Raw genomic sequence first — 72,089 nt, forward strand, 5'->3', positions numbered from 1 at the left:
AGATTAGCTATAGGTAGGTTTTTTTATAAGTTACGAGCACGGTGAAATACGCTGAAGCATGCTGCCACACATCAACATACGGCAAGTACGTCAAGAAAGTTTAATTTCCCAACGTATGCCAGCGTATGCTCATACATGATCCATAAGTGACAGGTAAGTTATCTGATCGTTGACATACGTTAAATGTAAGTTACACATAAGTCGTGGTTTCTAGCTTATCCAAAACCTATGAGCAACGTGTGCAAAACTTATGTGTAACTTATGAAGAACTTATCGCCAATGCATATCAACATATTTTATGACCACTCAACTTGTTTTTTTAACTTACTAGCTACTGTATGATGGCGTATTGGCAGCGTTTTGGTATAATAGGGTGTTCACAGGAGGAAAACGTCAGTACTCCTGCAACTTATCTGCATCATAGGGTGAGTGAGAAGGTAAGTGTAATGCATCCACCAAGGCTACAAGGCTGAAGAAAAAAGGGCTTTTGGGATCCAACTCTCCAGTACCAGCATCATTTATACTCATCGAGACAAGGGTTGGGTCCAGTCAGCTTGTAAACGGAATTTTCTTTTACATATTTTCTTTCTTTTATTGAGTAAAATACCTATCAACAGACTATAAAGGGAACATTTTAAACAACAAGAGGAAGGAAGGGTTCTATGCTGAACTTCAATGTGTTGTCAAATTGAGTGTGTGCATTTGTCTGGCAGTTATTCAAGGGCAAGGCAAGGCAATAGCCCCATGGCGTCCCCACCTCTAAGATGAATCTAAAATATTCAATCATCTCTGCTCAGACAGCCTCCTACTTTGGCAGCATGAGTAGCTGTTGTTCCTACAGCATCGTCTTTCACATCAGAGGATTGAAAACAGCTTTCTTATTTAGAAAAACAGTTTCATTTTTGGATAATTTACAATATTTTTCTGATCCATGTGCAGGAGAGGCCAAGATACTTTACACTGAATCATAAGTTTCTTTGAGTATACAAGTATTTTATTCTGCCAGTAAGATCAGGATATCTGTGCATAATTCCTCCCCAGTGTAAACTCAGCTGCAGGGAAAGAGAAGGAACGTTTCTGTCTGCAGAGTTTTGTAGCCGTCTGAAATCATGGGAATTGTAGCCGTAGCAGTTTCTTACTAGGACTTGATCCTGTGAAATTTAAGTTTCATTGTATTTATTTTTCTTACTCCTTGTCTACTCCCAAGGCTTGACCAATGCCAGAGGTGTCAAGTAACGAAGTACAAATACTTTGTTACTGTAATTAAGTACACTTTTTAGGTATCTATACTTTACTCCATTACTTATTTTTCTTCCGACTTCTGACTTCCACTAATTACATTTTTTACACAAGTATCTGTACTTTTTATTTCTTACATTTTTAAAACAAACGTTACTCGTTACTCTGGGCTTCGGCCTTCCAACGCAGATCATTGGCGGCATCCACATCTAGTGAAAACTAGTGTAATTGGATGAGTCATATAACGCATATAACACTCATTGGTTAGCTAAAGGAAATAATCAGAAGCAAGCAGGTGGTCTCAAACTGTAAACGTGAATTGTCTATGCCATGCTACAATGTCGGATTCAGAAAAAGATGTTGAAATGTCTGAAAGGTCGGACACAGGCCAGAGCATATCAGCATATGGAGATGGAGACCAACAAGACCTCCATCATGCTTGGCTCTATCTCAAAGAACTTTTCAAAACAGTCGTAAAATTGAGCTTTCAATTCATATAGTGGCATCTGGCTGTTTTTTTTTTTTTAAAGGTTACTTTATACTTTTATACTTTAAATAGTTTTTGGAGCACATACTTTTTCACTTTTACTTGAGTAAAGAGGTCAAGTTGATACTTCAACTTTTACCAGAGTGTTTTTAAACTGCAGTATCTATACTCCTACTTAAGTAACAAATGTGTGTACTTTTGACACCACTGGTCAATACAGATTAAGGGGCTGGTGACAAAACAAAGATGTTAATTTCAATTTTGTCTGAATTTAAAAACTTACCATGTTTTTATCTCTGTAAGAAATGCCTGTGGTTTACCTTAACAACTTACGGTATATAGTTATGATTGATGTATTAATGTTGCAGTGTCATCGGTGTAAATGGTAAATAGGACCTAAAAAACTTCACAGTACAATGAGTCATTTTTACAAACTACATTGCAGACGCTGCACCCTACAATCGGCCCCACAAGTCCCTATGACCAGCAGCCAAGGCAAATGAAGGACACCACAACAGAGCAGGAAAAACTGGGTGTTCAAATGGGCAATGGTCTGGTAGCAGGATTAACTCCTCCTGAGCCACTGTCACCTAATGAAGTGGATATTTATTCAATGTTGCTTTATACTTTTATTAAAATTGAAGCATTTATACAGTAAAAAGTCTTGAACTAAGCGCTGAACCTTGTGGATCTCCACAAGTAAACCTAAAGCATAAAGGCTTATTTACATGAGTAGCAATTTGACCGAAAGACAAGGTTTGAAGATGCTGTTCCCTTGATGTGGCAAATTTAAATATTTCTATAATGCTGTGATCATTTCTATCCAATCTAGTCAGTGTTTGTGAGAGAACTTGATGTTCTTGGAAGATAGAGCATCTTTTGTAGTATAATTACGGGACTATGGATGGAAACCAGCCTTGAGCTAAAACCAAGGATATTTACAGCTCCTGCTGTTCATTAATACAAGTCATTTCAAATAAATAACTGCATTAAATAACTATTTTGGTGGGACAAAAAATGTAAGATCCCCATTTTGTTTTCTTGGGGCAGATGATAGTTTAATCTTAGACCCTATTATAAAACAGAAAGAAAAAAAATAAAGGTTTATTTTTAGAATAACTTTAGCCATATGTCGAAAGAATAACCAAAATTCCTTCTTTTCAGTATCCCTGCTATTGTAAAATATTTGCACATCTAAAAAAAGAAATAAGATAAATGCACCAGATGTATTTTTTTTAAATTTGGCAGATTTTCCATCAGCAGCCAGCTGTCTCCTCTACTTGAGTCTGACAGACAGACTGACAGCATGCATGCAGCAGAGCTGTTTAATGCAGAGGTACCATCAGAATCTCAATTTTTTTTTTAAGAAACAGAAATTTGCCAAGATAGGAAACTTGAATTTCTCTCAATGAACAATGCACTGAGATGTGGAAATGTGCAACAGCACCTATTACCTACAGTTGCCTGACCCAAAGTCATAATTAGGTAACAGGTTATACTTTTACTTTGTTAACCCAGTTACCTGACAGTAGTCACTCCCTGTGTCTCATAACCAAGTTTGTTATTCAGACAATATGCCAAGACATCTGCCAAGTAGGGTATGCTGCCTGGAATGTTAGACTCAGATTTTTCCAGGAGTTGGGAAGCTTAGGGGCAGATGTTAGTCAAGCAGAACCAATGATTTGTCCACTTTTTACAAGCAGTCTTCACTCTTCTAGGTCAGACATCTCTAATCAAGGTTTCTGTGAATGGTTCATCCCATAAGCACTGAAAGTTTTCTTTGTATGTTCAGTCTGACAGAAACCACATGACACGGATAATTGCAAAAAGCCAATAAAATTGCCCACATGGTAACATTGGCCTGACATTAGCACAACACAATGTGACCACATGCTGTAAATGAACTGCAACAATACAAGTGGCTTTGCCGTTAATCTGTAGTCCTTCAAAAGTGAGACTTTATTCGATAATGTCACACAGATTTCAAGCACCACGTTATGTTCGTGCCAAACAGGCCCGTTTTGGCCATCAGTTACTGGAATCTCACTACTTCTGAAGTCCTTTGTACAAAGAGTTCAATGTGAGGAAAGCTCCTTAAACAAACTCGAACCTTGAACAAAAGAGGGACGAAGAAATGTGTGCTAAAGGAATGTGGGTCCTCTTTCAGCTGCTGGTATGCTTACGACACCTCCTGTCAAGGAGAAGAGAAATCCCAGGAAGAAACAAACTGATGAAATGCAAAACAATTCCAACCTCCTGCCGCCTGCTGATTGATTGATTACAACTTGGCACATTTCTCTCTCATTCTGCTTGCTCAAGACAAGGGTGAGTTCAGACATCTTGTTTAACTCACACCACAAGAGTGTCAACCTATAATTCTTATGACTTTGATTAAATTCTTTCTTTCTTCCTTTTGAATGCTGTTAACATTCATAGGATTTAAATCAGAATCAATTTACTTTATATTTACCAATATGTACGTATTGTAAAATGGTTTTCTACTGGTAGTTGTAATCCACATAGCCACAAGCATAAGGGGCTAAAGGGAACTGCTTAAAATGTCATTGCACTGATATCAGCATCAGTGTTTAGTGTTCATCTGCCTGCAGGCACATCAGAGCTGTGTGAAGTTAATGCTAATGCAAACCAAACATCTATGCTACCTCAGCACTGGAAGGATTTAAGCAGTGTAGCTCCAATAGTTCCTGAAACATTCACAGGGGATGTGTCCCCATTATTAACTTACGATGGTAGGAATGAAACTTGGCAAGGATCCTTTTTCACATTACTTGTTAATAGATTTGTTGCAATAAATTAAGATTTTTGATTGGCTATTCCTTACAAAAAAAAAAAAAAAAAGCAATATCAGGATCTATAGATCTAGGTAACTTTACTGTTGATTTGCTACACATTAAATGGCAATCAGCAAAACAGTATTTTTTTACAGAAGCTAAACTATTGTGTTTAAATTTTCATACCTTTAAAAAGCCTTTTATAGATTTATTATAGTCTTATGTAACAGACCAACAAAAACTGGCATTTATCAGTTAGGAAGGAAAAGTAAACTTAGAGAAAAACATTTGCAACAAACAAAATCCTAAATTTTGTGATTTGCATTTATATTCATCCCTCTCTACACTGAAACCTGCGTATTTGATCAAGTCCTAGCCTTTGACAGCTGGATAGAAGACACCTTGAAGACAGTCCAATAGTGTTTAATATTATAAGGGATATTTTACAAAAAACCTTTCTGTTTGCACTTTAAACATTTAATAGAGTATATTAGAGAACAAACATCCTCATGTGCACTAGGAAACCCCTTGGATATTTCAAAGATGACAGAGACAAGAGCTGGAACTGGAGCTATGTTAAAAACAATGGTTGATCTGTCCCTACTAGGGTATCATTACTCACCTAAAAAGACACATAGGGGAAAGAAATCCACAGATAGGAAAGGGGTAACACTTGAGGAACTGCAGGAACCTACAGCTTGGGCAGTTGAGTAACTACACCTCACCTTTAACCCATAAGCTCTTTGCAAGGTAGGAATGATGAGACAGCAAAGCTGCAGCTGATAGGAAATTGATGAAGTTGAAAAAAAGACAATCCTAAAAAGAGAATTACAAGCTGCATAAATGTAACTGGAACAGAGGTTTGTTTTTCAGTGGAAGATTTCTCTACTTAGCATGGAGATAAAGCTCAAATGGAATGTTGTAGCAAAACTTGAGATATATTGAATGTGTTTTAGGTCAATATCCAGAACCTAGCACTAACGTGAGCTCTGTGTTGGCTGCCCATCTTAAAAACTTGCCTATGTAACCTGACAGGGTTGGTTATATCACAGATTGAGTCATGTGACCCAGAACGCCACTTCATGGCAGTCTGAGCTCTCCTTAAACATCAAAGCTAAACCTAAAACTTTATAAGGCAAAAAAAAAAAAGAAGAAGCAGATAAAACATTTATTTGATGAGACATATTTTCGGTTCTCAAATGTCGGTTTAATCTAGAAGCATGAATCTGGCCTTGATGACTTCTCTGCAATCAGCAAGCTTTCAATCACGTGATTTTCATATATATATATATATATATATATATATATATATATATATATATATTTAGTTTTTTGTTGCACATCTTTTTTGACATTTCTGAATCAAATTCTAGTATAAAAAGAAGCTCAGAGAATAACCAAGCATTAATATACTTTTGTAACTCTACAACCTTGTAAAAGCATCATATCCTAATCATATAGCAAATAGTTTCTTAAAGCAATGTGTTTGCCTGTTTGACTTCCTGCTCTATTTTTCATCTCCTTTATGAGATGCTAGTGTTAAGTGAAAAGTTTGCTTTGACATTTGAAGATTAAACGTAGATGATAGTTTCTAAGGGGGTCACCATTAGTGGGATTATTCTATATCTGTACACAAACGCAGCCAATTAGGTAGGTTGATGCCTTTATCCTAATTTGTATTTATATATTTGTGGAATTACACATTTAAGTCTAAATGCTGAAGGAACCTTGTTCTTTTTATTCTTCACCATGCCATTAAATGGAAACCACTATCATGTACCCTACATCCTGTTTTCTGATGAATGATCAGGGAAGACTAGTCAAGCCTTATTGGATTCTGCCGCTGATACTCCAAGCTAAGAAAAAGTGGTTGGAGTGATTAAGCAGCAATCACATTTGTAATTATGATAATGTTAATTGAGCTTGTCAAGGATGAAAAATTTCAGGGGAGACAGTAAAATATACCTAACAAGGCTTTGCTCAGTGGTAAACACTGGGCTTTTAAAGCTGTAATTAGCCTTTTAATTTGTAACACATGGCTTTCAAACCATCCTTGGGCCTGAACTTCCCTGCTCTTAACCACTTTTCCTCTGCTCTCTGTAGGACACACTTTTCGCATAGCTGGAAATCTAACCACACAAATAGGAAGCTCTAACTGTGGGTTGGGGTTAAAACACGGGCCAACGCATGGCAGCAATTGCAGGACAAATTGTTATTTTCTTGTAAAGTCCACTATTTCTTTACCATTAGCCACTTGCAATTCACATTATGAACTTTATTTTCAAAGATGGTTTATCCAGTTTTTGATAAAAGATCTGGAATCAGGAAAGATTTAAATATAGAAGAAAGAGAGTTTCTAAAACTCACAAAGCATTGCCTCATACTCAAGCAACATGCGCAGATCTCAACCTTATATTCTATCTCACAACTGCTCCTCATGAGTACAAAACCCACCCAAAGTGGTGAAGAAATCCCCGCTTAAAAAAAAGAGACAGATAATTGGTCACAGATTTTTTTTTTTTTGTGTGTTGGGAGATCACAAAGAAACCTTCTATTCACCCCTACACAGCTGTCTACTTCTTCCATCTCTGCCCCCACTTCTTGCAGCCCTTTCAACGCTTCCTCACAATGATCTGCACCATAAGGGAAATGCTGAGGAGCTGCTAATCGGCATAAACACAGCCTTTCTGGGGAATGATAAAGCAATGCCAACATATGCTTCTTATGACCCTGACCTAAAGCCTCTAAACTCCTTACGCCTTCAGGCCTAAGTGACAGCGATTGGACATCTGGATCTGCACCTGATGGATGGATCAAAGTGTTTTCACAATCAGGATCTTGTCTTCATTACAGTATCTAGATATAAACTATGCTGTATCTGTTTGCAACAAGAACAATCAGGGCAGACAAAGCCAACTTTGAAGTGGAAGCAAACAAAAAAGTTTGAACCAAAAATACCAGGAAAAATGTTCCAAAAATTTTTAAAAAACAATCCACTGGACTATGTTTTCCAAGTTTGAAGATGTTTCGCTTCCCATCCAGAAAACTTTTTCAATTCAAAATGTTAGAATTAGTGTTGAGTTCCAATCTTTATAGAGTAGCCCAAAAAATGCGCTGTTTGGGGGTTATTTTTAGCTTCTTTTTTTTAGCATTTTTAGCCTAAAAATTCTGCTCTTAACTCGTCGTTAGGTGTTGTATCCAGCTGCTTTATGGTTTTAATATGTGTTAAGAAATTCTATTACAAATTTGATAAACTTTTATTAAAATTTCATCTCAATATTGCATTTTCCTTCCCTCTGACCTTTGATGTCATCAAAGCCCCTAACAACTGCTGCTCACTGAATCTCTCATCTTGTAAAATAATTGTACATTAAGACATTAGAAGTAAACTGCAAAAATGATCCAGAAATAAATATACATTTCCTAAATTAAGTGTATTTACCCTTAATCTGAGCAGGTAAATAAGATGATTTGCCAATGGAATGAGCATTTTTACTCCTAAAATAAGATAATTAGAATATGTGCTGAAAATAAGACAATGTTATCTTTTTATTCTTATTTTAAACTTACTTACCTCACTTAGCTCCCCAATTCAAGAAAAAAAATGACTTTATGTCTCTTTAAAATTAAGAAAAAAGAAATTTATCTGACTTTTTATTACATTAATTAGATTTTTCACGTCCTAAATTTCTTCCATGTTAAACAAAGCTATCTTTCTTTGGTCAAGATGCTTTAATGCATTTAAATTCTGCAGTGTAATTGGCTGATTTACTATTTCCCCCAAACACCAGACATAATTTAGATGTTGGTTTTTAGGCTAAATCTGGTCTGTTCGTCATGGTCTAAATATAGGCAAGGAAATAGGTTTTGAAAACTGGTCTATGTTTGGTCAGTATGATTTTGCCCCAATTTAGTTCTATAATAGACATTGAAAGTACATTGCAAACCCAGTGTTCAATGTCTTTTCAACAGTCTGAAAATCACGGCTTTTCACCTTTCACTTCTCACCAAATGTAGATGTCGTTTAGTCGTAAATCATGTCGTCTTTTTAACCAATTGGTCCTTAGTGGGAGTTGTGTTTGTAAACTGATTGAACAGGTGCATCTGAGAACCAGTGATTGAAAACAAAATTAAAGGTAAAAAGTAGTTCTTTTTACTTCCTGTTTTTTTTTTTTTTATGTTTTAAGGGATAATTGCATTAGGGTTTATAGATTTGAAACAAAGCACAGTACAACAAAAATATTCCTTAGAAAGGTTTTATTTATTTTATCATTCAATAATTATTACAGAAAATAAACAAGGTTTGATGTTCAAAGCTATTTCTTAAATATTTTTATTGGATAATATAGTGGGACATATGGTGATTTAGGGACTTTTGGAAAGTATGGAGAGAAGAAATGTGTTAATACAGGAAATGAGGGAGAGCAGAGCAACACGTTTCACCCTCAGTTTCCTGTACTTTCTCCTTTTTTCCTTCAAGCATAATGGATTGCATGTGCAGACTCCGTCTTGTGTTTAACCCTGAAAACACAAAAACAGACACTGAATAGAAGATAAAAAAGGTCCTAATAAGATACTTTATGGTTGTGAAAGCAAAAAAAAAGGAACGTTTAAAAAAAAAAAAGAAGAAGCTTTCAGGAATATAACATGATTACAATTCCAGTCACAATCTAGCACAGCAGCCTGTACACTGATCCTAGATTTCTGGAGAGACCTCGCAAAGCTGTTCCCAAGGGGCTCATGGGAAGGCATAGGTCAACCGCCCCTTTCCTGACTCACCACATGTTAAAGGAATTCAGTGGTGCATTGTGGGATGTGACACCAATAACCCCCGCCACTGACTTCCAAATTACAAACACATACACCCCAAAAACCTGTCTGCCATTTCAGCACAGCAGAAAAAACAATGATGAGCTAAAATGTAATATCCTGCAAAGCATGTCTGGAATAGGTAAAAATGTGCTTCAGTAAAAGTTAAATTTATCTGCAAAAGAAAAGATAAATATTGTAATGAATTTAACCACACACCTTACATCTATTGTCAAGTTTTTGGCATAAAAATATCAAAAAGGAGGGTAGGATATGCAAGTATTTTTTTTTATCATTTTTTATTCTTAACAGCAATAAAGCAAAAGGCATACAACAATTTTTGCATGGCTATTTGCTACACTTATTTCATTTTCTAATCTAATTTTGATATATATATAGTAATGCGTAATCCAATTTTGAGGTTATTAAGTGTGACTATTGTTTAGCTGTTTGCAAATTGATTCAGAAGATCAAAAGAGGCAAAAAAAAATAACAACTCTGTGAATTTAATACAATGGCAAACAAATTACTGAGACACTAAAACTTTCTTGCTGCTAATACAAGAATTATAATCTCAGATTGCATTTTTTGAACCTCATAATTTTGCTAACCAACTTTTGGCTTTTAAATCTGAAGATCTGCAGAATAACACGGTGCTGCTTGTTTATCTGTGGATTTTTTTCTCCAAATATACCTTCTTCTGTCACCGCCTATATCACGGAGAAGCTGATAGACATCTGTCGATTTAGGGAGAAACAATCCAATATGCAAAAGGACCGTAAGTAAAATGATGGAAGAGACTCTGGAACATTGCTTAACCACTTTAAGATAGTTTCCCCAGTGCTAACAAAAATCTAAAGGTGCATCATATGGATGTGTCTATTCTAGGAATGCTCCTGCATGTGCTCCACCATTTTGGAATCCCTGGGAGCCCAGAGGGACTATTTGTTGCCACAGCAAGCCCCCAGGATGGAGCAGCCACAGGTGGTGTCCAGCAGCTGCAGCAGTTCTCCACACACACAAAACCTCACATACACATAGGAGTAAGGCACATAACCATAACATATTCTCTCACACACATGCCATCAGGCTGCGTACATACTGTAAATGCATGATGTGCATGCCGACATAATTCAAAAACATTAATATTTAAGAACATGGAGGTTCATCACACCAGCAAGAACAAAAATATTTTAAAATACACAATAAAGAAATGGTTAGTAAGTATTTGTTTCTGCGATGCCAAATGATGCATACTAATCACACACACACTGACATCAGAATCTAGATAACCTACTCACATCTGGTCTGCACAGATGCAAGCCAAACCACAGCCTGTGGCTCAAAACAAAGCAGAAAAAATAATGAAGTCATGACTCAATGAAATAAACATTCAAACATATGAACAATGCCACACATAAGTTGGATTCACTGTTATCTTAAACAGCCACACTCTAACACATACAGATTAATAGAAGAAAAAAAATTGTAAGCAGTGCTCATGTGCAGCCAGTTTTCCACCCACACAGATTCCAGAAATGAGGAAACTCCACTTCTGTAGTTCATCTTTCAGCTGCAAAGGCAGTCACATGTAACACAGAAAACACACTAAACATGTTTTGCACAGTTAACATAGACAACTTTACTGTCTGCCTTATGCTATGTGATCTTTCTTGGATCATTTGTAACTGATGAAACTAAAGGTGTTGAATCAAGTGAGTGAAATGGCAGGTGTAGCTACCAAATATGGAAGCTTCCTTTTGCAACCTAACATATCAAAATATTCCAATAAACCCTATAAAATGTCTTCTTGCTTTTCAGAAAAGACTGTCTAGATTTTATAAAAGACTCGCAGCTGTTTTTTTTTTTTTTTTTCTGGATTCCAGAGCAATGAGGCAACAAATTAAAACAGACGTTAGTGATAAATTTGAGCTCCCGTAGGCAATAACGAGACACATGACTGGCAGAATCGTTGTGCAAACCTTCCCACAATTGTCTCTTTCATTGGTCCCATGGCACAGACTTGTTGCCTTCCAAAACTGTGACTCAAGGAATGGGGGAGAGCCATGGCTAGGTGGGTGGGATTCATAAAAAAAAGAAAGAAAGAAAAATCCCTCACAGAGACTTTTGATTCAAACCAATGGGAATCCACAGGTGTTTCAGCTGCTAACTCACACCATATGATCGCATATTAACCTCCAACTGGGATTGCTGTATTGCACTAAACGTAATCAGTGCTTTTTCTCGTGCTCATTGTTTGTTTGTTCGCCTGCTTCAGTGTCTTCAAAACCAAGATCCTGTGCCAATAAATGCAGCTGTAAGCGTACATCACACCATACTTTATTGTCTGTGTCAGCAGACTGACCTGCTCACATGCAGTGACATGTGAGGGGCAACTGCGGATGTTGAAAGGGGTAAAAAAAAAAAAAAAAAAAAGACAGAGCAGGACCCCAGGGGCATTTGGGTGTCTACTGTGGGAACTGTGTTTGTACAGGTTATGGAGACTGGGGGGGGAGAAAGCAAAAAGTGATTGAGAACCAACGTTGCACTTTCTGTTGTTGTAAAAATAGACATAGTGCTCTGTAAAAGTAAGAAAGATCCTTACATTGCAGGTCCAAAGATGAAATAATCAATACATGCACATATCACATAGAAAACACTTTTTTTTGTAATCCAAAAGACCAAACCAATGAATCTTCAATTTTGCAGTGGAGGGAGAGTAAATTCTGAGTTTTTTCTTTTTTGCTAAATAAAAAAATATAAACCGACATTCCTTAAAAAAAAAAATGACCACTACAAGACCCTCCATCGAAATTGAGTGGGCCAATCACAGCCGCAGGGAGGCTCACTGTAACTTGAAGATGAAGAGATCCATCCATCCATCCATCCATTTTCAGACATGCTTAATCTCAAGCGGGGTCGCAAGGGGTGCAGGTGCCTATCTCCAGCTGTCTATGGGCGAGAGGCGGGGTACAACCTGGACAGTCCATCGCAAGGCTGAAGAGATCCAGCCCAACCCAATTTTATTTGCTAAGCACTTAAAAACAACCACAGCTTACCAAAGTGCTGTACAGATATTAGATAAATAAATAAAACGTAAAACAGTACAGATAAAAAACATAACAGCTAAAACATTGGTAAAATATAAGAGATACCCCAGCTCAGGTAAAAATCTCTCTTTAGGATAACTATAAGCAATGTGGATTACATACCAGCCAATTTCCTTTAACTGTGGAAGAAAAACATCACTTGTTCTCTTGGTCAGTGGATACAAAACTGGAAAATATACTGACAAGTAAGAAAAAATGATAAAGGAAATCTCTTTGAAGAGGGAATCACCATGGTAACACATACAGTAGAATGATCAGTAAAAGGATTTATATTTCAATTCAATTCAGTTTATTTATATAGCACCAATTCACAACATATGTCATCTCAAAGCACTTTACAGTTCAACCAGATCATACAGTCAAATTGATTGAAAGTTTTCTATCTAAGGAAAACCAGTTGATTGCATTGAATCATTGACTCATTGACCGAGGAGACCGGTCCTTTAAAGCGGTGGCACCCCGTCTTTGGAATGAACTCCCCCTGTCCCTGCGCTCTCTGGACTCGGTGGATATCTTTAAAAAGCAGCTAAAAACAGACCTGTTTTCACTAGCCTTTCAAAGCACATAGCGTGTTGTTTTATTCCCTTATTTATTATAGCTTTTATTGCATTTTATCTGTTTTTACTTGTGTTGTTTTTATGTTATCATGTGAAGCACTTTGTGACTTTGTCTGTGAAAAGTGCTATACAAATAAAGTTTACTTTACTTACTTTACTCAAATGCAATCCCACTAAGCATGCTTGTAGCGACAGTGGAGAGGAAAAACTCCCTTTTAACAGGAAGAAACCTCCAGCAGAACCAGACTCAGTGTGAGCGGCCATCTGCCGAGGCCGACTGGGGTTCAAGGAGACAGAAGCAGAGATACAAAAGGCAACTGTAAAAGTTGGCCCCGTCCAGGAAACACACAGCCAGGCAGACGAGCTCCGAGCCAACTCCCTATTTCAGCAGTCTTCTTAAAAACTTGCCATAGCTGAAGGACCCTAAACTACACAAATGGTTTAGATTCTGTTCTTGTTAGAATGGTTCAGTCAAACTCCAAATCAAGTAAAGATTGGGGCAAGATTTATGAAAATGTATATAAACTGATTTTCACTTCAGTTTATGTCATGAGTTAAAGTGATCAATCACTAGATTTACAGATTTAGTGGAAACAAACTTCAAAAGACATATCTAGCCTTAATGTGAACAGTCTTAAGCTCCTTCATCCTTTAAACAGCTTTCTTCTTCTTCACATCAATGAACTACTTTGTGTTTCATATAAAATTTTATTTAGAAAAAAAAAGGGAATGTGAAATAGGTCCAAACATCTTACAAAAACCTGAAGTGGAACCTGTGAGTAACAACCCGTCTGCAGAGAGAGATTAACTACCTTTTCTCTACTCATCTCCCACTTTGTTTTGGTTATCCTGTGCGAGTTAGGATGATGGATTCAGGGTGTGTGAATGTTGTCAGGGATTTGGCCTCTACGATGAAAGAGTGAATGAATCTGCAGTAAAAATTTGATCAGGAGATTCAGTAAAGCTGATGCATGAAAGTTAGGTGGGTGGTTATTTGTCAGTGCTGCAAGCCCATTCTTGCCCCCTTTTTTTTCCTCTTCAGACTGCACTGTATATCTCTCATCACAACTGCGCTGGAGGCACAATATGCAGCAGCCTTGGTGGGAGCCTGTCTGAAATGATTGCGCTGCTCCTCTAACGTTTGTATTTGTCTTTCAGGAGACAAGGAGAAGAACAGCGGTGGGGGTATATGGGTGGGTGGGGCGAGGCGAGGGGCTTCTCTAAAGTCTGACAAATTGCTGAAAATTGCCTTCACACAGTCATTCCTGTTTGGACACACTCACCACATCTGGATGTGATCTGGCAACAAAAGTGCCGTGGCGGAGGGCTTAGCTCCCAGAGTGGTGCTGCATATTACCCAAACCCCTCACCACCTCCACCTTTCTTCCTCCTCCGGTTGGATCTGCAAACACCCTGCCGATCTCCACCCCCCAAAACTCATCTCTCTGTGGGGCACCAGGAGCTGATGGTGCTGTGTGCTGATGCTAAGCGGTCGCCCCATAGACCGGAGCATTCCTGAGCACCTCTCTGACTTTAAGGGTATCAGTGGGTTGTAATTGAGCCGTCTGTTAAAATAATTGCAGCACTGTGATGCTGCGCGCTGCACAGCCTTTCAAAGGAGAAAGCTGTTCACAATCTGGCAGTAAAAGAACGCTGAAGATAAATCATCTTTCTTTAACACTACAGAACACAGCCCACCAAAGACAAAGCATTTAATGAATCCTGAACATTTTGTTTTACCATATAAACTTTTAAGTCTGCTTCCATGAATGGGGGCCTGAATTCATATCTGTCACAGTTTAGTCTTTTTTTATTGCAATTATGCATTTTGCAGATTTCCACATTCATTGTCCTTTAATACATGCTTCTAATTAACATGCCACAGACCAAGAAGTAGAGGAGAGGTCATGGGTAAATACTTGCAGCATTTTCAGCCATGCAGCTGTGTAGCTGGACAGGAAAAAACGAGTGTACAGCTGCAGACGGAGGCCTCGTCTTCTCAAATTGCTTCTGCCTCAGTTTCCTGCTCTTTCCTACAAACCAGGCCAAAGAGGGGCTTTATTAGACCCACCCCCGCTGTAATACCCTGTGATGTCATTGGGGTTTTTTTCTCTTTTTTTGGTTGCTCCCTTTTTTATTTTATTTTTTTATTCCTCTTGCTGGTGCCACCGCTGTTGTTGGGCAAATATTAACAGGTGTTGGAGTTGGGAAGGAGAATGAAGTGAAGCTTTTTTCTTCTAATGTCCTTCACCTGCCCATCTGTCAACAACTATGACCACATCTGCTTCAGTTTTGACTTCCCCTGGTTTTGTTTGTCCATCTGTGTTTGTACCCCCTCCTGCCTTCCCTGCTCCTTCTTATTCTTCCCATCAGCAGAGGGAGGTTGAGGAATAATCAGGTCAGCTTTGAAGCTCCATGGGCCCTGTTCAGAATTTTCACGGTACGTGAGCACGAGCAGTTGCAAAAGCAGTTAGAGCTCCTTAAGTATTCATCCATCTTGAGGACAAAATGAAAACAAATGAGAAGAAGGGGAAACAATGAGTATGATAAGGTTGGAGCAAAGGAGAAGGTAAAGAAGACAGCCCGAGGACTGAAGCGAAGCACAAAAAAGGTGAATTCCTGTGTTCCAGCTATAGAACTGTTACTGATTGCTTTACAGTATCCTCTACTGTGTACCTTTGGATGTTGCTTTTGCACATCTGACAGCCAGTGTGTTGCTGAACATGTGGAGATTCAGAGAAGGTGGTGGCCCCTTTAGTCCCAACAATAATTAGACATGACTTTAAAGGAAGTCTAAAATCTCCACATCATATGGACAGCACTTCCTGTCTTCTAACAATGTAGGATTTAGGTTATTTGAAACTATTTGCTCCACAGCTGCTTTACCCTCCCATTTCCTGTCCATAACGCTCTGTCTATGCCTCTCCCTGCACCGCCCAACGCAAATATATGAGGTGGATTATGTGTTTGCTGGGGGTCTGTTAAGATTTGGATTGAACTTTTTCTCTAAGTTCACCACTTACAGATCCTGCTGTTGGGTATTTTCTTATGTTTTACAAAAAGTTGGAGAACAGATCCTAATGTGTCTTATTTAGGCTCATTTTGGGGTACCGTCACAATGAAGTGTCTCTATCATACACATAACTGGCTACACACCAGCATGTAGTGTTGAAGGGATATTGTGCAACAATTGCAAAAATCAATGACCGCATTTACACTTGTTATTATTGGTGTATTATTACATTCACTAATCATCAGATTCATTTTCATAAGCAAAGAATTCTAGTTAACACATAAGGCTTGTTACCCATGACAGTCTACCATCTTGAAAGTACCGTGGGCGGTGAGGGATAAATTAGTACTAATGCACGGAATAATAATGCTTTTCCTATTCTTGCAGTTCAGTGTGATTGAGAGGCTGCGGCGAAGATCATTCGGAGACGCTAACTAAACAATGGAAAGTCTGCGCTAATGCAGCACAATGCAGGACCATGCATTAAGCAGCAGCAACACAAGAAATGGTTTCACCACCAAGAAAGCGAAAAAGAGAACTTAAAAGAAAACAAAACTAGAGACATCAATAAAAGAAGACAAACATCGGGCAAAGAAAGGAGAAAGATTTGAAATAGGAAGCTGAAGTTATTGCTGCTCGTTACAATAGAAAGCATAACAGTAAATCCTGCAAACATATACCAATCTTGTTGTTACAGGACGGTATCTTTACTTTGGTTTAGTAGCTTTTAAAGCCCTGGTGAATTCTAACTTTTTGTCACAGTATTAGCCAGCTTGTAGAGTCTCCTTTAGATCACTTACATTTGTGTTGTTGAGGCTTTTTGACATAGACCGGCTACTGTTGCTGCAAGTCTTGTTTCACGGCTAGATGAAAGCAATTCATACATAATATTAGTTTAAATATGTAAAAGAAAAAAAAAGAAAAAAACGTTACAGGTTTATGAGATTCTGTGCCGATACCTGATTTGAGTTTTTGTAGATGCAGCCTATCACTAAATCCTTCTAATCAGAACAGATTAAATGATAATGTATGTTATTATTCTAAGTAGGTAAGAGTATTGATATGGTGTCATTAAGGGGATATAAATCAGACAGTCAGGCTCTTGATACGATCTGCTTTGAAAGCCAAAACCAAAGCCAGAATCATCAAGGAAATCCCATAAAGACTTTTGACAAAACCATTGCCCAAAAATGCTTGTATTTTTTTTTTATTGAGAATAAAAATACCAATAAAAGTATAACTGACAATCTAAGATGGGATGAATTGAAAAGTGTATTTTCTAAAATTAATAATTAGTAATTAATACAATAATGTCCATCCTTTGATCATTGTGTACAATATGTGATCATAGTTACATTATCATGCTATAATTACTTTGTAATATTACTTTGTTCACAAATGATTTTTGTTTAACTGCTTTAAACTTCATTATGTAGTGGTTATGTTCATAACAGGAAAACATTTGGCCAGTCATACCATAGGTATTTCACCTCCTTGCTGATTCTTATGGTCTTGACTTTCTTGTTACAGTAACAAATACTTTAGAAATTAGACAAAGATAAGGACTAGAAACACAAAATACAAATTTCATATGTTTTCAGCTTAATAGTTCCCTTCTAGTTCAGCTACCCTGAGTTCCCACTCTTGTAACAGACATTAATACTTATACCTACTTATTGCGCATTTTTAAGTTAGAGGACTCAAAACACTTTACGCTACCTTGAATCATTCAACACACATCCATGGTAGCAAGCTATAATATAATGTAGCCACAGCTTCCATGCAACAGACTGACAGAAGCAGGGATGCCATATAGCCAGTGCCACCAAACCACCAACAGCATACAAGGTGGCTAAAGGGTCTTACCCATGGAGTGGCAACTGGCAACCCACCGGTACTGGATAAAACCTTGTCCGATATCATAGATCTTAAAGGAACTAGAGGCATGAATTGTGAAAAAATACACCTGCATGCCCATTTTTTTTAATGATAATGGGTGAATAAGCATTAAACCATAGAGCCCACCCATGTTTCTTTCTATTGCCTTGAATTGGCTGCCTGCTGCATAATACGCTCCAACAGGCCTAATTTCCCCAGCAGTCATAGGGATGTGACGTCAATAGACATTGCATGCACAGGTAGCAGTTGTTTCAGTTTTAGTAGAAGAAGAAGGCAAAAGCACCTATTTCTTTACTTGACACATTGCTTGTGCTGTTATAGAATATACGCTGTGATCTTGTGGTAAAACATCAGATATTAGACAGTGTTACAGCATCACCGGTGTATTGCTGTAAATATGGCCTGTCTGTGAAGTGTTTCTGCATGCTCCCATGCTGACTTGGCTGGTAGTTGATATTACCCACAGTGCCACTCTTGTCACTCGTGAGTCCCATCTCCTCATCCTGCCTCTAGTTCCCTTAACTCCAACTTATTACGTACTAAATGGACATTATCTTGCACACCTCTCCGGACATTTAAATGCATATCCTGGCAGGCGCTTAAGGGTCTTGTGATGCTAGTTGTGCCAGATTAGAAAATGAAGGCTAAAGGCAGCTAAGCTTAGTCAGCAGTAACACTAGGAATCTGAAACTCTCTCCCATCAATAAAAAAAGCTGTTATAAACAAGTAATTGTGGAACCGCTTTTGCAAAACCAGACATAAAAATTGTTAATGGTTTTGGTATTTTTTTTTCTTGTGTAAAACACTCTGTGGTGTCTCAAAAGGTCCTATATAAGTAGAATTTAAATTACAGCCTTGTACTTATATAGTGCTTTGGTCAAGTCCCATTGCATCTGTGATAAAACTAACAACATGAAGAAAATAACATCATATTTATAGTCAAACACAGTGTTTGCATTAGCATGGTTTGGGGTTTTTGGACCTAGAATAATTCCCTTATTAGATAGAATTACTTCTATTTTCTACCACCAAATCCTAAAGGAGAATCTGTTTAAAAATGATCTTTGTCTGATGGCAAAGCAATTGATTATATGAACATTTAAGTCGCACTCAATCTGTACGGCAGTCCAACCAACCAAAGAGATAATCTAATTTTATTTTAAAAGAAAAGTTGAAATAGTTTACATGAAAAATTAGAGCCAACAGAATCTGAATCTGTAACACCTGCCAAATCTAATTTAATCATAGTCCCTAAATAACAGCCGTTTGAGCTACCGTGGATCAAAAGCTGAAGGCTGAAGCCAAAAGATTAATCCCATAAAATTTTCCAAAGCAATTCCAAAAGTACACCCATGTTATAAACAATAGAAAAGCTCTTCTAAGGACTGCACATCACCCAGCCTCACCATCCAGCTCCACCTCACACCTGCTGTGTGCTGTGAGAGGAGAGAACAACTGGAGGCCCGAACACTGGGTGCTTGTATGCACGTTTGGGAGACAGAAGCACAAGTGGGCATGCGAGCTGTTGAATGAACGCCTGTTTTTACGTGCGCATGGATGTATAAGAATGCATCAGGGCTCGTGGCACAAAGCGTGGCCTCGGCTCGATTTAACCTTCTGCTGAATGCCACAGCGACGCCAGTCAGACTTTGTGTGGCCACATACCTCCAGTGAAAAAGATATGGAAAAAATCTGTGGACCAGTAAATCTTTGAGATTACATGGCTCCTCTTGGCTCTGGCCTCAATAATGCCTCAAATCCATCCTTGCGATATCACTGTTATTTGGGGATTTTATCAACAAAAAATAAAACAAAAAAGCCTTCTTCTTATTGTGACTGTTTACTAACACTTATGAATGCCTTAGAACAAGTTAGCATGTGTGTACAGAGAAGATTATCGATACATGACAGGGAAGATTATGTGCAGGAATAGCAGTGGATAAACTAAAACACAAGATTGCCTTTATTGTTCTTAATTGCCTCTGGGCTTCGATGAATGGCCAGCGCAGCTGTCTGTGTGAACAGCTGCCAGCCCAAAAAGGTTGGACCAAGCAGCCTCTGGTGTGAAGGGAAGAACAGCACAGCAAGAATCCTGTGCAGACAATGAAGGATTTTACAAGTTCACAACTCTGAGAATAAAAAATGCATGCTGGATTAAGAATCCCTTATTGGAAAATCACATTTGTTTCCGAAGCATTTTTTCCCAGGGAAAACTTACAAAGATGCATTATCTGGGCTGTCCGAGCAAAGCAGAAACAGCATGGGGAGTTATTGCATGAAGTTAACTAAGACAGATACTGTTTTCTTCTTCTTTCTGCTTTGTTAATGTGAAATTTGTGCATTTATAACAAACAACATCCAGCTGTGGAAAAGCAAAAACTAATTTAATCTGAATGACTTGATAAAGAAGCCCATATGGAATCTCTGCACAAAAGTTTGTCAGACTTGAATTAAGTACTGTTGTTTTGCTCGCTCCCTCCGTCTGCCTCAGCCTCAGGCCTTGTGGCTGACTGCTTCACATCTATAAATCACTGAAAACGCATGCTTATATCCTGAAGCAAGCACATTAAGACAGCCTGGCAAGTAACATTCACTTTCTAGCCTGGCCTGTTTGCAGAAGCCATCCGATAACCGAGTACATATTATAGGGCATGATTCCTCTTGTTTGCAAATTCTGTACATATTATGTTTTAACGATGATGCCACATAAAAGGGTTGGATGCAGATGAAGCTGTGGCTGCATTCTGTTTTGGAGATTGTTACCAAGCACTCACTGCAGTGTCTCAGGTGTTCAAATACTGAAAATAGAGCTCAAAGAGAAAGAATTTGAGTTGGAGTGGGTGTGGGATGTGGAATCTGGTTTAAAAAAAATGAAACCAAGACATGCTCAGCAGCTAAGGTTTCTCATGTCATTCTATAAAATTTCATTGTATTTGTGCACCACCTGTGAACATAGCAATCCTATAGTAACTTTAGAAATAAGTGATCGTTTGATATTTTGTCCTTTTACAGACAAATGTAAACATTTTGTAGTAGAAATGAATGAGGTAGAGCAACAGAAAGTGAATCATAGTAAAATGTAAAAAGTAAAAGTAAAAAGACATATACATCAATATATGTTGTTTAAAAAATCTTAAAATACAAGATCTTAAAATACAATGGGTGAAATTTACACTCTATTTGTGTAAGAAGACTATTTCTACAGATATTTAAAAAAAGGTTCCTGATCAAGTAAAGGAAAGCTGGCCATTTTTAATGAAACAGTGTATGGAGCACATTACAAGACAATATTGGAAGTAAAATCTGTCAGACTATTCCAAGGATTTTTAAACTGCTAATAGATTAACTTTTCAGTATTACAACCTGTAAACATCGTAATTTCCAGTAAAGGAATTTTTTTCTATTCGATTCTAATCTCAAATTTCCAGTCAAAGCTACAAAAGAACTTTATAGATTGAACCATATTAGGCTACTTTGTAAAATTGGTCCAGTCAAAGTCCAGATAAAAACTGAGAATCTGTAACAATAGATTCTCTTGAAAATCAATCCAGTTTGACGGAATTTTTGTTGTTCTGCAGAAAAATAAGCATAAATCGTAGTTTTTAGATGCGGAAAACTTATGGACAGAAAAACTCCAAAACACATCTGTCTATCTACTATTGCTTGTCTTTCAGAGTCATGGGGGGCTGGTGCCTATCTCCAGCACTCTGAGCAAAGGTAGGGTACGCCCTGAACAGGTCACCATTCCACTGCTGGGCAACACTAGACATACAACCATACACACACACTCTCCCACCTAAGGGCATCTTTGGACTGAGGGAGGAAGATAGAGTGTCCGGAAAGAACCAATGCATGCATATGGAGAACATGCAAACCCCATGCAAAAACTCAGTAGGCCAGGATAAAAAATCAGGAGCTTCTTGCTGCAAGGTAACGATGTTCCACACTGCACCACTGTTTATGCACACTGCACATCTGTTTATGCCCACTCCAAGCCATCTGTGTTTAAATTCAGCCAAAGCTTACACAATCTACTCCTTTTAAGATGCATAGAAATGAATTTCACATCTTAGATTTTGTTTTTTTACTGAACATTATTTGTCCTTTTATTCATAGCTTGCAGTTTTTGATTTGTTTGAGCTTATCAAAAAAAATATATATAATGCTAAATAAAACATTTTAAAGTTTGCAGCTGTAACATGACAAAATGTAAGAGTTGTATGCAATGTATCTTAAGGACAGGTTTGTGGTTTTGCCAGCATGTGATCGTGCATTAGTGCTTTTTCCATCTGATGCTTTCATTTTACTTTCTCTTCTTAGAAGCGCCCTGCCCAGATATGTAGGAATTAGGCCACATCACTCACTACCAACTTACTCAAATCAAAGTGCCGAATCGTGAAACGAGCAGCTGGTGTCATGTGCCTTCATTCCAAATGGCTATCTGCCCCCGTTACTAGCCTGGGTTCTTAGTTGGCCAGCTGAAGTCGTAGGGGGAGAGAGGGTTAAGGGTGGCTGACATTACAAGCTCTTGTCAGAAAAGTCCCCCCAGCTTGCAAATTTATCCAAGGTAAGCTTCTTTTTTGTGCATGACTCATAATGTTCCCAGATCGTTTCTCACCTAAGGCTGCTTATTAAGATTAAGTGATAACTTTGTGCCATAATGCAATAACTTATTAATTTAAAAGGCAGTTTACTGTCATTGCCAGAGCTGTGGTGAGCTGAATATCTTTTGTGACATGACAAAGCGCTGACAAGTTTTGTCTTGGTTGCCTTCCCACTATGCATGATTCCATTACTTTAATAAGGAGTGGCTCATGTGCTAAGAAGTGGTAAACATCTGATGCAATGCAAAAATGAAGTATAACAGACATTATGAATTTTCCTTCACATTACCGAATTTTGCTACGAACACAATACACTAGACTAATTCTTTATCTACCACATTTTCCTCTAATCATACATTGTTTTTATATACATCAAAAAATCAAACTTGATTGAAAATATGATTGAAAAAATACTGCCATACTTACACTTGTTTCTCTGACTGGCATCCCATCTATTCCTGGTTCAGGACAGTTGTCCAGGGGGGAAGGGTAAAAACAATGGGCAGCTGACTAAGAGAGGGCTTTGACACAACTCTAGAATAACCTCTGAGTATGGAAGTCAACAACCAGTAAAGTCAGATGGGTGTTGAAAAAAAACAGAACCAGTGGGGGGAGAATTAACAGAGATGTTTATGCACTTTTATTTCATTGAGGAACTTGCAAAACATTAAAGATAGGTCCCTACAGAGTACAACTATAGGGAAAGTGGGAAAGTCAAGTTTTCATTAAACCAAAACCAGACGTAGAGTTGTAGCTGTTGATAAAGGCCAGCTAACAAGCTATAACTCTAAAGAGAGCACCCTTTATTATTATTTGCACCTGTGGTGAAGTTTTGTGCAAAAGCCTTCCAGAGAATAGTTGTCATGGAGACATGGTTACCCCAAAAGGCTAGTCTTTATGCAGGTATCTAATTATATTATCACACCTGGATAGTCCTGGTTACTGTTTATTTGGGTGAGAAATGCTGATAAACTTAACTTCTTTGTGTGATGGGGTTCAGTGTAAAACTGCACTTTTAGAGTGCCTTCTCAACAAACCGTTTGGGCCAATTTTAACCATGCCAGAATCCAGTTTTACAGAAGTCAGATTGATCCCAATCCTTTCAAAAGACAGCACCGGTACAGCTATGCATTTATGACTGATGCATCTGGATCCTGGAAGGGTTTATTTGCAGTGAGACGGTCTGCCCTTTACTGCATGCAATAGGAGACGATGTGATGGGCTGTAAGAACACTGTATTCAAGTGGAAGATGGTAATTGGTAAATGGCCTTTCCTTATATCAGGGGTGGGCAATTCCAGTTCCTGAGGGCCGGTATCCTGCAACTTTTAGATGTGCCTTTGGTTGGACACACCTGAATCAAGTAATTAGATGATTGAGAGGACTCTGGAATAACTTAGTGCATGCTGAGGAGGTAACACAGCCATTTGATTCAGGTGTGTTGGACCAGTGATGGATTTAAACGTTGCAGGATACCGGCCCTCAGGAACTGGAATTGCCCACCCCTGCCTTATATAGTGCTTTTGGCAAGTCAGGAGACCTGACCAAAGCGCTTTAAAATCACACACTGATGGGGGCAAGCTACATTGGAGCCACAGCTGCCCTGGGGCTCACTGACTAAAGTAAGCCTGCCGTACACTGGCTCCACCAGTCCTTCCGACCACCATCAGCAGGCAATGCAGGCGAAGTGTCTTGCCCAAGGGCACAACCACACTGAAACCCTCTGGCTGCAGGAAAAACTCCTTCATCCAACGTCACTGTCAGATGAAAAGGAAGATGAAAAGAAAGGAAAATTAACTAAAATTCAAAGACAAAATAGCTTAAACTGTCTTGTGGGGTTACATAGTTTAGTAGAGACATGAAGATGAATACGGTAACTACATTTTAACACCAAAGTCTTAACATTAACCCCATAAGATGAGTTTTCTTCATGACTTTTTTTCTTCATGATCAGTAAAATCACCGATTGAAGCCGTTTGGCGTGGTCTAAATATCGGTGTAAATTGTGTGACTTTAAAAATTCATCTGTCTAATCCCTGGACTGCCCAGACTTGATCAGCAGTGTAGAGAAGTTGCCCAGTATGACTAACAGGCAGTGATCAATCCAGGGGTTGCTCTTTTGAGCTTATACCATCACTTTCAGGTGGACCAGATGTTACCAGTTTGGATGAGCCTTTGGACATGCTCAAATGAAGCAGACAATATGAAGCATAAACTGTGGTCCATTTAAAGTAACAAATGTAAAAGCTTTGGAATTGTTTTTGTTGTAATTACTGCACCCTGTGTAGTGTGAATATAAACGTGAGTCTGCATCAAGTCTTGAATGTTATAGTCCTTACTACATGAAGGTTTTTCTTGTCTTAGGGATGCCAGTGCCAGTTTTTTAGACACACAGAGTGTATACAAAACGAAATTTTGCTCAGTACAACACTCACAACATTTCCATTTCTAAAGTGCAGCACTGATAAAATGTAAACATGGCAATCAAATGTAAACATAAGACTGGTATATGATTTACAGTCTTTCCAACATTCAGCATTTTTTTAACCCTGTTTTATACAACATTAAGCTTTCTAATGGAGGTGGGGAAGATGCCTCTTCCCAGAGGCCAGCAGGGCAAACAATCCATAGTGGGGGTGTGAGGTCAGTTTAGTACTACGGGCTCAGGATATGCAGCGCTGGGATGAAATGTCTTTTATTGATGGAAGAGCAGCCTTGATGATCTTCTTTGCAGTTCTCATTAGTCTCCTTACCTTCTTTCAGTCTGAGGCACTGCAGCCTCCACCCCACGCAGTGAAACAGCTGTTCAGAACACTCTCTATTGTCCTTCTGCAGAAGGCTGTGAGGATGGGTGAGGGCAGGTGGGCTCTCATCCTCCAAAGGAAGTACATATGTCTTTGTGCCCTTTTGACCAGTGAGGTGGTGTTTACAGTCCAGGTGAGGGTGTCTGTGATGTGCACCCCCAGGGATTTGGTGCTGCTGACCACCTCTACAGCTGTTGATGAGCATTAGAGTGTGGTTAGGCCGGTTCTTTCTGAAGTCAACTATGATCTCCTTAGTTTTCTCTACGTTCAGGATCAGGTTGTTGTCTCTGCACCAGTCTACCAGCTGCTCCACCTCCTCTCTGTAGTCCTGGTCATTGTCCCTGATGAGACCCACCACCGTGGTGTCGTTTGCGAACTTGAGTCATGTGTCATCATCAGGGTGAACAGCAGGAGGCTCAAGACACAGCCCTAAGGGGATCATGTCCTGAGGGTGATGACATCACAGGTGTTCTGTCCGACCCAGACTTACTGAGGTCTGTCTTTTTAAGACAAACAGATGTAATCCATAACTCAAATATATAAATGAATCAGTACAATAAAATACAGTTTTGTGCATCAGCCTTATAATAATGAATAACATTATTTGAGTCCCAACTTTGAAGAAATCTAATCACAATCAAATATAATGGCAATCAATAAAAGGATATTGATCTAAGGAATACTGGGAGAAGTATGAGGTCACAGAATTTGCAGTGAGTAACTGAAGCAGTGCGCATTCAAAAATGATTGTTTAGGTTGGGGTCTCAGCCACCAATGCAAGTAAAGTTTCCCAAAACCAGACGATTTATGCAGGCACTTGGTTTAAAACAGGTTAAAAACAACATATTAAAGTGTTATTCTTAAGCTGTCTTATTGGGGACCAGATTATCATGATTTAAATAATAACGTGAATTTTACTTCTGGTAGAATCAGTTCAATATGATGTGTTGCAGTAAATTATAGTGGTACCTAAAAGTTACAGATTAATATTCAAAAGCTCATAGCCTCTCAGATGTGCTTAAAAGTTAAGGGTGATATTATATTGCACTAAAATTGTAATTATTTTAAAACATTCTTTAACCTTCTTTACCAAAGACCCAGAAAATGTGAAGGAGGCCGTTTACATCATAGATCTCTGGTTTCAAGCATAAAAAAGAGTTTAGGTATTTTTTTTTTAACTATGAAAATAAATTGAAAATAAAAAGGTTATTTCTCAAAATCAATTTTTTTGTAAAGCCAAAGATACAGCTTCAGTATGCTGCTCCGAAAAATGTAATACCCGGTGCTCGAAAAGGTTAAGTACTCATTTAATTGCAATTTGATTGCAACTAAACCGGAGCAAGTATTTTGCTATAAGAGGGAAAACAGTGTTAATATAGCTTTTGTCTATTTGTCTCTGAAATGTGCTGGCATGTTACTTGGATCAACTCAAGATTTGGTAAGAAATTAATAATTTTAATAATTCTCATAGACAATCTCTTTGACTGCAGCAAAGCCCTCATTCATATAGATTATGTCATGCATACATTTTTTCTCCATTGCAAAGGGAAGAATGCAGCAGTTAATACTGACTCTATTGCGTGTTGGACACCCTTCCTCTGTTGTCCTTCAGATATAAGGATCTAGTTTACTTCTTAGAGAAAAACACGTCAATTTCTAATGTCCCCGTTACACCTTGACGAATTAGCCAGCGAACCAAAAACCTTGCAAAAACGCTGACATACGCTGGATAAGCTATGGATACGTTTTGTATAAGTTATGAGCACACGAAAGTACACTGATGCACATGGAAACGTTGACATACGGCGAGTATGTCGAGAGCATATGCTCATACATGGGCCATAAGTTACAGGTAAGTTATCTGATCGTTGATATATGTTAAGTCTAAGTTACTCAGAAGTTGTGGTGTCTAGCTTATCCAAAACCTATGAGTAACTTGTGTATACCTTATGCGTAACCTATCAAGAACTTATCACCAACGCATATCAATTTATCGGACATGTTCCAGACGACCACTGAACGTGTTTCTAACCTACAGCTACTGCATATTGGCACCTTTTTGATATAAAAGGGGGTTCACAGGAGGAAACCGTTAATACTCATCCAGACTTCATCCCCATCATCGGGTGAGCAAGAAGGTGAGTCTGATGGATCCTCCCTGTGTTCATGGTCATGGCCACGACAAACAAACTTCCTTGCAAACATGACGTTGAATCTCCTTTTGGTGGGCAGTTAACAGCAGCTAGGTCAATACAGTGATCAAAGATATTTTTTTCTGCAGGCCCGGGTGCCTCCGGGCGCGTTGCTGCCCCCCTCAGGGCACTGGTTTGTGCATCATTTCATGGGCCTTACACTACCATGCGTTATGTATAAGTCAGGCTGTCGTTGGAAATAAGTTCTGGACTTGTTATTAATACTCTATGTTTATGCCCAAGATTTAAAAAATACATAGAAAGTTCAGCGTATGCCAGCATTTTACTATATATGCCTGTAAAATGTTCTGACTCTTGAAGGAGGCGGTCGCACTATCCTGCTGCTCTGAAACTCCCTGCTATGTTTCTGCTTTGCTGTGTCTTGTCTTTTCTGACCTCTCTCTTCATATCACCTGACTTCAAACAATGGATCTGGTCAGATGGTCTCTCAATCAATCACATTTTTCTCAACTAGAGGACATGGAAAAGGGACGCTTCCTGTCCTGCTTGGACATACTTCGTGGGATACACCATAGACTCCTGGAAAGGTTGGAGAATGGTGCGTTTTATGATGTTTTCAGTGGCGGATGTCCAAGATGCTTGAATTTTTAGATTAATGATACTTGCATTTCTCGTGTTTGGATTTTGAGGATATCTGATCTATCTGCAATTACAGAGGATATTGGCGGCAATTTGGGCTTTGATCAGGCTGCTGGCGGCAGCTGACACGCTCACAAAGGCTTTGCACGAGCCGGACCGTGGGCTGAGCCATAAGCTGGTTGCGATTGAACGCAGGCTGGTTGTGGGTGTTGAACTCAAAGGTGAGATGGGATAATATCTTGGATGTGCACGTTTGCTTCAAGGTGGAAAAACCCAACAAATTTGCAACACTGGATTCGGCATGTGGAGCCAGCAAGAAAAGACTCAAAAGCTGATGGAAAATTTCTGAGCAGCCTTCTCTAGAAAGAACTGTTATTTTGGATTCGGCTTCCCCAATATCAAAATCTCCCTTAGAAGTTATGGTGGAAGGGAACACCTGTGGATGCATCCAGAACTGTAGCACCATTGATAAACTTCCATCCTATGAAGGACAATTGCCTGTGGAAAGCATTCATGGAAAACTTTAATGCACTCACAAGATTGACTTTCATGTGGCTCCAGCCTCAAATGTTTCCCTTCTGCTGAAATGTTTGTCTCGTGTTACATATGTTTTTTTTTTTCTGCTTAGGTGTTTTTTAATATCTCAAACTGCATCCTGTCAAGAATAAAGTGTGAAATAAGGTTTTTTTTTGTTACCCCTCTCCCTCCCCAATTTGGCTCCTATCTTTCCACAGAGGTAAAGGCAGCGCTATAAGGTAACCGCCTCACGGTGCGGCCCTTGGCAGCAGTAAGAACGTGCACACGGCAGCGTTCTGTGGCACGCATGGCCTCAGTAAATCGTTCCCCCTGTCAGCCCCCCTTCCCAACCCAATGTATGTGATGTATGTGATGAATAAATCACATACAATACAGTTTGTAGTGAAACTGAAATCTCAATAACAATGCAAGTTGTAGTTGACAATAAATAAATTGATTGATTGGTTGGATTTAGGAGATTCTGGGATGTCAGGCATAAGCGGTCTAAATCTGCAAGGTGTCACAGGGCCCTAAAAACCAGAAGAACCAGACAGAATGTCATGAATACTAAGACATAAGCAGATCTGGTACATATCAAAACAAAAGCGTTTTAATTCATCCAGGTGATACAAAATGTTGGAGCGCCCAAAAAAAATGTTGCCAGTGTGAAGCCTGCCTCAATGTACTTTGAATGCTGTTGCCATGGTTATTTTGACATTTGACATGCTCTCTGACTATGTATAGTACACTCTAGCTATTACCTTGCATCTTTAGGAGTGGGGACTGAGCCTTCCAGCTAGTTTTTTGCACATCCCTATATTTTCCCAAATTTTGGGATTTATAAAGGAAAGATTTAACACAACATGTTTGCAGTTTTATGGTTCCACATTTTTTTGTGTAATTTCAAAATTTCTCACTACTACCACAATTTAGTACTGAACCAACATACTTTTTTACACGAGGCCACAGATGAGACATCACTATAAAATATGGTTGAGAAATAATAATTAAACGGTTGTTTTCAATATCTAGGCATAGTTTGCTGCAAGAAAATGTGGTTACAGTACTCAGTATTTTTCTTGTTTTTTGGCATTTTTTCCCCAGTTGATTTAAAGAAAAGGTAGAACATAATACAACATTTTCAAATAACTTACAATTGTATAAACTTGGCATTTATTTCAAAATAAACGTATCATTAAACTTGTGATTAAGTAAAAGGGTAAAAAAACAAATCATTTTGAAGACAAAGTTGAACTGAAAAAGAAGGAACAGTTTAACAGAACTCCAGCTTGCAAACTGGCAATTCTATAAAAAAAAAAGGTCAAATACAAAGCAACCAAAACTATGAAGCTACAAAATGGAATTGGCAAACTGATCGGCACTCAGCATTTTATAACCTGAGCAAAACATCTTTGACTTATTTAGAATATACTGAGCTATCTAGATCCATTTTATTAATGATTACCAGCTGCTTTAAAGCTGCTTTAAACCAAGGAATATATTTTTGTATTATATCAACCTGAATAGTCAGAAAATGAGTGTAAAGCTGACATGTCTAGAGGCATGCAAGCATCTTGAATTCTGACAGTGAGGAGAGCTGACAGGAGAGAGACAAGACATGTTCAAACAGCTCTGTGTTTTGGAATAAGCCTGATGGGCTGCTCAGTGAAGCCACCTTGAATTGTTTTTGCTGCTTGCTGAAGAAACTGGAAAGGAAAACACAGTAGAAGTATAATAAAGAACAGTTAAGATTGGGGGAGAATAGACACTCATATATCCACGTATACACGTACACAGCCATGTAAGCAGGGCGTGGGTCAGAGGTCAAATGGCCCTGAACTCTCTTCCTTCAGGTTGAGCACATCAGAAGTTCCTCTGTGTGCTGCTCTCCATTTATTTTACTCATCATCCCTCATCAGGCAGGGATGCCCTCTGACCTCAGTGCTAGGGTTACCTGTCAGTGGACTGTCTATTCGTGAGCACGGGGCATGAAGCTTTGGTAACATTTGTCTTTAGTGAGAAAAAAGAAACAAAGAATAGAGGGAGTGATTATTTGCAGTCATCTTGAATTTAGTTACAAAAACCTTCGTTTTAATATTTTTGCTTCACATTTAGATTTCAACAAGCTCTCTTCGTGGATGACAAGCATGTGTTTACTAAAGGACAAAAGATCGGAAAGAGCAAAGTTAACAGATGCCAGTGTACTAATTCTTACTTTATTTACCTACAAAAAAACACCCTAAAAGCATCCTAGTATGTGCTGTCAGCTATCAATCAGAGAGCCGTAAGTGGGATCCTTGAGTGAAGATGCTATCAGCCCTGCCTCATATACACTCACACCACAGTTTCCTTATCTCTGTACAGATAACAGATCCCCTTTCACAGCGAGCGACCAGCCACACTCCTCTTTTAAGATCTCTTTCTCCTTCTGTGTCTCAGCTGTGCTATAAGCCGCTTCAATTCAAACAGGGGCCTTAAAATAACAAACAAAAAAAAACAGAAAAAAAACAGCCAATTTGTTCTTGTTCCTGTGTAAAATTCAATAACTGTGCCTCTTGCATTTTAGCAGTGTGGTGCTTGCAGAGGCCACAGAGGGAGCACACTACTGATTCTAATCTCTGATGCTATCAGCCGCTGGCAGAAACATGATACATGTCTCAGTTTACAAATCTAGATGGGCGTGAAATTAAACGAAAATCAGATGAATGGAACATTATTAGTTTCCTGCGCCTGTACCTTATTGTTATTAATGTCAAACAATGTATTTCTGAAAATAAATTAATCAGATTTTTGTGTCTGCTGGTAAGAAAACACATTGTTTAATCCTATGGAGTAAATTTGAGATCTTGTGAGACCTTGAGACAATTTATAAATTTTGCTTTAATTTTTGTTGACAGTGGGCCATTAGGACAGTTCTGCTCTTTCCTTGTTTTTGGGGACTTCCACAAGACCACAGCAAGTTGAGCCTAATAACAAAAACAAGCATCCTGGTGTGGAACTGGTCCCACAGTGTGAGGACCTTAATGAGGAACATGTGGAGCTACCCAGACACACTGTCAGAGGAAACCTAATCCCTCACTCCCTTCTTTTTTTCACCCTCTTTTCCACCTCCCTTCCCCCCATCCCTACCATTCTTTCTTCCTTACTCTCCTTCGGCTGTGCTCAGTGTTCTCTGTGTCCTGTCTTTTCACTTTGTACTGTTACTTTTAGCTCCTCTCTACTTCAAACAAACTAGTTTGCCTATGCCTTCATTTTTCTATCAGATGGAGGTGTCATTTTAGTATCTGCACCTTTTCCAATAATGTAGGTTAGGTTTTTACTCATTTTATCTAATGTTTACCCACCAGTGCTTGATCTTTTTCCCATTTCTTTTAGCCTCAATAATGCATATATGCTGGCATGCAACACAATCTGCTTACAAGGAAAGAGAGGAAAAGAAAGAGCTCTTTCTCCACACATCAAGCTTGACAGGTGGTCTCTAGGTTCCTTTTATGTGCTGAATTCATCCTTACCATCCACCTGGATCAATTCACTGTTTGCTTCAGTGGCCATTGGTGCTTCAGTGTGGAACGTCAAATCATTCAGTAGAAAGAAGCTTACTGAGAAAAATCTAAGGCTAAATTTTTAGCCTTCCACTTTCTAAATGGACTTTGTTGACTAAAGCGTATTTATTTCCACTAATAAAGGTAAATACTGTGCTTTCTTTCTCAGGAAATGCCTCATTGTGCCTTTGAAGAAACACACGATAGCAGGTGAGGACATACTTCTTACGTTTGTGTTCACAAGCAGTCATAGAGAAAATTATAACCAATACCTTTATTTTTGGTGGTGGTGATAATGGGGGGTGGGGGGGTTCAAATAATACCACAAAACACACCTCATAGGAGTTTAAAATAGGCGAGCCTCCAAAGTTAGCTGAATAAACAGGGTAAGGGAGATCCCTCAAGGGGTTAAGAATGGCACACCATATCCAATGTGATGAAAGCCCTTAAACAAATAGTTTTTTAAGTCAGGATGTGTTAGCAGGTTATAAGCAGCTACTATTTTGCCTGCAGTAAAAAAAAAATATGGTGGGGGAATATTCTTCCGCAATTCAAACAATGCTCCAATCTCAAAAACTATACAAATTGTTAACATGTTCTTTGTAGAAAACCCATTGACTACACTGGTGATGTACCACCAATGACTTTCCTGTGTGAAACACTCTCATTTAACATTTAACACAAGTTAACCAGACGTTAAAATTGTATGAAATGCCATTAATTCATAGCTGCTAAGTTTCATTTTATCTCAATCTGACATACTTCTTATATGTAGAAGCTACTCTGCTCTGATTGTGTCATATGTTTGGTTCTGTCTAAGGGTTCCCACAAAATGAAAATGTTGGAAACTCTCCCCTCATCCAACAAATCTCATAAAAAGCTATCAAAACACTATGAAGCCACATACAAGTCTTTTAAAGTAAGCCTCAATGTATTGACTCTGGACATTCTTTAGCTTTTTGAAAACTAGATCATTATTTGGTACTAAACTAGAAAGTAATAATAATGCGTATACTGTTGAAACATGTGACCTGTACACCAAGTGTATACATATCGGACCTTCCCCAAAATAACCCTGTAAAACTCTTTCATGGGATTGGGGCGACCACCTGAATCCCACAATTGTATGACTAAAACAGCCTACTGCATGTGTACAGAGAACCCAGTGATCCAACGACTGTCTGGGTTCACTTCTCTCTCATAAAATCCCAGGGAGGGCACAGAAGGAGACCCAAAACTACAATCCTAATGGTCCAGCAGCACCCAAACAAATCATGGGCCCTGGATTTAACCACAGAAATTGCACAAACCTTAAGTCAAGTGAGCATGTTTATGTAGTAATTCGCATGCAGGTTAAAAATTCTTTGCTCAAATGCCACAAAAAGACCCACAATGTATCTGAGGCGAAAAAGACGGAAATCTGGTGGGTCTGTGTGCCTCGCAGATGGTTCAGCCTCTCAGCAGCTGTGCAAATGAAAGACAGAGTGTCGCTGAAGGAGTGAGGAAGATGGAAAGTTGGCCACGCAGGGATAGAGTAACATACAAGAGGCTAAATGGAAAAAGTAATGGAAAATTTCATAGTGTGCTGATATTTACGGAAAGAAAATCCTTCGGTGAACACTGTATTCTGAATTTTAAATGGTTCCCGTTCTAAACTAGGACAGCTATGTTTGGTATTTATCTCTCACAACTGTCAGTCCAAGCCCAATATTTAGGCTCTGAGTGTGGTGTTAGAAAACAACAGGTGACAAAATCCTGCTGATGCTGAAAACTCACACATTTGTTCTTGGTGGGAGGTGGGAGGGAGAGTAGAAAAAACAAAAAACAAGAAAAAAAAAAAACAGGATCTTTGTGCCTCAACTAAAAAGTTACCTGTGAACAGAATCAGCTTTAGCTTTGCTCTTGATCCTGATCTTGCTTTGATTAGCCATAAAGCACTAGCTTTTAGGTAAATTAAAACAGCTATGCAGACAAAAAAGAGGAAAGTTTGATACAAAATATGTCTTATTTACATTAAAATAGAACCGCATTTGAAAACAATTCAAACTACATTAAAAAAATCATATAAAAACCTTAAAACAAGCTGCAGTAGAATCACATAATTAGAAAAACAATGCAGAGTGAACATCATAATGGAAATTACGGTAGTGATTATTAGTTGAGTCAACCATGCAAAAGGATTTTTCCCCCCAAACTTTTATTGTTATTACACTGTCACAATTACAGAGCAATGAAATGAACTCTCTGTATTTAAGCCATCCCCTTGGGTAGCAGGGGGACACCATTGTGCAGAGCCCGGGGAGCATTGTGGGGTTAAAGGTCTTTTGTTCAGGAACTCAGAGTGGCCGGCTGTGGGAGTGGGGCTTGAACTCAGAACCTCAGGATTCCAAGTTCTATGTCCTAACCACTAGGCACTATTCCCCCAAATGTCCCCTAAAATCTAGGGCCCAGGGCCCGGTGGAACTTTAACTTTGCTACTCAAAATGTTCTTTATTGCTTATGCTCTTAATAAACTGACTATGTGTGCAAGGGTGTAACTTTGTGAGGAAAGTTGGTGGGGACACTTTAAGAGTGGTGGCTGATGGACCTACAGTACAGTTACTTGACACAGATGCTTTCAATAGGGTTTGTATTTTCCAAAATTGAGCTCAAACATAGATCTATTGAATGGTTTCCTATTGTTGAGAACACAAGAGAACCAAAATAAACTGATAATTATATTTATGTGTAGTTAGACATTAAAGTATATTAAAAAAAAAGGATGAATAACAGCCGATTATGATGCTAACAGCAATATATCATGCCTCCCTAGTATGCACACAATTTCAGTTTCATTCATCCATCCATCCATCCATCCATCAGTCCATCCAGAAAAATGTGGATTGATTGATTGGATGTTTTCCCTTTCCACTACATCAGTGATTATCCTCCTTCAAAAGCAGCAAAATCAAATTTAGAAATGTGTCCCACATATTGCTGAGTACGGAAGAGAATTAGGGCCACTGAAGAAAAAAAAAAAGTTAACTGACTTTTTAACTGAATTCTGGGGTTAAAATCAGAATTCTGACATTAAAGACAGAGTTCTGAGAAAAAAAGTCAGAATTCTGAGATTAAAGTCACAATTCTGAGATTTAAAAAAAAGTCGATATTCTTAGAATAAAGTTAGAATTCTGAGATTAAAGTCAGAATTCTGACTTTTTTCTCATATTATACTGAAATAAAATCGAAAAATCAGTTAACTTTTTTTTTTTTTTTTTTCCAGTGGCCCCAATCATCTTCCGTAGCTGAGAGCAAAAGTCTATTGAAATTATTGGTGTCCCCACCAGTCCTTCAGAAAGTTACGTCTGTGTTCGTGTGGCAGTGTAGAAAAAACATGGACTGTGTTGTTTATAACTTTCAGAATCCATGAAGTTTTATTCAGGATAATCTTAATTTCACACCGTTCTTCTCACTGTTGTTTAAAGCCTTTTTTCCCCACTGTCTCCCCACCCCCTCAGTAATTACTGCATGTTAATATCAAGTGGTTAGCGAATAATTGGTCTTTCATTAGCCAGCAATCAGCCCTGGGCCCCGTCTACGCTTTCAGGGCCCTCCCCCTGAAGACAGGGCCCCCTTTTTGACTGACAGCGCTTTGGGAAGGCTCACTGATTCTGTGTGATTTCCCGCAGCCGCAGCGTCGATGAGAAGCAGTCGAAGAACTCCATTCTAACTGAATGGATTGGCATGGGGAGAAGCGGACCTCAAATCACGGCTAAGCGGCAGCTTTGGGACTGTTTAAGCTTCACGATGGTTTTACTTGCTCTGCTGTTTCGATCAGGTAAGAAGAACAGCTTTTTTTTCCTCCCTTTCTTCTCTCCCCCAGCCCTTCTCCCCCACTCCCATGCATGAGTCCCTGAAACGGATGTGTAGCAGGGAAAGTTAACTTTTTACTAAAAAGTTGTTGAATATGAACTCCTTGCTCCTTTTTTAAAACGCTTTGCATATTTGTTCCAAAGTTGTACAGCTTTAACTCAAACGCTACGAGTGTTTTTGGAAAGTTTTTCGGTCCGCAGCTGAAACAAAGTAATGTTGTTTCCCAGCCTCCTGTCCGCTCTACTAGCTGACCAGCACGAGTCCTCCATCACCAACCTTAGAGCTATTTATTACTGTTTTAACAACTCATAACCACTCTAAACAACGTGTTTCTAAAAGTTAAACGGTCACCCTCTTTAACTATTCACGCTGTTTGAGTGTATTTCTTTATTTTAACTCGGTTTTGTACCAAGTTGCGGCTTTGCTTCCAGCTAGCATAGCTCGCTAGCAGCAGCAGTGCTATTTATTTAACAGCCGTTTTTAGCCGTTTAAGTCATTAAAGCTTTACTACGCTGCGCTTTTTATCATATCTATTGTGAAAGATAATCTGTTATTTTTTATTTTACATATTTATTTTCTTATTAACTGTATTAGCCAGCATGTATAGGAACTTTTTGGCCTCTGAACGTGTTGGACGCCCCCCCCAAGTTTGGAGTTAAAAATCACAGATTCTCTCTCTGCTAGTTTGTTACCAGTTATTTATTATTTTATTATTTTCAGAAAATTTAATTAAAATTCCAGTCTGAAAAACTGCAGTATTTTAAAAGCTATTGCTACAGTGTTATGTATGAAAATATAAGAACTAAAAAAAAGTTTTTTAGTTCAAAATACCTTTGATTACATCTCAGATAACAACAGAGATGGAAATGGATAAAACTTTATGATTAAATCTTATTTAAATGCATCTCTTATGGAAAAGGAAAATGTGACAGAACCATATTTTTTTATGCATGTAAATGTTTATTTTGGTGCTGGTTGGTTACTTTGATTTTTAACTAATTGTTCTGTGTAAATAAGTTCATATTGTTCCAGTCTAGGCATGGGTGACATTACTGTATTATAACCTTGTTTGCTTTTATTTGCTACAGTTTTACAATATCACCATATATTCACACAGAAGTTTGAAACTAAAATGCACATTTAATTAAATGTTGTATCAAAAGAAAACTAATATTCCTACTTAAATAATATTCAGTTATTTATTATAACGATTAAAGTAAGGTTATCTGAAAAGATTATTGTAATATCTTTTTGGACTTTAATTAAACTGTTTTAAAAAATCAGGTTTTTCCTTTTTTTTATCAGATGAATAAAGGAGTGGCTGGTTAGTCAGGCTATCTGCTCATATAGCGTATGCAGCTGCTTGTTAAACAGTCTAATTTAGTTTTATGTAACCAGATTGCAAGAAAAAAGGGTTCTTTGCCTTCTTTAAGCCAGCTGACTGGCAGTTTGTAGCTATACCAGAGGCATGAGTAGTTTTAAGTTAGTCAGAAGAAAGTCCAACATTTTCTCTGGTATCCCATTTAAAAGTGTGAGACTTTTTTCTTTTTTTGCTGTTGTGAAACTATAACTTGATTTAATGAGACACATAACCACACAGATGTATTTCAGATTGATTTTTGTAATTTGTATATATTCATCGTAACCTGCTTGTTTCAGTGGAAAATGAGTGTTTGGTATCTTAACATCGCTTGAGATTATGTTTAGGATAGTGTACACTGTGCCTCTCATTTAAAGATCATTAAAACAAAATTGTCTCTGTTTGGCTTTCAGACTATTGTTTAGTTTTCCAGCAACATACTATAAGGCACCATTTATAAATTACTCTTCTCTTTGTTTATTTTTTTTATATGGATGGATAAAATGAGTGATGATAGACAGATTAAGGAGAGCATTTAGAGATAAGGAAGTTCATTAATGCCATTGTTAGATATTTGTTATACAGCTGAATGTTGATAAAGCATTTTCTTTTCAAGTAGCCAACATTTCAAATATGTATTTTTGATACTTTTACATCCGTCCTATTTTAAAAAAAAATGTATTTTTAAAAAGTTATTTAAGGGAAAGGTATTAGATAACTTAAACAACATTGAAAAGTTTGTTTTAACTCAACGGTTGTTCTTTTTATCATACTCCCTTACATGATCTCAGGAAAACAGTTGATTTCTCTGATCTTGAATCATCTGCCTCAGCCATCAGTATAATCATGGATTAAATAAACTCTTTTCTCTTCATATAATCCACATTTACTCAATAGTAGGGGACTGTTTGGGAATTTACTTTCCTTTTTTTCGTCCCCCCCCTTTTGTTTACCACAAGGCCTTCACACTTCCTGGTAGGTATTTAAGTGCCAGAGCATAAAGACCCTTCAGGGAGATGCAGGGTTGTTGATGGCTGGGCAGGCTCTGATTGTCAAAAACTGTCTGTCACAGCAGACTCCAGTGACCTCGCGGCAAGGCTGGAATTCAGAAGAGGGATGCATTTAACGTGACCTCTCACTCTGCATCATAGATTTATTCAAGCTTAGTTTTAAGTGCGTGACTGTGAAATGCATTAATAAGTTCTGGTGCTGTTCGTCTTTGTTTGGCCCGTTGGAATGTTAGATGGAGCTTGGGAGTGAACAGAGTATTCTGTTGCAGCGCTTGGAGTGCACCCTGTCAGAACTGCCTCCAGCCTCGTCGTAAAAAGTGATGCATGTGTTTGAGATTCTGGCTGATTCTGTTCCAGAATGGAAATATTTCCAGCTCACAGCTATCCCAGTCAGCACAGACATCTTCTCCAAAAACAACCATAAAACTCAAATAACCCTGATAAATCCTCATACTCCTGTCACCCTTCCAAGTGCTAGGTGTATTTCTTTATGTCTCGGTAACAAATAACCTGTTTGTGGACCCATTACTAAAACTCAAGCACAGAGTTTAGGTTGCTCAAGCTAAATATCACTTGACGGGCTTCCAGGTGGGACTGGAAGTCGCTGAACTTTGTGGTATTCTGCTTTTAGTCTAACGTTGCTGTGTAGCAAGTTTGATATGTGTGTGTATATATATATATATATATATATATATATATATATATATATATATATATATATATATACACACACACACATATCAGTCAGGTAACATTCAAATGAACCACATTTGAACACCCTGAGGCAAACTAGCCTTGGTAAGATTATTTTTGTAGTAAAGTTGTTTCTGTTGAAGAAAGAAATGTTCTTGGTGCACAGTGGGAGTTCAGGCACTTGTGGGCTCACACATTTGGGGTTTTCAGAGGATGAACATGCTAGCTGAGAAGTTTGTTGCCTTAGGGCTGAGGTAACTTATCAGTAAATGTCGGATAGATACTTGCTGAATACATTAAGAGATTTTAAAGCGTGTTTGAAGGCAGGATTTCTTAAAAAGGAGCAGCAGAGGATTAATCTACAGCATAATTGGCAAATTTTTTGTCTTTAAAGGTGCAATGATCCAAGTTTTGTGGCAGTTTTTTTCCCTACTTCTACTGGTTTTAGCAAACACAGAAGTGATTTCTTCTCCCGATGCACCATTCAGCGTTTCTCTCAAGTTATTCTGCCATTTGCAGTAATCCAGAATGTATGTTAAAAGCAACAGTGATGTCACAATGGGTGTGTAAAAGAGCAGCCAATGCAAACATTGTTTATTTTTTGTTTCAAATGAAGACATGATAGGTGCAAGGATTGGGGAATTAATTGCATTTGCAATATGATCAAAATCCTACAAAATGCAATTTTCAAATTGCAGAAGTACTTAACTTTGCCCTGGTTACATATAAAAACACTAAAAGACTTTTTATTTTTTACTCCAGCCCATTAGATGGTGGTAATATCTTTTAGGTGGGTTTTGCTACCTTAAAAAAAAAAAAAAGTGAGAAAGTTATCACCAGCTATGCACACAAGTAGAAGTGAGCACTTCTCCAAACAAAGATTACAGTAACGTCCTGCAAACAAAGGATTTTGGACAAGGAATCTTTCAATGTCATGAAAAACCTCAAACCCTGTAATAAATCTTTGACATGCTTGTTACTACAAAGGAAAATTACAATAACAGTATTGGTTGAAAATAATTGCAATTTAGATTATTTTTTTGGGGGAAAATCGTCAGCCTTCGATTTTACATTTTGTACTTTTGAATAATCTAATTAGCATTACTAAAGCAAGAGTATCTGTGTATAAAAGTATATTTTTGTTGTAAAAATATACCTATATATACTTACTGAAAAATATATTTTTTTGGAACCAGTCATTATTCCAGGTTGAAAGCAACACATTTTTGATCAGCAGCACATTAGTGGTTTATCTGTAAATGTTTTGTTTTGTTTTGTCTTCCAGCTCATTGCCAGCAGTGTCGAATCCAGCGGTGCAACGCAGAGTACGTAGGCTCTACCTCACCCGCCAATGGTCTTCAGGAAGAAGTGGCTTTAGATGTGGATTATTGCATCGCCCTACGGGCCTACGCACAATGCACCCGCCGCCAGGCACGCAGCTGCCGTGGTGACCTGGTCTACCACTCTGCCGTTTTCCGCATTAAGGAGCTTTTTGCCCAGCACAACTGCTCCAGCGACGGCCCCACCTCCTCTGCCAAGGTGCCCAGCACATCTAGGCCCGGCGTGTCAGAGCTCTGCGACTACGAGAATCGGAGCCTTTTGTCGGCCTCATCGGGTCAGCAGAAGAAATACGCCCACTGTGGATTATTTGGAGACCCGCACCTAAGGACTTTCCGGAACGAGTTTCAGACGTGCAAAGTGGAGGGGGCGTGGCCTCTGATTGATAACCGCTTCCTGTCGGTACAGGTGACCAATGTACCCGTCGTCCTTGGTTCCAGCGCTACAGCAACTAGCAAGGTGAGCAGGAGGCTGGAACAGTCTAAAACTTTTTGTTTCCTTTCACCCTACGACAAACCTAATTTTTTGATTCAAGTAGAGCAAAAGAAACCTTTTAAAATCCCTTGAATACATATTTAGAGATCCACAAATATTCCTCTATGAATGCCAGTAAATTACAAACAGCACATATAACAGTAAGTTGAAATTAGCATGCTAGCTCACAATGCTGCCGTTAGTGGCCTCAAACATACGAAGTGAATGGCTGGTGCCTCTCTAGTCTGACACATTCCTTGCAACTTGGAGCTTCTTTAGGTTCCTGAGGGGAGTGGGGGTGAAAGGAGGAGTCCTTCGCTGGTGTTGAATCACAGACATGCATCAGTGCTCTACCTTTAACACATGGGTGGTCATATGGTAGTGATTAACGCTCACTCCAACATTTTCCTCCACCGCCACGATCTGGAATGTTTTTTCACCCCTCTGGTCAAATAATTAACTTTGTGCTTTTTGTGTAAATATTGCAGGGTTTGGAAAAATAAAGGAATTATTGGCCAACAGGGAGCAGTTTTGATTTTGTTTTCTAAAAGAGACTTCAGGCAAAATTTTCTTTACATGTTTTTTTTTTTTTTTTGTATCTTTAAAGCTTTAATGAGGTTATCTCTCTTATAGTTATGTTTCACATCTCTCTTTTCTTGGGAATTTCTTAAAATATGTTAAAGAGCAAACGAAGCAAAAGAAAAAAAACACACATACAGAGAAAATCCTGCCATATGAGATTTTAGACCCATGTTATGTCTGTGCTGTCTAAATTCTTACTGTGTCAGTATAGAAGGTCAACATTTTGGTTTATTAACCATTTTTCATCTGGCAGAAAGCAATCTAAAAAAATCTAGTATTTCACTTAAGTGTAAATATGACCAAATACTTTCCTTTTTCTGTTACTAAAAAAATAACAAATTTAACAAAGTTTTAAAATATAAATTATTATATATCGGTGTTAAATGTCCCTACACTAAAAGCTTGAAGAGAAAATGTTTGATGCAATACTGTTGCAGGCTCGCCCAGGCGATAATTGGATTTCTGCTGCCACCTTGTGGCAAATAAGTGCATTTTTTTTTTTTTTTTGCTAAGTCCTGGCATACTGTTTTCTTTTCAAAGTATTTGAGAATGTTAAAGTGTGAATGTTTTATGTTTATAATTAATTTTATTTTCTTTTTTGAACTCATTTTCAGATCACTGTGATTTTTAAGACGTATCAAGGTTGCACAGAGCAGAAGGTGTACCAAGCCACAACTGAGGACTTGCCCCTGGCCTTTCAGGATGGGACTCGAAGTGGCGGTGAGAGCGGCAGTCTGACCATCATGGAGAGAGGAGGAGGCGGCGGCGTTGGCTCTGGAGTTGTTCGACAAGTAAAGATACAGGCCCGCTACATTGGTACCTCCATCATCATCAGGCGTGTAGGCATCTACTTGACCTTTGCCATCCGCATGCCGGAGGACACCCTGGACTTCTCTGAGGATAGCGGCGGCCTGCAGCTGTGCCTGCACGGCTGCCCGCGAAATGAGCTCATCAAGGAGCACACACTGGGCCGCCAGCAGCCGCGCCTGCAGGCCACAAACACAGAGCTTGGGCCGCTGCGGCCCCCTCACCAGATCTACACGGTGGAGCGTGCCACAGCCAAGTGTAGAGAGACTCTGCAGGTGGAGGATCTGTACTTTCAGTCCTGCGTGTTTGACTTGCTGACAACAGGAGACCCAGAGTTCTCTATGGCAGCCTATGGCGCTCTGGAGGATTTAAAGGCGTTGCCGCCCAGTAAACTGAAGCAGAATTCTCCAAGGACTCCTCCGGTTTTTAACAACGGAGCAACACAGACGCTGTCTGCACCAGCATTCAACAGCTCCTTGCTGCCACTCCTGTTTCTCATTCTACTGCTTTTGTAAGAAAAAAAAAGACTCAGAAATATAAAGTAGAGAATGGACATAAAGAAGACATGGTGGCATTACCAGCTTGAGGAAAGAGTGACTAGAACAACAATTTATCTTCATGGGGGATGAGGACGGTACGATCAGGGTCTTCCATTTTTCTTAATTGAAGGATCTCCGTTTAAAAAGTTGACATTTGTGTGGATTTATAGCAATATTAAATCATTTTAAGAAGAAGTGCAACTAACCAAGTGTTAGTTTCACTTGGAAACAAATTAATCATCAAAGCTTCTATTAAAGTTTAACCCCAGACTTGTCAAACTGACCTTGAAAGTAACAGACAAGGTTTATTGTAAATATTTCATGTTTCTGATCATGTCTGCTCTTCAACACTCTATTGAAAAGTCACTTCATTTGTCAGTTTTTGTTTTATTTTTATGGAAGAGCGATGTTGCCTCCAAATCCCATTTAATCCAGTTATCAGAGTAGCACTTACTGTTTTAGCGGCAATTGTTGAGAATTAAATGGGTTTTTATGTCTTTAATCTGTTGATCCACAAATTGGCAAACAAATACACAGGATCCAACAACTGTACATGGAAAAAACTACCTATCCTTTAATAATAATAATGTTTGATATTTAAACATTTCTCATCTTTTGTTTAACACTCCCTCTTCAAGCTGTTCAGCTTCCAGTTTTAAACATAAAAAAAAACAAATCTTTATATAATAATATATTTAAAGAGTGTATATATGTCTTTTATATTATGTAAATACCTTGTATAGATGTTTTAACTGTAAAATGTTTTACATTTGATGTGTTTAACTAGGTTACTATGAGTTATTGTAAGAAATGTTGACTAATATGTGTCGTGCTGTATCATTAATTATCTGTATTAAAGTGGAGGACACTCCATAGTGGGACATTGTCTCTTCTTTTTTCTTCTTGGCTTTATTGTTTCGTTCAAAGACGTTTGTTTTCAGACATAAACAGATCTGGTAAAAATCAGGTGAACACTATATTTTCAGTAGTTCGATTTAATAGTTAATTGGATATTACACAAATATTTCACATTTTGATTTATAGTTTTTCTGTGTGTCTAATTTGTGAAAATATGGCTACTCTATAGTTTTGAAAATTTAGATTTTTACACATACTGGTATCATGCAGATTTCTTCCTTCCACTTAACTTTAAAATGACATCCTCGGATACAGGTGCCGTCTTTAGAAAATTAGCTTTTTTTTTTACTTTTTCTCCACTGTCTTCTGGACAGCTGTCGAGAAACTAGTCCTCATTTTCTAAGATATAAGAATTTTACACTAAAACTATTTTGAATTTACTTATTTATTTTTAATTTGAATGACTGAAAAAGATTTCAACACTAATCTCATTTTTCATGACGCCCCTGCTTGATGTCGCAGGAAAAGTAGGGGCTTTTTGCAGTTCTGGTACCGTTTTTCTCTCTTTGCTTTTGGCAGATAAGGTCAGTATTCCTGATTAGTCCTGCAAAACTAATCAAGAAACATCAGTTCTGCAGTTAATGGTGTAATTACAATACCACCTGTTGAAGTCTATAAGAGCTGCCAGCTTTCAGGATGAGCTCCAGTTTTTACCAGATGACCAAGCATTTACCATACCTGCAGGTTGTTTTAATGCTAGATTGGGGGTTGATTTACATCAATCACTGTGTGAGGCCAACAGTCACCCGTTAATGCACAAATTCACTTCTTAAGAGAATTTACTGTGCATGGATATTTTCCATGCACAGCAGTGCTGTGCAAACGCTTTGCAGAAAGACTCAAGGGCGTTCAACTCAGGATCTTGTTGCAAGGAAACTATTCTAGTATCTGCTACAGTCTTAATTCTTGCCACCATTTTTTTCTTCCAGTAAACTTTCCATTAGCATGCTTGTGTTTCGCTCTCTAAATTGTATTGCATCAAATAAGGTTTTGCGGTTTAGCTTTCATGTCAAGTCATACATCTATCGCCTTGATTCTAACCACCACGTTACATTTTCAGATAATTTAAATTTTTTTGAGACACTTTCATTTTAAGTTGTAATCAGTAAGGGATAGCAGGCCTACATGCTTAGGATATATTTTGAATGTGAAATTGACTTAAATCAGTTTTATATTTTGAGCTGATTAAAATAAAATGACTTTGAAATGATTATCAGTTTCATTAAAATGTACGTGCAGTTATGAAACATTAACTAAATAATGACAATCAGGTGAGAAGCTTAAATGAAGAGAAATTTCTCTTGCTGTTATAGTTCACTTGTAATTTTTTTTTCTACAGAACCATTAAAGATACATTTGCTATTGGGTCAAACTAAATCCTCTTTAACCAACAAAGTTCTTGCAATGCTGTCTGTGACCTGGTGGTGTCCTTAGTCTACAAGGTCTACACAATTGCAGTACAAACCCAGTTTTGACACGCTGGCTGTGTCGCTGTAGGGTTCCAAAGTATGTCCCAGTCCCCTGTGAAAATGTTACTTTTGAGTGCTGAGTTGGCTGCTGGCTTTGCTTTTGTCTGCAGGAGCAATGCATGGCCGGCTCCTCCTAGGATTCAGACCACGGTTAATGTGTCAGAGTCCACAGCATCTGTACACGACGACCATATTTGCACTATGTATAAAAACTGAGTGCTATGATTAGAGAGAGGGCTGTGATCAGTTTTAATTTCCATTAAAAATGCAATTAAGGAAGCTTGAGCAGACTCCTCATGAAGACATTAAGAATTAATGCTCCATAACCAACGGACGTGAATGTAATTTATATTGGATTGAGTTAAAGGTAACCTGATTCTGGTAATGCTCTTGATTGACATCAAATGTCATCACATGTGCCATCATTCTTTATCCCTCTGTGTCCTATTTAAATAAAGGCAACATGACGGAGAGGTCTGCCGGATGTGGGAGATGGCAGATGAAAGGTTTCATTTTTTACTCTTTCACACGTGAAGCACAGTCCAGATGGCCTAAATAAGGTCTCTCTTGGGTGACTTCATCACCTCAGTCTTAATATCAAGAGGAAGTTGGAGGAAGATTGAAAAGGAGCAAGGCCATTTTGGAAAGGAAGCAGACTTTGTCCCGTTTTTTTCCTGATGCAGTTTGGTGATGAAAGCTGGTCAATTCACTAAAATATAGAGTCTCGCTGCTTAATATTACCTAACTCTTTTGATTCCATGCATATTTACTCATCTGCCTTTTAATTCAGAGCATTTACTCATCTTCACCTAGGGCAACATTTTTTTTTTTAAACTAAGTAGCAGTGGCTCCCGCTGGTTTCTCAGCAGGAACCAATGAGGCTCAAGCTTACCTAAACAGTAGAAACTGCTGGAACAGCAGTGACTGTTCAGAGGGGAAGGAGTTCAACATTAACACAGAACGAAAGTCATCTTCAAGTTCAAGAGAAACATCAAAAGGATATTCAGGGCAGATCAAGGAGTGATGTGAAAAGCAATCACTTTACCAATAGCTTCACTTTATAGGACTCTGTTGCTGCTAGTGTAATGATCTTGGCACTGATAACTGATTTAATTACTAATTTCATACACCTGTCTAACATTGCCAGTTTCTCATTAGTGATCTTCTGATACACCTGCTCATGCCTCTATTTAAACTGCCTGCTACTAGTCATCAGGGCCAGATTATTTTTTTTTTTTTGAGCCAGTGGGGAGAGTGTGTCCGGTGTTACCTTAGTGTTTCTAATTTCCTTGTCTGCCTCTCAACCACTGAGACTTCCTGTTCCTGTTCTGATCTGTTTGCCTGAACTGGCTTTGGATTCCTGGACCTCTGAGAACTTGTTCGTTTTGTGTTCTGATTGCCTGACCTGGCTTCAGACTCCTGCTTGTTCTCTGGGGCTGCAGCATCTGGGACACTGGGCGGCGCGCGCGCGTCTTAATGGCAGCCCACCGGCTCGATATTACCTTTCTCTGGGTATGGACTGAACTGTTAAACTAGGTTAGTGACTCACGCGTTAATAATCATCCTCCTTCTTATTATCGTGGTCACTAACCTGTGTTTCTCTCCTGCAGAGTTTCCTGCCTCAGATGCCCTAGCAGGTGCTACTGTAGATCTGCAGTTTATTTCAATAAAAGCTTTTTGAAGTTATCCAACTGTCTGTCTTGCCTTGAATAGTAGTTCCTCTGTTTTGAGCCACGACAGCAAGTGTTAGTGGTGAATTTAACCAATAAAGAAGTAGAAGTATCATCAAAAATCCTTCACTCTTAATTCAAATAAACATCTGCATGACTAACGCCTGGCCATAGCTTGAAGTATTCTGCTTAAACGGCCAATAACTCCAAGAACAACAGTCTATTTCCTAAAAATGTATCGATAATGCCTGAAAGTCTTGAATTGTTGCATATTTGTGAATTCACAAACTCCTGAAAAAAGTTTTTGCCTGAAGCCGATAGATTCATTAGTCTCAAATAAAAAAATGTTTTGGACCAGTGAAATGAAGGGACATGTTTGACATCAACCAGAAGACTTAAGCAGCACAAAGATGGCTGCGCCGGTGGACGTACCTGTAGACTCCGCTATTCAGTCTGTTTTAGCCGGAATACCCTCCGTTTCTAATTTGATGAATGGGCAAAAAGACAAAATGTGTGCCTTTGTGGAAGATAAAGAAATGTTGGCGAACATCCGACCTGGATTTGATTTATCAGTTATCTCCACTAATTGTGAAACAAATCAAGAATGGGATACATCACAGCCGCTACTGATTGGCTTTACCCAATCAGCTCAAAGACAGGTACAGGGAGTGTCCCTCCCTTTTTGTGAACACATTCCAAAGGAACATTTCCAGATGAATACTGTGGAGAATTCATAATAAACTTCACATATAAATCTGGCTTATGTCATGTTACCAGAATTCCCATCTGTACCAGAAAAACAGCTGATTTACACAATGATGGGAAGAGTGGGAAGAAATACAGCCACAGAAGCCATTAATTGGGCTGTTAGTCCATCTGAATAGTCCAACATGTATGTATAATTTTGATGAGAAGGTTAACGTTAACTCAATGAAAGAAAAGCTTAACATTCCAATTCAACTCATAAAACTGGTACAATGTCTTTAAAACAATAATATACTGTTTAGATGGTGAAACGTTCATCAGAACAGTCAAATAACAGATCTTAGAGTTTGAATTTGTTTCAGAGATTTAGCTACGATTCTGATGTCCTCATTTGGACACACTAATCTAACTTCACCAGTCTTTTCTGTTTCTTTATGTTTTCCATCCTAACTTTAATGATAACATTTTCTAACCCCCCCTTATTGGCTGAGGAAAAGACAAGAACAAAACTTAAAAAGCTGCAAGTCCCTGTTCATGACTCATATCATCTGTTGAGACGCAGCCATCTGACAGGACTGTCAGGCAGCAGAGCTTTGTACAATAAACCCATGTGAGAGCTCCCTCAGTCTGATGAAAGGCGGCGGAGCTGTCTGACAACTTGGAAACATTTCAAACTGGGGATCTCAGATTTTTTTATTTTTTTTTCATCCATTTTTGAAAATTGGAACTGAAGCATAAGTCAAGCCGTCCACTCTGAAGTAACTTTAATGGAGTTCTTGTCTCTGTATTTGCAAGGCGGATGTAGCGCATGGAAGATTGCTTGTCCATCCTCTTTGAGCCGTCCTGTCTTGACTTTTCTCTGTAAACAAGGACAATTACCCAGCTAATGAGTTGGGGGGGTGGGGGGTTGATGGATACTCTCAATGGGGAAATTAATTTGATAATAATAAAGCACTTGGCAAGATAAATAGATAGCGGTGTGTGAGTGTTCTCTATGAGTGATAATACATAGATTGATGGCTGTCTTAATGAAAGCTGTACCTCGGACAGAAATGAGGTGGCCTTGATGAGGAGACATTGTTGCATGGTGAGATAATCAAACTGAAGCAGGATGAGGTGCCTGAGAGTTGCTCTTAAGGTATGAACACCTTATCAGCCCAAATGAGCTTCATCATGAGTTAAAACACTTTTGATGACAAAAAAAAGGACTTGGAAGCACAAGTATAAATATATATATAGAACTATATATCAACACAAAGTGCATTTTAGCACACAGGACACTGACTTAAATTACTGGTGCTGAATGATGCATGAGATGGTTGGTTACCAAATTGCTGTCAATTCATTCATGTGCTTTCGCCGGTTCGTGTTTGCTCCTGAAAAGATTTGCCTTGCATCATCCCTGCACTCGTAACCTCAGCCCAGCTCGGGCTGCTGAAGTTCTTTGCTTAATGATGCACTCGCAGCCTGATTGTTGCACAGAGTGAGGGAGGCGTCCAACGTACACATACATTGCACACGGTTACATGGGTCACTGCTGCGGAACAAAGAGTGAGAAGTTTCTCATTTCTCTGGAAAGTTTCTTGCCGGTGTGTGTGTGTGTGTGTTTGTGTGGGTGACTTCAGGAATCTAGTGGGAACGATCATATAGCTATCTCTTCTACAGCAGCCTCTCTTATACTTGACCAACTCAATCTTTCTGTGTCTCCTCAATAATCAGAGTGACAGTGAGCAACCAGACATATCTCACCCACTGGCTCACTGCAGAACGCATATTGACCTACATATCAAATCAGACTCTCCTGGCTTGTGTGATAGAGATGGGAAGGAGGAGGGGAGGGTAGGGGGACGCTGCATGATTGACAGCTACTTTAGTAAACACACAGCATTCCATGGGTTTCTGTTTTTGGTCATGCGTTGGCTGTTACAGTTGCTTGTATAAAGTATTTATATCCATGGCTTGACAACCACAAACCTCCATGCATTTTATAGGGATTGGGAGTCTAAAAAGTGGTGTGTGCATTTTAACCCCTGGTTTCTGAGAATCCAAAGCTCTGGAGTAAAGCTGTATCAGGTTTAGGTTTATATGAATCTCTTTTGAATATCTCACAATAGCTACTAGGTGTTAGCTTCACAAGACTATTAACAACAAAGCCATAATTTTTATGAAGTAAGCAGCAATAAGAGGCATTATTTATAGTGAAGCAACCTTGCAGGGGAGACGGTAAACATTTGGAAGAAAGAGCTGTGAAGACGTACTAATCCGGCAGCTGACCCTCAAGACTTCATTCATACTGTGAAACATGGTGGTGGCAGTACCATGCTGGGTGGACAAGAAACCTAACTAGAGCAGCACTACAAAAACCTAAAATAAGTAGATATTTCTTTAAATGAGCGTATTCACCCTTAATTTAAGTAAATGAGATGATCTGCCAATAGAAGTATTTATACACTTAAAATAAGATAATTTGATATTATGGACTTGGAATAAGACAATAAAGTTGTTTTTTCTTATTTCAAATGTAAGTTGTCTCACTTACCTGCTTCATTCAAGAAAAAGATGCACTTAATTTTAGGAAAATTGACATAGGTTTACATTTTATCCAGTATGGTGAGTATATATATTGGAGGATGGACACCTTCAAATGAAAATGCAACCAAACCAACATTGAAATATTTTTTTTTTATCAGAACATGATAACCAGAGGTGTAAAAAGTATTAATGTTTATTACACAAGTAGAAGTATAAATCCTAATTAAAACACTTTTGTAGAAGTTAGAGTAGTAAGTTAAGCTTTTTACTAAAGTAAAAGTATAAAAGCACCATTTTTCAAAACCATTTAAAGTAATGCATAAAAAAAAGTAATGCACTGCCCTATTAAAGGAATCATTTTCTACAATTCTGGGCGATAACTTCCTTACACTTAATTTTCTTAATTTTATAAGTAAGGGAAACAGAATCAAAACTATGTATTTTGGTATGTGGCGAAAAAACATGGTGGAGTACCACTCCAACCACAAAGAAACTGATTGTCTACAGGAAACAAATTATTTTGGTGTTTTTTATTTTATTTCTTTTAACAGGCCATGATGAAAATGAGTCTAATAAAATAATAATCACTCCTGTAAAGTATAGATAGACAAAGTTTCTACTTAGTTTCATACTTAGTTGCTTTAACACAGATGTTTTATGTCCTACCATTCTAACATTCAAAATTATGTTAAAATAACTAAATATGAACTAAATGAGGAAGTAAATGTTAAGTTGCATTATTAATTTCAGTGTAGGGTAACAAACAATTTTTTTATTATGTTACATGAAACCTCGGATAATGACCTGTTATCTTGTTTAAGCCTCACATAAAATTCTCATGATAAGCTGTGTTTGCACTGCAACAACATATGAAAAGGTGTAGGGGGGAATTCATACCTTTGCAAGACATTGTACATTTTGTACCAAACAGTACATTTTGGATTTACAGTTGGAGATTTTAATTTCCAAGGTACAGCTGTAAAGAACAGCTGAGAACACCCCTGCTGATTGAGTGTGGATTTTTTATTAACAGGCCCAAGTCACCAAACTTTTAACAAATGGCCCCCCGGCACCCTGACGCCCCGAAAAAATCTGTCTCGGAAATTGAGCATCTGCATCATAAATCTTGGAAAGTTACAATAATTTGCAATTCACTCCCTCATCAAAGGCAATATTACCCTAATTTATTATCTCCCCGGCACGGGGGGTGCGCAAAGGCCGTGGAGATAAGAGTTTATCAGGAGGGGGATTGATTTTCATTAACTGATTGTAATAAAGATGAACTGCCTGCCGCTCACACTGACCAAGAGCCACACTTTATTGTAATTGGGACAATTTATTTCATGAGCCAGTGGCTCTTACTTTTTTTTTTTTTTTTGTCTTTTTCTCTCCTCCATTTGAAGCAGCTCCTCAAACAAATTATGAATCTTGTGTCTCAGCTGCAGCTTTTGTTACAGCAACTCCTCATGTAGGAGGATGATGAATGCAAGATGTATATGGAGGGGCAATTCAACTGTCAGCAGATGTTGCTTCAAATTTAGCTCATGGCATTAGGCGGTGCACGCAGTTGACAAACAGCCGCTGTCCTTCTTCCAAAAACTTGCTTTTCATATTCAGAATTATATTTATTAACCTTTTTTAATCTAACAGTTTTTTTTGTCACTTCCTTGTTGATGATGGTGATGCAAGAACTGGATTTTGAGACCCAAACACATCAGCTGTCTGTATTTCAATTAATTTTTCCTAAAATAAAAAGGACGGCGTCTCCATCGTTAAGCAGTAAAGAAAACACTCTCGAAAGACACAGGATTCAAATTTAAATGAACACTAAACAGCTCTCAAGATTTTTATGCTGCGCCCAACAGCTGACTCCTTCCAAACTGTCTCATGCTTGGAATATTTCCAAAAAAACACACAGAAAATTAAGCATAAAAAAATGTGCCTTCTCTGTTGTTAAAAGGGCTATTGTACAAATACCCCAGCTGCAACTCTTAACATGTTAGGGGTGACAGGCTCTGAGGTGGTGAGCTGAGGGAGGATGAAACATCTGCATCCCCTGAATGGTGGGAGGGAGCAATTCCTAGTGAAACAACTCCCCCTGTCTTCTAAGTGTGGATCAACAATGGAGAAACAAAACCACCCAGTTTGATTTTTTTATTGTAAAATTGGAAAAAAAGGAGAGAACAAGAGAAAAGTCCCGATAACCATTTCTTTTGGACACATATCATTATCTTACCATAACCATGAAATAAATAGACAAAAATAATAAATAAATGAAATAAATAGCAAATAAATAAATAAATAAATTGATAAATAAACATCAAGTTACACACTTGACCAGGTAATTAATTATAAAATTAGTAAATCATCAATTATTAATAAGAATTAATCTAAGCAGCAAGTATTAAGAAATTTTAACAGGGGAAAAAGTTTGGTTTCTCAGGCTAATACAGAACACATATTTTTTTATTTATTATTATTAGATTTTTTTTTTTTTATTATAAAAAGATACTGCTTTCCCTGTCAGTTAATCCATGCTGTACTGATGCTGCCACAAAACAGGTGGCAGACTGTTTAAAAAAAAAGATAAGTCAAACGTAAAGACAAATTCTACCTGTAAACAGCATTTTTATCCTTCCAGTTTAAAGACTAGTTCTGAGATTTCTCTTTTCGCGCCCTGTATTTCAGCAAAGTCTCCTTGGAGACTAAATACTGCTGCTTCTCTGTTTCGTCTGCTTTTGTGCTGAGAAACCAGAAAGTTAACATCTTTATAAAGCGAGACCCTTCCCCATCCCTCCCCCGTTTAAACCCGCTAACCTCTATGTAACCCAAAGAAAAAGGGTCCTGTGCTGATTTTTTATATCATACAAGATTTTCATATTTATAATAAGCTACTATCCTTAGCATTCAAACAATAGGTAAAGAATCATATTGTTAATACAAGAAATACCAGATTCATAATCTTCATCCCTCCCGGCCCCTATTGAGCATGCTCAGATTAAAAAAAGGGCACCATGGTAGCATGATAAATATTAACAGAACAAATGATTTTAAAAAAAAGAGTGAAATCTATGCAACAGATCAACTTTAGCTCAAACCACATGCAACTTAATTGGAAAACTACAAAAATCATTGCTGCCAGTTCCCTTTTCCAGCCTCTCACAGATGTTAAACAACCTAACCTTTACAGAAGCTCACAGTAAACACTGTGGGCACACACTGACACACCTGTTTTTTCTCAGTTGTTTATCATTCCTTTTTATGTTTTTATGTATTCCTCCTTAATGTGGGCTGCCAAGAATTTAATGCAGTTAAAAAGCCTTACATTTCAGCCATAGTTTTCATTTATAATTTTCTTTTCTCAAGCAGTTTTGAAGGCAAAATCTAATTTGATTTTAATAATTAAAAAAAAAAGAGCTCTCGAGTAGAAATCCCATGAGAAAGAGATATTTTGACAGGGGTTTATAAGGCTCTGGATGGCCTGGAGGAAGCAGGGCATATATCACAGCTTCCTAAAGCTGCTTCGCCCTGACAGCGAGCATGGAAACTCACATTTACTTGCCCAGGGAAAGGAGCTGTCTTCTAGCAAATATATAAGAAATCTAACCTTTTCACAGGAAATCTATATCGTATATCATTTCAGAGGGAGCTGACCCTTTTCCTACTGTGGTATCCTATATCACAAAATCAAATATTTCATTCTGCTAAAGAAGTTTTCTAAAATTAGCATATCTATAAGACTAGCGTTACGGAAATCTGGCACATGTTTAAAGTCTGATGAACTGCAATAGATATGCTTGAATAATTTTGGCAATTCATGATGAGAAAAGGCATATGTAACAAAATGTCTTTATACAGCATCTAAATACTGCTTGCAACAGAGCAGCATACAGTGAACAGCAGTGAGACCTACTAGGAATCCTGCTCCCTCTTTCTTATTATAATAATAACTCTGATCCACTGAAGCAGGAATCACACGAGGATAAAGAGCAGCGGAGCCAAAAGTAATCAAACAGAGGCGCAAAGTCATCGGGATCCGGAGAGACGCTCTGGTGGAAACAAACCACAGAGGCAAATTCGTCTTTTTTTTTTTTTTTTGTCGGAAAATCTAATCTGGACTACTGTCCAGAGCGCTGACGTTCCTAAAGTTTGGAATGTTGACCAGAGAGCGAAAAATCTCAGTGAGTCCTGAGGGGCGAAATGCTTCAAAGAGCAAACTGAGTCATGGAGTGGCATTTAAGAAAAAAAGAAAAAGCCAAACCATGAAGAGGAAAAAGTGAAGCCGTCAGAAAGAAGCCTTTGAAGAGAACTATTTAAACTGAGATCAACTGAATGTGTGTCTTCAGACCAGGATAACTGGGGTTGAGTTGATTAATCATGTCTCATGGAGAATGCAGTGCCATGACCTCACCGCATTGGGGCTATGACTGTGGCTAATAGTAAACTGTCCCACTGAAGTGGCAGCAGCTGTGGCAGCAGCACGTAAAGCCCTGCTGGTCTCTAACTGATGGATCATTTTGCTCTTAATTGAACCTGCGATAGCTAGAAACGGCAAGCTGCCTTTCACTATGTACGAGCTCTAACCGTGCAATTATACTGCTCGGTTAAAATCAAACAGCAGATATCTACTATTTAGTTAAAACGTGTCTTAAACGCAGATATAATACTAGATTACTGACCAGATCCAACAGTGCCTCATAAAAGCAGTCATCCTATATTTTGTCATGTTATTATCACAAACCTCAGTGTGTTTTACTGGGATTTTAAGTGATTGACAAACACAAAATAGCAAATGATCGTGAAGTGGAAGGGAAACAGGTTGGGTAAAGAATGCACTAATCAGGAAATAAGAACAGCATTGTTTAAAAAAAAAAAAAAGGCAGAAAAAGTCCTGTCTGCCTTAAAGGTATAGTGGAAGATTTTTGCAGATTTTTGAAAAGAGACACGCACGAGCCCATTTCTCCTCGTGCACGCTGTGTTTAAAAGTTGCTGTTTGCATCGATCATAGAAGATTACTTTCCATAAGATTTGCAATTTTTCCACTATGTCAGACTGACCATCAGTGAGTGAATATGGGGATGAAAACGTAGGACGGCCTTACGTAAAAATATCACCAGAATCATTGACAATTACCGTAAGAGGACAACTTATTTTAATGATCAACCCGGACAAAGAAGATCCTCCACTATACCTTTGTGAGGGACACAGCAAACATGAAGAATTTATTTTGCTTAGATAATACTAAAGTGAACTGTTATGCAACATGCTATGCGTGACAGAAAATTAGCATTGCACGTTGCCTTGAACATACCATCACTGTGGGCATGGTGGTGGCAGTCAAGAAATATAGGAAAACATTAAATAAATTGCTATCCCAGCAAACAAACTGCTTAGATTAGAGTACACCTCTGTGAAAGTTGCAGTTTGCCGTTTCCAGATGTTCTCCACCCAATCAGACTAAGCTCAAGCAATTTTGTAAATAGTGAGCAAACATTCAAAATGCAGTTTTCCAAAACTGCTAGAGATAAAAACCAAACAACAACTGTTATTTTCAAAAGACGGTTCTACGCAAAGCAGACCTTTTTTGGGCATCATACAAAAGACTGCATTGCTTTTGGATTTATATAATGTGACGAACATAACCCCTTTTTTCCCTCAGCATTCCAGCCTGTACTACTTTGTGTTTGTCTGTTGTATAAATCCCAGTTAGATAAGTTTAGTACAAAGGGAGACGAAAAGACTTCAGTGAGAGACAGATTAACTCTGTCACTCAGTCAGCTTCTCAGAAATGCCAATGTGACAATTGATTGTGTGTCTCTGCTGCTGCGGTGCTGCTCGGTCCGGATCAATATCACCATTATCGTAATTATATTCTGGTTTAGTTTGGGGCTTCCTCATCCACTGATGATTCCTGTTAGCAGACAGTTAAGCTGGCACTTTGACGTAAAGGAGGAAAAGTGATTGGGTAAAGTAAGAGCGGCGCGGGGGGGTGGGGGCTCTGCTCTCCCCTGCTGGGAGCAGCTTGGCAGTGGGAAAGGGCTCGACCCGGCAGGGACCAACTGTGAGACTTTAATAGATTTATATTTTTTCCCCTGCAGGTCCAACAGGTGGCACTTCTACCACAGTGGTTTATGGTCAAACGGTCTGTCCTATAAAGGTGATTAGCGACAGCGTGGAATGATTGGTTTGTCTGAACTAAACTGAGGGCAGCATTTGTGGTCTGGTTTTGTTTGATTTTTTACAATCGCTGCTTTGTGGCAATAGTATCGTTACTCCTTTTGGCAAACGGGACTCAGAAACACAGACAGATCACACTTCGGAGATGAAATGCTGGCAACGCTGATGTATCAGGAATAAAATGACATATCTGAACATGCCCGACACAACGTCTAACCCACATCTTCTATGCTGCTAAAATAGTACAGCTTCATTTATATATTAATTTATTTTTTTTAACACATTTTCTGTTTTTGCTTTTAATATTATCCAACCCAGTAGCTATAAAGATAAAAGGAAACCAAAAAAAAAAAAAAACTTGCTCTTTTTTTTTTTTTTTAACCAACCTGAAGCTAGTAATTCTTCTTAAGTTTAACTTGTGATATTATTAGTAGCAGTTTGTAGTATTAGTATCATTAATACTATATATATCGCTGTTCAGAACAATAAAAATGTTTGGTCCTTTGGTCCCTTAGGGGTGAAAGAGTTGCAGTTCTACTTTTGCTATTGGAAACATCATTGACCTCCAAAAGTCAAAGTTCTGCGCTTGCTGAGAGATGGTGAGAGAATAAGAGAAAGAGGGAAGGAGAAAGAAAGTCTGTCAGTGGACGTATAGAATAGCTTCTTCACTCCACTGTTTTTTTTTATCTTCAAGTTTTAACCCTCATTTGTCCAGTAAAAGCCACAAGCGCCACTTTGTTCCTTATATATATATATTTATATATATATATATGTGTGTATATAATATGTATATAGAAATCTATTTGTTGTTGCTGCTTTTTTGTTTGTTGCTTACTTAACAATTCAAGTCTTAACAAGAAAAAAGTTCTGTTGTTCAGTCCCATCGTGTCTCTTTTCCAGGTTTTCCTTCTTCGGTGCCATCTGTAGCTGTTATGTCCCCCGTAGAAAGCGCCATTCTTTTCCTTTCATTTTTCCAGAACTCCTCTTTCTGCTCTAATCTGTATCCTCATGTGTTGATAAGAGTGTTGATATGTCTCCCAAAATCTCCTCACGTGTTGATTTTTTTAAAACCTATGTTTGCTCTCAAAGAAAAAAAGCTGACCTCCTCCAAGATATCTTCAAGTGTGTCCTCTAAACTCTGGAGAAAAAAAAAGAGAGAGAGAGAAAGATAGAGGAAAAAAGAAGAGTGACTTTAAATTTCACTCCTCATTAAACTTTCAATCCAAAGACCCATTTCTTTAAACTTTGTATATTTCAGTATGGCTCCATTATATCAGTGTAATGGTCTGAAGAGAACTAACCTATGCTGTCATTCCAATCAGTCTTTTTCAATCAAAGTAATGACAGATTTTCCCACAAGCTTAGTCTACAATAGAGTTCCAAAGAAAAAAAAAAACTACACTGGTAACGATTTATTTTACAGTACATCAATAATCCTGTATTAACATGTTAATAACATAGCAAGTCACACTTTTACCAAACTATTACTTGGTAACAAGAAAAACTTTATTTTATAATTAACCCAAAATTAAGGTATATACTTTCAAAGTAATTCATTACCTGCATGTAATTCTAACAATTGTATGTTACTATATAACAATGGAGACTTTTGGGGGGTAATTACCATTAGGTCACCACATAAGTTTCACCACACAGTTTCTATGATTATTGGCCACCACCTATATAACAAAGTTTATTCTTTGTTTAGTCTTCTAGGTTTGGTTTTCTGTTATATGCCAAGGAATAAACAGCATTTTACTAGATAATAACATATTAATTTATTAATGTGCATGAAATGAATATGAGTTTTCTTAGATTAGATTAGACAGATTTATTTTGTCATTTTGTGTACACGAGTGTATACAAATAGAAATTTCATTTAAAACAGCTCTAGAAAAATTCCTTTTTTAAAGTGCAGCCTTGAAAAACAGTAATAACTGGTAATAACTGTTTGAAATCTAACAAGTCTGACTTTACCTTGTCTGCAAAAAATTTAAAGCACAGCACTTACTAAAATTCTCCATGAACTTTTTCTTGTTACCTAGTAATAGAGTGTAACTTGCTACGATATTACCATGTTATTACATGGTTATTGATTTACTGTAAAAGAAAACGTTACCAATATCTTGGATTTGAGTAGCCTAGTTAAAGTCGAATCAAACAGAGAGTTTGTGGCAGCACTTAAAACCTGCTGTTCAAGGTCTTCAGCCCATTGGCCGAGGTTTTGCTATGTTGCAGTGGTGAATAGGCAAACATTGTAGGAGCTGTAATTGCAGGGCAAGGTGTTTCTAAAAAGCTTGATGGCCCCCAAGCATGATTAATCCCCTTTGTGCTTGAAAGTTGAGTTTTTAAGTTATAAGAATAATACAATTCTGCAGATAACCGTGCTCAGTGCAGGCAGTACCTTCTATTTTTACTCATCAGTCAAATCGCATTACATTCAGACTCTGAAAGGCTTCTTTAGAGACTCAATTTGAAATTCTGGTCCTGATTCTCCAAACCAAAGTCACATTTTTTAAGGCTTTTGCAGCACTGAAGAACAATGAGCCAGCAGAGTTTCTTTTTGAAAGTTTTCTTACTTTTCCTGACCTCTGCATGACCTTCACAGATCCTTTTAAATGCCATTTTTTATTTATATGACAAACTGAGGCAACAAACATCTAAAATGACTTTGCTTCTCTCCTTTATCACCTTCTCCTGCTTTCTGGACATACATTATTTACAATTCAGGAGTGCTAGCCCGCTGTTTAGAGGTAAATATCAGCGTTGTTTGTCAGGACTATGTTTTAAAATTCCTAAACCTTAGAATTTTACAAAATGTTGCTTTTGCTTATGAATGAGACTCATAAGTTTTTAAGTCATAAGTCTTCAAATGGATGTAATGGAATAAAAATAATAGTTTAATCCTTTTATGATCTGATTATATTATAGAATGTTTTCTCATGAATTTAAAGGAATCCTCATGGCTCGGAAATTGAAGCCAAACATTTTTAACCCAAGCTAAATCTTGAGCTGACAAAGAAACCTTAACATTTAACCAGTGAAACGGCTCAAAGCTCACCTGTGCTGCTGCAGTAAATACTGAAGGTAGGCTGTGTCAGTAAGGGCGGCTGGCATCCTTCGGTCTCTTTAGCTGGACTTTCAACCTCTTCATCCCGATTTGAAAGCCGTTCATGGCCTGAATAGCTGCCTGTGCACTAGCGGGGTTGTCAAAGCTGACAAAACCTGTTAGAGAAACATCAAATTTGTTTAACATCTAGAGAAGAAAGACTCAGGACGTTGCCCAAAATAAGCTTTAAGCCAAAAATGTAAGTTTATGAAAGAAAGAGCTGTTGGGACACGTTGAGAGCTGTTGCTGTCAAAACACATCACACTCCTTTGTCTAGAGGAGATGTAATGTTAAGTTGGTTAACATCTTGGTTTTTGACCTGAATTTTGCAGAATATGACAACATATTTCAGTTAAATCATGAAAAATACATCAAAGATCAACCTTTGTAGCTTTCTGTAGATAAATAGATATTAAAATTAGAAAAAACTAAACAAAAACAAAACAAGTGCTCATCATTTCAGACTATTGAACTCATAGGGGGCTTCCTGCACATGGCAGCCAAAAAATATCAATGTTCTTAACAAGAAAACATTGACAAATCAAAACGAAGGGATAACTGTAGAGGGGGATGCAGAGTTTTCAAGGGTTCTTAAAACTTTAAATCTGAAAGGTATTATACACATCTGTTTTCAAATCCCTCATACGGCAAATACCAAAACTAAATGCCCTTATGGAATTTGTCCTTTATGGAATTATACTGTATATTATTCGGGAAAGAAGGTGATAGAGCCTGATTTTATAGATGGGAAATGGATGGGATACACAGAGACAACATTCTTAAAAAGAAAAAGTCTTAGAAATATTCAGATAATTGAGGATGTAATAAAAGGCAGAATTAAAATATAGCTCCACGGTTAGTCTAATCTTGACCGTTATGTTTACAGAAAATGGCTCTTGAATTATGGTTATTTCTGGTGCAAGTAAAAACTTGCCTCATGTGCTGATTGTTCCTGTCAGCTTTAAAAAGGAGATTCTGAGGCTTACCACATTTACACCCTGTGTAATTCAGTCTGACTGGCCAGGCTACAGTAAAGCACTATCAAAAGACAGTCTAATACTGGTTGCTGTTTCTTATATACCGCTATAGGGGCCAAGAAAATACGTGCAAGGAGGTGTTCTGGTCAGAACAAAAAGGTGTATTTTGGTGTCACACATGATGTTGCTGGTGTTAGAAAACTAAAAGAGCAATTCACCCTAAACACAGCATGCACATCGTGAAACATCGCAGCTAGAGCAAAGACAGGAAACCTGGTAATGGGAGGATGGATGGAGTAAAATATGGGGAGATACTAGGGAAAATCCTGCAAAAAGCCACTAGAAACTCAAAAGGTTCAACATTCAGCATTGCAACATTTGAAAACATGCAAACAGAACTATAATGGAAGGGTTTAGATTACAGCATATTTGAACAACCCAGTCAAAGCACAGACCTAATTCTGATTGTGTGATCTGTGTCTGGGCTTTAGCTGTTTCACAAAAAAAGGATACCAAAAGTTTCTTTTTTTAAAAACAGGTTACTCCTCTTACAGCAGTAAATGCAAGAACAGGTTGTTCTACAGTATTGAGGCCTGAATTCAAATATACACTTTTTTATTGGTAACAGATCTGAAAACCAATCATCATTTCTGCCTCAATTCTGTTTGGTTATTACATGAAATCTCAATAAATGTTATTTTTTAATTCTATAACTTGGGGGGGGAAAAATCAAATGTATGGCTTTTTGAAAGCAATGCATACAAAACGACCTTCATATATATATATATATATATATATATATATATATATATATATATATATATATATATATATATATATATATGTGTATATATATAAAAACAAAAACACACTGGAGGATCCAAACCCATCAGTGTATTCCTATCTAAACCCACCCCTCTTCAAACCTATGCTGAACTTCCTGTTTTCATCATGCATAAAAAGCGAGCCTTGAGATTTCAGTGACCAGAAACTGCAGTGGAGTGTGTCTCCGGTTGATGTGCTCCCATGTGTCTGCGGTGCCATTAGGTACAGTTAATGACCCATGAAAAAAAAAACAACAGGGGCCTTCTCGCGTCCAGAGCCACCTGGGAAACTGTGGCTGGCTTTCCTGGATCTGGTTTGGCCCATTAGGGGTGAAAGCTCAGCAAAGACGATGATGCCAACATGAAAGTCAGATGCAATAAAAGAAGGTGACCCCCCCACACACACATATATAAAAAGATAAAACTAAATGGATACGCTGTAACATTAAACATTTTCTGTAGGTATGTTGTTTGGGGCCTCATTAATCTAAGTGTATCCCCTCTTGCTCTTTTCAGAGCTAATTATATCAAAGTGTTGCCTCCTTACCAAGGCTCAACATAATGTGTATTTCTAATGTACTACTCAACATTACAAATAGATCTTCTTTCATGAGTATCTGTTATTAAGCCCCATCTACAAACCAAAGCATTCAGCTCTGGGAATATTTTCCTTTTCTCAGGCTTCTGTGGTTTAATTTAAAATTAACCAAACAATCACTGTTCAATAAACATCCTGCTCAGGTCCTCCCCTGAACAGACACTGTCAAGCTCTCCAGTGCCTGTAAGGTTAAGTTAGTGTCTAAAATGAGCTTAATGAAAATTGGAAGTCTGGAGGTGTGTGATTAAGTCTTAGCAGTTGCCAGTATTGACAGGAAGAAGGGGTTACAGAATAGTGACGAAGATGCTGATACAGCGGCTTGAGGTTTCTGGGTCAGGCATCTGCCAAAATGAAACAAGGACATGGAGTCTGATCGACTGCATCTCGGATAATTTGAAAGCCATGTACTCAGAGCATCTTTTTCTCTGTGTTCATGCCAAAGCACAAGGAGTCATCAGAATGTAAATTGGGGCCAGGCTGTCTGGGATACGATCAATGCACAGTTTGCAGGTTGTCAAATTCTGTCACATCCGGGATAAACTGAGAAAAGGAAGAATTTAAAATAAATTATTAAAAAAAAACATATTTTTCAAATTAGGTATTCAGTAAGCTATCTTACTAAAAGATGAACATAAACTGTTCATCAACTGGACTCTTCATTAGCTGCTGCTTTGTTCCCTGGTCCTACAGTTATAATACAGAAATCATCAGAGCAGAAAAAAAAGAAGATGACGCATAAGCTCTCTACGAAGAAGTTTGCATTATCCCAGGTTTTTACAGAATTTACATTAGGGAACAAAACTGATTATCTGAATAGTAGAGAAGCTAAACCTGTCCTGGAATTTCATAAAATTATTATAGTCATTAAACTGCATTAAATATGTGTTAAAATGCGGCTGATTACAAAAGTATGTTGTAAGTTAATCAGCTATTTATACACGATCGTCCTTCCACTTTGAAGCAGCAGGACACTTCCTTTCAGTCTCTATAAGAAATCCCCATTGAGGCTCAAGCAAGAGAGAAAGCCCTGATTGAATAACACTCCAAAATATGTCACTTTCAGTGAGGCTAAACCTCTTAGGGGGTTTATGGAGCAGGGGGGTGGGGTTGTAAAGCTGGATTCTCATTGCTGATTGGCTAACATACTTGAGGATTTTTGACTGACAGTGGCCAGACAGTGAGGAGGTTTTCCTCATGATTTCAAAGGAGAAGTGATCACTCAGTCGGAAAAGTCATCTTGTGTTTTTAAATAATTGTTTTATCAATAGATATGTGTAGCTTTAGGTAAGCATGTCTTTTTTCTGACATGAAAATTACTACGTCTACCTGAGTTAAATCACTTAAAATCTCACCTTTCACCTTTTGTTTTTTCAAAAGGCAGAGAAATGGGTCTCTTTGCTATTTATGTTTTATATAAGGAACACATGAAGTGTTGGATCACTACGAATAACTTGCGTGGACTTGAAGAAGAAATATAAAAAGCTCAAAAAGATGGAAATTATTCTAACTGTGGCAATATCATTTTTAAACAATTTTTCTTGTGGGCTAGTGGTACTGTAATAAAACATTATTTTGCAGGCTTTTGCATATCTTTGTCGATGTGGCGTGAATGGACCAGTATGTGTAACTCACCGAAGCACTTGCTCTGGTTAGTTGCCCGGTCCATGAAGACCTTAGATGAGATGACTGTACCAAAGGGCAGAAACATCTGCATGAGCTCATTGTCTCCAAACTCCTGGGGCAGGTGGTAGATGAAGAGATTACATCCCTCTGGACCTAAACATGGAAGGAGAGGAACCAATGTCAGTTTGAAAAGCATATTTACTCTACTTTATGACATCAAGCCAAAATAACTGAAGAGAGAGACACAGTTGTCTATTGAATTGGTCCTTTGTGGTTTTCAACGTTTCAATCTGAATCGGTAGATGGCTTTAAATAGTTTTACAGAATAGATGCACTTTATGTGGACTAGTCTTTCTTTTTTATGTGGATTTGTCTTTATTTTATTTTCAAATTGTAACTCACTAATTTATAAATACCTTAAAATAACTTCAAACTTATAATACATGTCTCAACATGCTGGCTCCTATTTATAAATGGGTTTCCTAAATCTTTTTCGTGTCACATTAAAATTCTTATCCACACTCATTCAAGCCTTTTTTTCACAAGTGTAACTTTCTTAAGGACTGGTGTGGACATGTCCCCGCCAACTTTGGACTAGTAGAACTGTTCACACCAATAAATTCAGCTTTTTTCTTTTTTTTCCTCTCCCTCTCCTGCTGCTCCCGAGTCCCGCCTATTGGTGTAACGTCATTGGATCTGTCACTTTGACATATAATATGATTGGTAGTCGCTAATCACTATATTCTTTATAGCTGCATGATTGAAATAGAGAAAAAAACACAGTAGCGCTCAGTGAATTCTAAATGGTAGCTACTTTCTATTATGTTTAAGGAAAGTTACAAATTGGTTAAAAGCGTAGAGATGCCATCCAGAAAGATTTTAGACATTCAGAGCTTTTTCAACAAAAAAACAGCAACAGACAATAAAGTGCTATCTTCCCAAGTTAGTACTATAATGCAATAAAACAGCTTTTAAATGTTTTTGTTTTCTTTACTAGATAAAAAAAGCAATTCAGCTCGGCTCCTCAGTCAGAGGACCATGACTAACGGTGAAAGGTAAAAGTTAACACACATCTGTTGTTTTCTTATTGAATTTGGGATTTCTGATATCCCAAATGAAAATCTTGCTGATATTTTCTCACACAGAGGTGACTTGACAATTTTTTTTTCTCTGGCATCATTTTATTAGTAGGTAGAAATAGTTGTCTTAGCCAACCCAGAGACAGGTGGAGAGTCCAACTCACAAGTGAGACAGACGTAAAATTGAAATATAAGAAACCTACAAGGATTAAAGCACAAACAGCAGAGTAATATTAAGTTAATCAATCATTTGAAATATAACTTTCAATACCCAGACTTTGACTGTCAACAATATAAGGGACAAAAGTCGAAATTAGATTTTGCTGTGAGGGATGGTAATCACTAATACAGCTGCAAAGAGAAATCATCCATTCATTCACCCACCAATCAAAAACCACATCAGTTTAACAGTTTGGATGTCTGGGAATTATAATTTGCACAGTGTTGTGTTAATATTTGTTCTTTTAATTTTCTACAATTTTTCCAAATGGATAGATGGATTTATTTTAAATACCAAGCATTTCTATTCATTTTTAAATACATTTATTTACTCAACTTAAATGTATTTATTCAGTTCAATATAATGGAAGATAGATAGATAGATAGATAGATAGATAGATAGATAGATAGATAGATAGATAGATAGATAGATAGATAGATAGATAGATTGTGCACTAAAAGGTATCTGTCTAACTATCTTTATATATAAATATTTCAATAATTTCAATAATATCTTTGGACTCAATTTTGAAAAATAAAAAAAACCTAAGCGTTCGAATTGCATAACTGTAGTTCCATCAGCCTTCAACCTTATTTTCCCCACCAATTTTCAAGACCGTTACACCCTTCCTTATTTTTAGCCAGTGCTTCTGTGTACAAAACTAGACTTTTTAGTGACTTTTTTATAGTGGGAAAGAATGGATTTTGGAACTTGACCATAGCGAAGTGTATGTAAGGATACAACATTTTAACAATAACAGCAATTGAAATAAATTAATAAATATTTTCCCTGTTGTTTTCTCTTTATATACATAAAAATGCTCTAAGGTATAGTGGAGGATGTTCTTTTTCCAGGTAGATCATAAAAATAAGTGGTCCTCCTAACTGTCAATCATTCTGTTTACGTAAGGCCATCCTACGTGCTCGTGCCCGTTTTCACTTACCGGTGGTGAGTCTGAAACAGTGGAAAAATTGCAAATCTCCTTTTGGAAAGTCAGCTTGTATGAGCAATGCAAACATCAACTTTTAAACAGACCATGCACAAGGAGAAATGGGCTCGCTCATGGTCTCACACGGGTTTAATAGACGCTCCCTCTCGGGAGCAGGTAAAGGGTTGTGCATGTGCATTTTAGAGTGGAGATGGCGGGTCTTTTCAAATATTTGCCCAAATCTTCCAATATACCTTTAATTTAAATTGTAACATTTCATATACTTTTCCTGATTATGTGCGAAACTTTTTTTTTTTACCTTAATAAAACCCTATACTGACAAACTTTAATTGACAATCTAGTGATATCGCCAGAATTTTCTGTCTGACACAGTTTTTCTTTCTTCCTCCCCTTTTTTCAGCTATGCAGCAGGTGTGAGCATAAAAAATCACCATGATCCACTTTAAATATTTTTATGAAAGCTGCCCCAGTTTTCCTACTTTTACATTTTCATAATTCTTGTCCCCCTTGGCTGCAGCAGCATGCTTCTTACAGGTTTATTACTAAGGATTTTATTGTTACTTATAAAAAAAGAGCATATGACTATGTTGATCATAAAAACAGAAAATTTAATACAGCTGCATTATCACTGCTCTCCATCTATCTATACTGTATCTTTATGGTGTATATAATGTATAAGTTACCTAAGTTTAGGTGTGAAATGTAATATTGTTTCCTCAACCTTTCCACTCTGTTTACCCATTCCACAGAATTGAGATGTGTACACTGTAAAAGCAATATTGGCCTCTCATGCTCATCTCTGCTTTATATAACCATTACAGTAGGATGGGATGTGTGAAGTGTGAAAGTAATAATGTTCTCTCACCCTCACCTTCTCTCTGCTGCTGCTGCTGGATGACCTGCGGCGGCTGGGGCAGTGTTTGGCCGATGGGAGTCAGCGTGGTGGCTGGGTAGATTGCTGAAGAAAGGGAGAGGGAAATAAAGAGAGGCTGGTGTAAAAACAAGAGGTTCCAGCAGAGAACGGTGTCAAGGATGCCTAAGGTCGTTCATACAGGCGTAACATGTCCAATCAAAGGCACTCTGATGTGTTCTGACGCACTGTAAACACCCTGTGGTAATTATCTTGCAGATACTACATGTTTGGCATTTATGAAGTCTTCTTTTCACCCACCTGTGTATTGCTGTACACCGGTGAAGGCTTGCTGCAGTGTGTCGGCGGCGGTGGGGCTCTGGGTAGAGTAGGGCGGCAGGCCATTGGTGTACACCGTCTCCACTGCAGGGTGCCCGTTTGGCTGATGAGGGATGCCGGTGAATCCGTTGACGATGGGTGTGACGATGCTGGGCACGGCGGACGTGGTGATGTTGGCTGGCGGAGAGCTAAGGCCTGCTGGGGATAAGGTTCACCGTTACTGCATAAGGAGCAAGCCTTCCCTGCGGACTTATTTTAAACTAAAAAAACACATTGGTTCCAATGCAGGTGTGCACATAGTCACAAACAACACACACACACACACACTCACACACGCACATGATATACTGCCTCCTCTCTCTAATGCAAGGACACGGGTGCGACGTGAGTCTGTCACATATCCGCCGTTTGTCGTGACACATCCTGCAGAATAGCTCGGAAGTCAACCTGTGAAAAATGAGCCTGTCTGTTGTGTTTGTGCGATACCCCACTGGCTCCTATTGCTCAAGATGATGAAACCACTATGCAACTTCAGAGCAAAAAAAGAAAAAAGCAAAAAAAAGGGGAGGAAAAGGGAAAAAAGATGTGGTGTAGATAGAAGGAGATTACAGAAGGAGATTTGCTTCAATGAGCAGGTGGCTTGTACTCAAATATGCCTCTTACTTTTATACATAGAAATAAAAAACAATAAAAAACTTGGCAGTTTGACAAATGGGTGGTTTATAACATATATGGTATAAGCCTGACAGGCTGCTGCAGAGAGGTTCATGAGTGGAATCAAAATTGCAAGCATCCTGTTCTCTGCCGTTCAATGCATTTTTAAAAGAACCTCTCGATTTATAAAGTGCTTCCAATTACGCCACAGAATGTCAAAGTACCCTTTTGGAGCGGAATTTCACTTTGTGATCCCCCCCCCCCCTTAAAGGATGTTCTTCGTGGTGAAGCATTTTGAACCAACTGAGGAACAGCTCCCTGGAGGACCTTTTCTCAGTCTGTAGGCCTCACACCCTGATTGGACAGATAACCCTGGTTGTCACGGAAACACTTTAGCACCATTTCATATCCCACAAGCTGGTACCTCTGTAAGGACATCACTGTGAATGGTGGTTCACAGCAGCTAAACAATCATATCCACATGCACGGAAAATATACACTGACACAGACGTGTAAGTAAATAAGTAAGTTGAAGCACTGGGCAGTACACTGTGTTTGGTTACTTTTATGATTCTGCACAAATGACTTTTAGTTTTTTTTGTATTTTCTATGCTCTATTGTCTTTTTTATATCACTTGTGTTTCAGCATTTAAGCCAGGAAGAGGCTGACAGTCAACAACAGTGGCGAGCAGGGGAATTTTCTTTGCCTAGCCAAACTTGCTGTGTCTTTTGCAAAGGTTTCCTCTTTTTCTTTCCCTTTTTTCTGGAAACTTCTTCAAGATTGCTTGTTTCCTGCAAAGCTGTGATGAATTAGATGACAGCTTCAGCCCATTCTGCTACCAGAACCCAGGAGACTACCACTCCTACCTTGAGGGCTGGAGGTGGCTATAGTCTGCCTGGGCCACACACACTCTTCTGTACCACCAGATAATGCATCCTCTCCATCATCAAGCCAATTCATTTTCCAAAGCTTAGCAATACTTTGGAATAGCAAGCTAATGTATATTCACCAGCTGTTACAATAGAGGGAACAAGCAGTGCCCTGCACAAGAATTTATACTGCTTGAATTTCTCTTCCCTTTTGTCATAATACAATTGAACACTAATTGATTTTTTGTGCAGTAAAAATTAGCAAATGTTTGTGATGTTGAATTATTTCTAGAATTATTTCTAGTCAGTGTGTTCAAGAGTTGCTGTTCAGAATGCCTTGATACTAGCTTTGCATATTGTAGACATGTTTGCTCATTCCAATGTTGCTACATTTCTTGCAGGTTTGCTAATATGTTCAAATTCTTCTCATCTTGATCTTATCCCATGCTAAAGAAAAGCATTTCACATCCATGTGCAAAATATGCACTATCACTTCTTGACTGGATCTGGTGAGTTTCTTAGTCATTTGTAATGTTAGTTGTTCATTAATGTCCTCTGACAAACCTCTGCATCAGTTTGTTACACTGGATTTCATGTAGGAAGGTCAGAGTAAACAAGACTAAACAGAACATACAGAGAGAGACATATTCTAATTTTATTTCATCTTTATATTATCTATCATAGAGATATTTGTTGCAAAGGACTACTCTATAACAAATAAAGAGAGTTCAATTATAAATCCGCTCTAAGCTGAACAAACAAGAATAAACCTGGCCTCTGTTTGCCACTAAATGTAAAGAGGGTGCATTTTTGTCCACAAGTGGATCCAACCTTTATAAAATCCTGCAGCTGTGATGACACATAATGTGATATCAAGGCGACTGTCTCTTAAAACGGTAGGAACAATAACAATTTATACTATTGCAAGGGACTGTAGCTGACACAGATGAACTCTTACATAAAACTGCAGTTTCAGTGTAGCAGTAACAAAGGAAAGAAGAGTTTTGTCATCATGTAGAAAAACTACAACTAGAATTGTTCTGCATTTCTTACAAACAGAATTTATGAAAAACTGTAATTATTTGTTCAAAACCAAAATGCAGATACAGGAGGGACAATTTGTGTGCTGAGGCACGGAATAAGTTTATGATAGACAAAAACAATAACATCCTGGAAGTTAAAACAGTAATTACATGGAGAGACCTTTTATATGGCCCAGTCATCATATTTATCCTCACTGTCAAGGCGTTCCCATTTTCAGCATGAGCAAAGCCTAAAAACTTCTCTCCTCAGCTGAAATGAGGGAGTATTTCCTACTGTCCTGAAATTGGAAATAAGACATTTTCATTTTATACCTCACAAGACATATAGTTCTGCTATAGTGGAAAATGGTATTCATAGCTTGTTTACAATGCACATGCAACAGTGCAGATCTACATGCGGCTGTCAGCTTGCACAGCGAGTATCGGTCCGAAATAATGACATGTTGTTCCCCACTTGGGTATGGCTGAAGACAAAGCTATGGGGTAGCAGATTATATATTCTATACAGTTGGAGCTTTACTAAGAATTCATTCCTCGTTTATTCCACACAAAGACAGTCAACACTGCAAAACTGTATGGATAAGTGTAAGTCACATGCATTTATTTATGTCATGAATACAAAATTACATCCATATTACTGTCAGATTTTTTTTCCGAGGAAGGGAAACTGTTGATTTGCTCTCCGCAGTGATTGCCTCATGGAGCAAGTCTTCGAATATGACAGAGGTATTTATTATGCTAATTATGCATTCAAATCATCGAGGAATGCCATACCCGTGCTAGAGAGTGCAGTCATTACCAGCACAAGGACTGTCTTTTGCTGGAGCAAGTAATAAGCACTCAAAACAGATGCTTTCATCTAACTGATTTAAAATGTGATGCATTTACAGTCAAGGAGAAAATGTCTGTCTGCTGTGAATAATAAATCTGAGTATGGGAGAAAGAGCTTTTTCAAAGGCCAGCTTGCATACCAATAAAAACCATGAAATATTACACATTGGTCTTTAAATAAGTAAGCTATTACTTATCTCTTAGGAAAATCAACTTGTATGTAGTGCAATATTGCTAACACACAACTTTGAATACACATGAACACAAAGATTTCCATCCTGCTTTTATCAAGCCATAGTATGTTCTGTTGTTTAAGGTGTGTTTTTTTCATTTTAGTTTGGCCTTCTATGTGTCAATGACAAGTCTGTGGCTTTTCTGTTTGAATATATCAAAACCACATAGAGACATTCAATATATATCACAGGACAAAATGGGCATATTTGATAAGGAGAACCTAAATAAAGTCCTGTGTGTTATTTAAAACACATAACATCTTTTTTTAATAAATGCTTATTAGAGACAGACTATAACCAAGTTCTGGTTCTGTCTGATTTTTCTTTTTTTGTGAGAATTAAACTAATCCCGAAACATTTTTATGGTAATTAAAAAACAAAGATGTCCTATTTATGTTCTTTTACTTTGCAAATAAAATATCATAGGTCATTCCATTAAATGGAATGACCTAATATAACAATTTATTTTCCACTCATAATATTGATGTTTACTTCAGTCTAATATGACCTGCTCTTTTATGCTATGTCAACACAGCAGCTGTTGGTCGAGATAAGCTGCTGTAGAACCAGTCAATACATTTTATTATGTTCAAAACCAAGTTTATGACGCTAGATAAGATATTTTTTTTTACGTTTTATCTGTAAACAATTACCTGGAAACACACAAACATTTGTAAGGGAACAAATAATCAAAAACTCAATACAAAGCACAGATTGAACAAGCTAGATTTTATGTAAAATTGATGTGGAAGGCTATCCATCAGTATGATTAAACATAATGTGTAATTTTATGGTATATGTACTACTTTTAATGAAGAACTGCACTGTGAGTTGGTATATAGAAACAAAAGTGATTCTAAAATTGGTTGGTATCAGTGAATCATAAGACTGTAGCATCTAATTCAGTTTATGTTCTCATAGAATATAAACTTTAAAAGCTCAAACCCCCAAAAAATAAACATTTCAGTTAACTTAGAGGTGCAAATACACTAAAGGTAAACTGTTCATCAGATGTTTAACCAGTACATTTGCAGAGTCTTTAACTAATTTCCAACAATTATTGGCTTGCAATGACGTGACACAGTTACTTCTGGTTAATGAAGTTTTGGTTAGGCCAATTAAAAATGGCTGCCAATGTGCAAAGAAGATGTTACTCTTCGTCCGAATATTTTCATGCTTTAGATTCTAATTCTTGGAAGTCGAATTGTGTGACGGAATAGAGCCTTATGCTTTATCCAAGAATGATTTAACTTGCGAGTTCCCCGATATCTCAAACTATCTAGTGTTACAAACAAGCTTTTGCACTGCCAAACAATTGGAAAAACATGGATGCCTACAACTTTTTCGTCTGTGGATGGATTAAAGAAATCAGAGTTAAGATCCTGAAAGACAAATCTTGCATCTTAAATAGCCGTGTAAGTAACGATTATTATATGAACTTGTACTTGCTATGTGTGTCTGTCAACAAAAAAAGTTCAAATAGAGCATATAGATCTTAATATAGATCTAAATCATGCTGTTTTGACGGGTTCTAGCAACATGAACAATTATCTTGGACCATTTAACATACAGCTGTTACTGGTTAGCAAGCCATTTTTTCC

General features: G+C 38.0%; 2 protein-coding genes across 8 annotated transcripts in view; one reads left to right on the forward strand and one right to left on the reverse strand.

Moving 5' to 3' along the window:
- The first annotated feature begins 22,378 nt into the window (after positions 1–22,378).
- LOC107099381 (repulsive guidance molecule A-like) lies at positions 22,379–43,374 on the forward strand. The gene is made up of 5 exons (XM_015397477.1): positions 22,379–22,473; positions 32,333–32,373; positions 35,832–35,980; positions 40,364–40,875; positions 42,087–43,374. Exons 2-5 carry the CDS (start codon positions 32,336–32,338, stop codon positions 42,792–42,794), a joined length of 1,407 nt encoding a protein of 468 aa, XP_015252963.1. The 5' UTR covers positions 22,379–22,473; positions 32,333–32,335; the 3' UTR covers positions 42,795–43,374.
- Positions 43,375–56,711: 13,337 nt separating this feature from the next.
- celf5 (CUGBP, Elav-like family member 5) overlaps positions 56,712–72,089 on the reverse strand; it is a 55,949-nt gene continuing 40,571 nt past the window's right edge. For 3 of the 7 annotated variants that reach the window (XM_015397468.1, XM_015397469.1, XM_015397465.1), the window contains exons 5-9: positions 66,840–67,055; positions 66,534–66,626; positions 63,430–63,573; positions 59,351–59,514; positions 56,712–57,427 (exon numbers count right to left, since the gene is read on the reverse strand). In XM_015397468.1, the coding sequence (XP_015252954.1) occupies positions 59,387–59,514; positions 63,430–63,573; positions 66,534–66,626; positions 66,840–67,055 (581 nt within the window). In that variant the 3' untranslated portion in view covers positions 56,712–57,427; positions 59,351–59,386. The remainder of the gene's footprint in view (positions 57,428–59,350; positions 59,515–63,429; positions 63,574–66,533; positions 66,627–66,839; positions 67,056–72,089) is intronic. The other 4 variants (XM_015397470.1, XM_015397471.1, XM_015397466.1 and 1 more) reach the window with 4 other exon arrangements.

Source organism: Cyprinodon variegatus, unplaced genomic scaffold, assembly GCF_000732505.1.
Source record: "Cyprinodon variegatus isolate N-32 unplaced genomic scaffold, C_variegatus-1.0 Scaffold864, whole genome shotgun sequence".
Taxonomy (NCBI): domain Eukaryota; kingdom Metazoa; phylum Chordata; class Actinopteri; order Cyprinodontiformes; family Cyprinodontidae; genus Cyprinodon; species Cyprinodon variegatus.

What these genes read in the sequence shown, in the direction of transcription:
- LOC107099381 (XM_015397477.1), top strand. Translation starts at nt 32,336, where the DNA reads ATGCCTCATTGTGCCTTTGAAGAAACACACGATAGCAG. An exon ending in GAAGAAACACACGATAGCAG is followed by an intron (nt 32,374 to 35,831) that starts GTGAGGACATAC and finishes GATTTCCCGCAG; the next exon opens with CCGCAGCGTCGATGAGAAGC. An exon ending in TGCTCTGCTGTTTCGATCAG is followed by an intron (nt 35,981 to 40,363) that starts GTAAGAAGAACA and finishes TTTGTCTTCCAG; the next exon opens with CTCATTGCCAGCAGTGTCGA.